The following is a 60,948-nucleotide window of genomic DNA, read 5'->3' as shown; positions in this document are numbered from 1 at the left end:
AAAACAGAAAAACCAAGAGAATTCGAGGTCTTTTTTTACAGTCATGAAAAGCAGCACACAAATGCAAGGGTTCATCTAAAAGGACTTCTTAAACACACCTCCTGGGATTTATTTATTTATTTATTGTTGCTATACAGGCAAACTTTATGACAGAGTAATCAGAAGAGAGTACAAGAAGCTGACTGCTATCTAGAGTATTTGCACACTTCTATCTTTACAGAATGATCCTACTGCGGTACATATTTAATGTGATTATACTACATGAAAATACTGAACTTTCCTACTAATTGGAACAGGAGACAGGTGTTCTTCCTTCTTCCCAGTGAGCATCCCAGGGTCAGATCCACCACATTTACACACATTGTGACATTCTTCTTCCATAATCCTCCTGTGTTTTGCAGAAGATGATAAGAGATCTAGTGATGTTTCTAAGGCATGCAGTGTTTTTCTTGAAACTAATCACCATTTTTCTCCTATTGTGTGCTGGGGATTCAGGTGGAAGGAAGTAAGACAGTCTTCTGGTGGAGCTCAAAATACCACAAAGATGCCTGAAGAGAGATTTTATTGATGAAAGGAAGAAAGTTAGTGGAAGCTCAACAAGTGGGATAATCCCTGCCTTGGTGTTCCAGCTGGTTAGGGAGGCAACAGAAGGAGATGCCAGTCCAGATGTTTTCCTTCCCTCCTTCCCAACCACAGCCTTCTTTCCCCTGTGGGGTTTGGAGTGTTCCAAGCCAAAGCTTCCCATGCTCAGTATCTCCCAAAGAAGCGGTTGTAGGCCAAGGCAAACCCCACTTGGTCGGAGAGGAGGTCACAGGGGGGGTAGTTCTCACAGCGCTCGTGCATCTGCTCCAGAGGACTTTTATAATACTCAAAGTACCTGGAGTAGACAGAGATGCCATCCTGCAGTTTCAGCCAATGTATTTGGAGACAGTTCACACACCTGACACTGACATGAAAGAAGTGATCCTCCAGAGTGCCCCAGCAGAGTCATGCTGAGTTAAACATCTGCTCACACAGGAACAGGCTGCTTGATCAATCTGGGAAGTATGGGATAGAACCCAACTTAAATCAATTGCTCTTGAGGTTTTATCAGCAAAGGGTACCACAGAAGCTGTAAGGATGTGGGGTTCTTTTGTCTTCAGTCTCATTCCCCAGCTACCCAGGAACTTTTATTTTTTGTTATTTATTTAATTATATATTTATTATTTCCTGCTTATCTTTATTTTTGCCCACTAGCCATTATTTTCCTTTAGCTTAACCACTTTTCTCTAATTATCCTCACTTCCCTCACTTCTGTTATGGACAGGAGCACTATCCCCTCATAGATTTTTTTTTTTTTTTTTTTTTTTTTTTTTTGTTGTTGTTGTTGTTGCCAGGCTAAGAAAGCACAATTTTTTTAGTCTCAGCTGTACACTTTGGATGTCACTCTCAGTTCCTCTTCTAGGTTTGGTTAATCTTTCCTGAAGACTGTACACACCACCACAGAAATCCCACCAGTATCTCATGAATTATTGCTTTATTTCTGTATTGGAAAGGGCACCTTAACAACCTCTTCCAGGAAATATGTAAAGAACATCCTTGCATTACCTGAAATTTTTCAAGTAGCTAGGATTTCTCCAAATCTAGTGTCTACTTTCTGCACAAGTAAATGTATGTTCTACAGCTTCAGAAAGAAAAACCAATCTGATCTAGCCTTATTCCTTCAACAGATCTGTACTCCCTTTGTGGGAGACCAGAGGCAATGACCAAGGCTCTGTGATTCTCATTATCCTAAAAATTGTTTCTGATGACCCTGCAGGTTGCAGCAGCTTCTAACTTGTATCCCACTGTCTCCATAGCTATCACAGTTCTGTCTTTCTCCGTGGGAGGAATACTAGAGTCCAGCTATAAGCCTTCAAATGGGCTTTGATGAGAAAATAACCATTTTTCCATCATTGAATGTCTCCTACAGCCTTTTTCATTCAATGCATGAGGAAGGTAATAACATAGCTGTACAACAAAATAATGCCTTGTCATGCCTTGTGGCCTTCCCACCCCCTCTTCAGAGCAGGTTCTCAGTCCAGCTCCTGAGTTGTTACCATTCATAAGGGCTGGATCTCTTCTTCCTCTTCACAAAGGCATTGGCAACTTCTTTTTTAATCTTGATGCCTGCCAAGAGAGAACACAGCAGGTTAGAGATGTAGCACTGAAACACAGAGACCAGTCTAACCTCTGAAAATCAGGATCTGCTTTCTTCACAAGCAAATGACTGCCACAAACCATCCTAAGGGTTTGTTCATCTCTCCCCATCCCACTTTACACTCAAAGCTCCCTTCTCACTGCAGCCTTCACATCTCCATGAAACAAGGGCTTTTTCTGTCATAAACTCTATTTCCTTATCACACAGCATAATCTGAGTCTGCAGCAAATGGGCAGAAGTCATAAAATATGAATAAGAAGAAAATTAGGAGACTGGCACCCTCTCTTCTGGCCTACTTAATTTTAGAGTCTTGACTTCCTTTCTGTGTCTTGACACAGACTGAGAATGATGTGAGAATGATGTGAAGACCTTGAAGCACCTCCAATGAGCCATGAGCAACAGGCAGCACACAGAAATACCAATGCCCACATCTACAGAGTTCTGTGAAAGGTGAAAAGTACAAAACAGTGACAGCAAACATCACCCAGTGAGAAATACACCCAAGATGTGCAAAGATCCCAAGATGTACAAAGATCCCAAGATGTGCAAAGATCCCAGCATTCAGGACCTGGAGAACATAAGAGGTGTTCCAGCCATGACAGCATTTGTCCCTGCTCTCCACCAACACGTCATGTCTGCACAGTTGCTTCTTTGCTCCCTTGGTTTGTGGTTGTGCGAACATCATGGTTCTGTGAAGGACCCCACAAACACCAGGTGCAGCCACTCCCCAGCCCGAGCCAGGGCTCAGCACAGCACAGCCTCACTCCATGGGATGCTCCCACAACAGCAGAGGTGCTGGCACAGCAGCAACACAGGCAGCTGCACACCAGCACACATTTCAGCATGGAAACCAGCAAATTGTTGCTGTCTCTGAGGGAAGAAAGATTTTAAGACCTCTGCCTGTGAGGAGATGCTGAGGTTTGTCCCTTCCCTCATCATCATGGAGTGTTTGGCTGTGTTTCTCTTTGGAGGTGAGAGGTATCCTGTCTCTAACAAACTGAGGTTTGGTCTGGATCAAAATACTGACTGCACAGAAACTGCCAGTTAATGAGTTGTCAGAAACTACCACCTTTCCCTGAACAGTATTTACTTTTTTTCCTCTTTCCCAATCTGTGTTTGTACTGGCTCAGTGGAAAAATACCAGCTTTCATGCTTCTCAGCAGCAATGTTATCCTTTAAAGTGTGAGGAAGGAGAGATGTGAGAGAACAAAAAGGATTTTCCATACAGATTTCTGCCAGGATCAGCTTGCTGCAAAAGCTGTGAACAACCCAAGGTGTGAAAATCCCAGCATACCAGGTGACCTGACAGGAGGGACTGCAGCCAAGGAAGCCCTTTGCTTTCAGGGTATCCTTGTTGCAGGACTTGGCAGGGAGGTCACAACCCACTGATGTGGGCATCTTTGGCTCTCAGAACAGCTGGGGATGCAGCAGTCACTGGGCAGGTCTCTGAGGCCAGGTCAGAGCAGGGAGACCCCACCAACACAACCCTGTTTCACACAAGGCAGATGCAGTTGGGGATGTGGAGATGCCCCAGCATACCAGCACACCCAGCACACCCAGCACACCCAGCACACACCAGCGCACCCAGCACACCCAGCACACCAGCACACCCAGCACACCAGCACACACCAGCACACCCAGCACACCCAGCACACACCAGCACACCCAGCACACCCAGCACACCAGCACACCCAGCACACACCAGCACACCAGCACACCCAGCACACACCAGCACACCCAGCACACCCAGCACACCCAGCACACACCAGCACACCCAGCACACCCAGCACACCCAGCACACACCAGCACACCCAGCACACCCAGCACACCCAGCACACACCAGCACACCCAGCACACCCAGCACATCCAGCACACCAGCACATCCAGCACACCCAGCACACACCAGCACACCAGCACACACCAGCACACCCAGCACACCCAGCACATCCAGCACACCAGCACATCCAGCACACCCAGCACACCCAGCACACCCAGCACACCCAGCACACCCAGCACACACCAGCACACAACAGCACACCCAGCACACCCAGCACACCAGCACACACCAGCACACCAGCACACACCAGCACACCCAGCACACCCAGCACACCCAGCACACCAGCACACACCAGCACACCCAGCACACCCAGCACACACCAGCACACCAGCACACCCAGCACACACCAGCCCACCCAGCACACCAGCACACACCAGCCCACCCAGCACACCAGCACACCCAGCACATCCAGCACACCAGCACACACCAGCACACCCAGCACACCCAGCACACCCAGCACACCCAGCACACCCAGCACACACCAGCCCACCCAGCACACCAGCACACACCAGCCCACCCAGCACACCAGCACACCCAGCACATCCAGCACACCAGCACACCAGCACACCCAGCACACCCAGCACACCCAGCACACCCAGCACATCCAGCACACCCAGCACACCCAGCACACCCAGCACACACCAGCACACCCAGCACACACCAGCACACACCAGCACACCAGCACACCCAGCACACCCAGCACACACCAGCACACACCAGCACACCCAGCACACACCAGCACACACCAGCACACCCAGCACACACCAGCACACCCAGCACACACCAGCACACACCAGCACACCAGCACACACCAGCACACCCAGCACACACCAGCACACACCAGCACACACCAGCACACACCAGCACACCAGCACACCAGCACACCCAGCACACCAGCACACACCAGCACACACCAGCACACCCAGCACACCAGCACACCAGCACACAACAGCAATGCCAGCCTGGCTGGTGCAGGGACCCTCATGTCACCTGCTCATGCGTGGAGGGCTCTGCTTGCTGCACACGCTCCTGCCCCTCAGGGAGCGAAAAGGGAAGAGTTAGAGAGGGACTCAGCATGGTTCTTGTTCAGCCCTTGAACCTATGAAAGGGAAGAAAGAAGGCATATGCAGGAAAATGGAGCTGAGCATCACTCAGAATTATATACTCACTGTCAGCACTGAGAGATGCTGAGGGTTCTTTGGGATCTGGAAGACAGACAGACAGACAGACAGAAAGGAGTCTGCTTGTGAGTCCTTCTATGCTTATGAGTCATCCTCCTCTGTAACTGAATCCCACCACTGACTGGCCAGATCCAGCTCCAACCCCCTAACATAGAAGGTCTGTTTCTCCCAAAATGCTGTTATTGACATCCATCATTTAGAGGGAGACTAAACAATAAACCAGTTGAAATCTTAAACATATGAAAATGTTCAAATTCTCTGCTGCAATTCAATATGCCACTGAGGTGGGGCTGAGTGGCTGTTGACCAGTGGAAGAAAATGCCCAGCAAAAGGTGGGGACCTCTGTTCCCAAGCGCTCTCTCATCCGTGATTCTCTCCAACAGAGATCCAAAGCCATGCAATGACTGGTGGTGCATCTCCTCCCCCCCAAAGCTCTGTGTCTCTCCCAGACTGGAGGGAAGCTGACAGCCAGCAGCAGGGTTCAGCAGCTCTCTGAGAGCCTTCCTGGGAAGATGTCCCCTTACCTTTCTCACAGCAGCAGAGTTCTGCCAGGGCCAGAGTCACGATCAGCAGTGCCAACAGACTCCTCATGTCTTCTTTGGCTGCGCTGGTCTCCCTAACCTCAGAGCTTTCCTGGAGGTTTTGAAGTTCTCCAGGGCTTGCTTTTGGGCAGCAGTTTATATCCTGTGATTTCTTGGAGAGATCAGGGATCTGGCTTGTGTTCCTGTGTCTGCACTCCAAAACAAAGCCCTTACTTTGGGCCAGGAGATACTGGGTCCTGGCAGTCATTTTGGCATCCATCTCATTTCCAGAAGATTTTATCTGAGGTTTTGAATGGGGGTGTTGAAGAAAAACAACTGGATTAATAAAAAACATTTTTCTTACAAACTTGAAAGTCATTCAGTCATGCTGGAAAGCCAGGGCAGAGACCAGCATACACTGAAGTAGAACAATTCTTTTCCTGTGATGGCTTCTCTTATTTTGGCCTCTCTTGTCAAAGAGTCGAATAATATTTAGACTCCGAAAGTGTCTTATTCTTCAGGACCCAAGTGGCTAAAGTTACTTGGTACAAGAGCCTTGCATGGGTTATGTGTCAGTAACCCCACATTCCCCAAACCAAATCCACAAGTTACCAAAGCCACATCCTACAAACAGCATAGGAACCAGAGAATTATAGAATAAGCTGAGTTGGAAGGGACCCACAAGGATCATCAGCTCCTGGCCCTGCCCAGGACACCTCAAGAGTCACACCCTGTGCCTGAGAGTGTTGTCCAAATGCCTCTTGAGCTCTGTCAGGCTCAGTGCTGTGACCCCTGCTCTGGGGAGCTGTTCCAGTGCCCAGACACCCTCTGGCCTGATATTCAACCTAAACCTTCCCTGACACAGTTCCAGCTGTTGCCTTGGGTACTATCACTGATCACCAGAGAGCAGAGATCAGTGCTGCCCCTCCACTGCCCCTCAGGGGGATGCTGTACGCTTCAATAAGGTCTCCTCCTGGCTGAACAGGTGATCAAGCTATAGCAGTTGTTATTTTTTGTTTCGTTGGTTCTTTTGTTGTTTTGGGGTATTTTTAAATCAAATGTGCTCATTCTTTCTGGTAGCAGAGACATAATCTTCCTCCACCTCATATCCAGTCCTTCTCATACCCATGTGCAGGGTTACAGAAGTAAAGTTTTGGAGGCTCCCAAGGAAAATCAGAGCCATTAGGGATTTTCCCAATTTTTAGAAACACTGTCTTTTAGCTTAGAGAATTTTCAGGATTAAAATAAACCCCAACTTTTGTCCCTGTTAACTTTTGTACAGTCCAGGAAAGCTGAATATATATACTAATGACGTCCAGCAAAAGGTCTTGTATATATATTATTCAAGCAAAAGAGCAGCAGTTAACAAGTAAATAAACATCTAAAAATAATAGGTATTCTAGGAAAGTTATGCTTCCAGCTGAATACTTGAAATAATATAAATATATAAATGTACCATTCTAGTAATCCAAACAGCTTTATTTGTCTTCCCATGTTTTCCCAAGCTTTCTAACCAGCATGTAGTCTCTTACATCTGTTTGCTTGTTGCTTACACTAATGAAATCCCACAGAAATCTCTGGTATTATTCATTATTTATACTGGTTAACTGGGGATTGGAATCACTGGATATTTCTGGACACAGACCCAGACAGCACTAGACCTTGTGCTTTCTGTTGTGGTGGTGTCACAGTGTCAAGTCAAACCCAGACACTGCAGATTTGTTGATTTTAGTATATGTGAGTTTGCTTCACTTGGTAATCACAAGATTCACCTACTTGAGAACATAGAGAACAAGTGTGTGTGTGAATATATCTAATCTGTACAGGTTTTTTCCTTAAAATAATTTCTCTCATTTTTTGCTCTGGACAAAACTTCAGCAACTGTCAGGGTGAAGTTTCCTATCAGACGTGTTTTCAATAAATAAATCACATTTCTTTCTAAAATTCAGTTCCAAAGCTGGCAAAACCTTGAAGCTGTTTTGGAAGGACATGCATGTTTCTAACAGGCCAGGTGGATTTGACTCCAAACTTAATTTCACAGATTAGTCAACAATTTGATACTTTATACATCATAGACTTTGATTGCCTGCCATGAATCTTCCCAGCTTCAATAATTTGCAGGTGCCTGTGTAAGCCTGGAGATAGGAATGGTGAAACCATCTGTGTTGAGCTGAGATAGATGTTATGTCTCCCACACAAATCACACCAAGGAGTGTCCCAGCTGCTGTCAAGCCCAGAGCAGCATTGAATTCTTGGACATGTCAGCACTGGTGCCTTTTGGCCTGGGGACAGGCCCTGGTGATGGTGAGCAGAATGCAGCCACGCTCACTCCTCAGAGGTCCAGAAGGTGCTCAGTAACTTGTGCACAGGGTGGTCAAGCCACATCTTGATTTCAAACTATTTGTGAACAGTAAAATGGAATTGTTCTATGTGAACAAAGTTGGGCGTGACCCCAAACACTGGATCTCTTTTTTTCTAATAATTTACCACCAGAAGCCCCTCTCCAGCTTTGATTTCTGCAGCTTTCAAGTGCTACCTGAGTAGTTTCAAGTGGAAGGGTTTTGAAAGAGGATTGCAAAAGGAAATACAAGTTAAGTCTGGACCACACACTCCTTTCTAAAGGAGCACCTAACATCAGGACCTGTTGGTAGCTGGATAAATAAGAGGCAATTTACTGGCTTTTTCTGTCACCAATCTTAACTTGTTTTAAGATTAAATAGGTGCCTTCTGGATTTTGTTTCCCTAGCTGAGGAAAGATTCGATTTTCAGAAAGTGGATCTGCATTCTGAACACCCCACTGGTTTTGGATGTCTTAAGACTGGGAGCTGAAACTGTTCCAGTGACCTCTGAAAGAAGCCACTTGTAGAACCTGGAGCAAGGACATTATAGATTCCTTACAAGCTGTATGCTTGTAAGGTAATTACGTTTTTCCCCATAATCTGCCACAGAATGTATTCAGTTCCTTCATGGAAAATTGCATACCCTCCCCTCCCAAAATACTGTGAGTCAAGAGAAGATAGTATCAAACCAGCAATTTATTTTGCAGTAAACACCCACATCCTGAACTCTCTGTGATCTCTGCTACATCAGCTCAGCGCTAGTTAACACAGTGTAGGAATCCATGGCTACATGGGAGAGAAGCAGCAGGCAGGATAACATACAGGATACAAGCAACTGAATATGTTTCAGAGCCATTGCAGTTTTGGAGAGGATACCCTGGACTCCAGGCCCCAGGGTGGGGACAGGTCATCCTTTACTTAGTCCTCCTCCTCCCCCCAAAATAGTGCTTGTAAGCAGCGGGGTAGCCATGGCGATGAGCGTACATCTCACAAGGGTAGTAATCCTCGCAGAGCTCCCTCTGATGCTCGTAGGGAGCCTTACTGCGCTCCCTGATCCTGCAAAGAGACAACAGGGGTAAGTGCTGTCATCTTAAATATCTGTCCTCAGCCCTTTCCCGGCCCAAAACTCACACTGGGGTTAAGGATCCACCATCAGAGTCCATCATCCAGCTACAGAGCTCTTAGCACACCTGGTTCTGTTTACCACACCCAGGGAGTGATGTAACTACAGCAAGAATATTTAGCCTCCTCAATCAACCTTTTATTTAGGGGCTAAGTGAGGTGGTGGGGAGCAGGGAACGGCTCCTGCCTCATCTTAAGGAAGGGTCCTTCCTTTGCAGCCTTCCCCAGCCTGCTCTCTTCAGCTGTTCTGCTCTTTCCCAAACATATACATAGAAAAAAGACCTGAAATATCCTGCAAAGGGGTCACCTGGTACTGAGGAGATTTGCCTTATGTCTCGCTAAGAGATGATTTCTGTGCTTCAGAGTTTATTTTCACAAGCCTTGAATAAGGCATTAAATTGATTATTTCTGTATTTTACAAATGAGGCAAGTGGGCCCTCAGATGGCCCTTTCATTTAGAAAAGGTCATGCAAGTTCTGCATGAGAACTGAGGACTAGAATAAGACTTCAAACGGAGCTTTCTTTTGGACCATCGTACACTCGTTCTCTCGCCTTTTGTTGGTGCTTCCTTCAGAAAAATTAATCAGTCTTCTCAGCATGTGACATGTCTCCAAATCAAAGGACCTGCTCTCTGTTATCTGAATTCTTGCTTTTCCTGGGACTGGGGACTTAAATGGTATTTCACATTAAAAGAGGGACTGAGGCTCCTCACAAGTCACCATGGCTGCCACCCCTGGTATTAGCCTGTGCTTGGCAAGGAGGAATCTCTTCCCACCTCAGCCCAGCACCCTGAGGCCATGACATACCTCTCCTGAGCGATGGCTCTTAGTCTCGAGTCAGCCTGGATGAAGTCATTGGCCCTTCGCCTGTTGAGGAAGGGATCTGAGAAGGCAAGGGATTATTCAGAATGGCACTTTTTCAATGCCAGATTTCAACAAAAGCTAGCTTCCTCCTTTGTAACAGCCTCCCTGTCTGCCCTCCCATGTACAATGAAATCCAGGACCTTTTAATATGCTTTCTGCACACTCTCTCAGTGGCTGGTGCAGCCTGTACAGAAGTGCCCATGCTGCTCTTGTTCTGCTGTTACTCAAATCACCCAGAGGAATGCTACTGTGATTTTTGCTGCCACAGCCCCTCTGAGTGAGTGGAGCTTGGCCCAGAAGAGGTAGGCACCAAGCTACAGAGACCTCAGAAGAACTACAAGAATTGTTTCTGCCTCCAAGGTTAGACAGTCATTGAAAAGTCTGTGTGGCAGTTTTGGACAGAGGGGCCTGAAAGTCCCTTCTGTCTGTTTAGAGAAACATCACAGTCCTGTTGCAGAGTTCAGGACTCTGTGGATGTCATTGACTTTGGCTTCCATATGTGCCTTTGTGTTTCTGACTATCTGCTTTGTGAAGTTCTTCTTCCAGGTGTCCTGATTTCTTTTTAGTTTCTATTCACCTGTTCTCCAACCTCTCCAGAATATTGCTTGCTCCAAAGTGAGACTCTCCACCCTTTTCATGCTTTTCCTGTGACACTCTCTCTCCCTCTTCCAGCCAAAGTACCCCTCCTAGTCACACACCCTGCCTGCTTCCAAGGTGCTTACAGTAAGGCTCTCCTTGCTCCTGGGGGAGAATAAATTTTGTGCATAGCTCCTACAGTACCTCTTTCCATGCTCATCCCAGAGTTTTTCGAGCAATGTCCTTTTTCTAGTGTCAGTTAATCTGGTTTTGGTACACATAACAGAGGCCCGAGTTTTCAAATTTTGTTTTCCAATTCTCATTATATTCTATGCAAGATAGTGGTATGACTTTGTGCCAAAACATGTGAAGTCTTCTTTTAACTCTCTCCCTTTTCATTCTGAAACTCCATCACTCAGTAAATTGAATTTCCCTGGGCCTAGTAGTTCCACCTATTTTATCTCTAGTAGGAGTATGAGTAAATGAACTTGGACATGTCTGTAGCACTCTTCAAATTCAATAAAAGAGTAAAGCAGTCTCTTACTGAGATACTCGTGGGACTCCATGCTCTCATGGGACTCTGTGGAAAGAAAGAATGAAACATGTATTATGACACTGTATTGTTTGGACTTAGTATTTCATATTCCACAGACCAATAGAACACACATAGACATCAGAGAAGCCAGGGTTAAGGCACATGTTTGAAAGGAAGAGAAAGGGACCAGTGGTGTGACCTAGAATTTATATGAGGAGTTTAAAGTGCTCAGGAGTTTAATACAGAGCTACCTGGTGATTTAGTCAGTGCTTTCAGATTCGTGCTTGGTCATCCAGCCTGATTCTCCAGCACAGTTCATCACATTCTGCTCCTGACACTACATGGATAGGATACCAATTTACCTTCAAAGCTTGCATGTGTTCTTAGAGAATGGATTAGCACAGTGAAATGCATGAAGCAGCATCTTAATTCCACAATATGGAACTGTGTGCCTCGTAGGAAAATGGGGATGATATTACAAAAGGAAAAAGGGAAATCTTCCAATTAGCAGGGAATAATTAAGAATTAGCACTCTTATCATAGTCCAGACAACAAAGGGACAAAAAGAAGAGCAGAGTGTGAAGTGAGCTGGAACAGAGAGAGGGATTTAAGCATCCTGGACTGTGAATTCCAATGACTGGAGATAACAGCTTTGGATCAGGGCTAGGAGGATCTGACACAAGGGCAGGAAAGCAGGCAAGAGATCAAGTTAAGAGCAAACAAGACAAAAAGTTAAATAACAAACATCTGAACAGACCCATAAATGTCTGCAGGTTTGGAGTTTTCATTCTACCCAGTAATAAAGGTCACCTACCATAGGAGGCAGCAGCCATCACCAAGACAGCCAGGAGGGTGAGGATGGTGAGAGTGCGCATTGTGCCAGTGCAGGGAGGAATCTCTCACTCTGCCTTTCTCACTGTGTTTTGTGTCTTCTCACTGAGGGTAGCTGGAGATCCTGGGCTGACTGCAAAATTAGCAGTGGAATGTTTATTATGAAAACAGAGCCAGGAGGGAGTCTGTGAAAGAGCCTGGGCAAGGTGACAGCAAGCTGGTACGCCCTCTTCTTGGAGCTATTACAAAACATCCTCTATTAGCAGACTGGATTTGGTTTTGGGAAGGAAGGGGCATGCCCCCTTCCTCTCATAGTTCAGGGCTGGGGGACATAATCCAGAGGCAAACATATCACTAGCACTCCACACTCAGAAAAGCTGGCCAAGGCAAGTGGAAGGAATTTCACAGGCTGCCAGGGGCCCAAAGGCAGAGGTGTGTGTTGATCCCAACTAGCAATGTTTGTTTTTCTGATTTTTCCTCTGATCTGCTCTCCTTGCTCTCATCATACTCTGTGTGGATACAAGCAGCCCAAATTCTTCTGCCAGCTTTGCCGATAGAGACACAGAGCATGAGGCTTCAAACATTCCTGTCCCACTCAATCCCCCTCTCTCCAGCTGGCCTCTGCTGCAATGCCAGCCTGCCAGCTACCAGAGGAGAAATACAACTCTGCTGCCCCTTTTCATCTCCTACTTTATTGCTTCAGGAGTGACAAGCAGCAACCTTAAAGAATCCCTCTGCTGGCAGGATCATGATTTTTGCATTGAGATGACAGCAGCACCCAGAACTCTGTCTTTGAAGGCTCTCAGTGTGGTGCTGACCCTAGACTCTTCTCACAACCCAAAGGACAGCATCCTAGTGGAGTCACAGGCAAACATTTCCCTCTCTGGTCTAGCACTAGCAGTCCTTGCCTCACAGGACACCTAATACACATTGACCTAAGTCAATGTAAGGCTTTTCATCTGGGATGAATCTTCAAGGCTAGCAGTCTCAGGGAGAACTACCTTGCCTTTTAACACCTAAAAGACTTTGGATCCAATACCGTGGGCAGCAGAGATGGACAAAACATCGGGTGTTCCACTCTCCAACTCTTGGAACAGTAGAAAGCAGTGAAAGAGAAAGGAGTTACAGAGATGGCTATCTCTGCTGGGTGAAAAGGAAAGAGCTTGCTAGAGGCAAGGTAGGGAGAGAGGGGGGTACCCACTGCCTGCCAGCCCTCCCCCAGTGGCAGTGATGGGACTGAGACCCCACACACTGCCTGGGGATGAACCTAGGGCACAGGAGCTATTCTTATGTCTCATCCAAGCTGTGACTACTGCTTGTTTTGTCTCTGTGTATATGCAGGTAGCAGGATTTCTCACTGACAGGATACAAAGTGAATGCACTCTGGGTGCAGACCATTCTCCCCAAACCACTGCACTATTGTCACTGCTGTCACCTTCAGAGGCCAATCCATGAAGCCACGCTGAAGGTAACACAGCCAAGAACTCCAAGGACATGTAGACAGAGCCTAACACTTCATCAGTGAGGAGTGGAATTAATTGGAAAAAGATTACTCTGGGCTTTGCAGTTTACCCTCTCAATGCCAAACTCACGACCCTTTCCTGAAGTCTCCTGTCTCAGGACTCCTGACCAGGGACTTCAACTTCAGACCAAAGAGAAAGAATTGCTCTTCATTCTTGTTACCCCACCCCATGTGGAGAGCATCTCAGTCTTGCACCATCAAGGCCCTCCCCATACACATCCACTTCTTGCCTGTTCAGTGTTTAGCCTGAAATGAGGAGGAAAACTTGGGAAAAAACCTTAAGTTTGCTATAGACACTAGGTCAAAGGGGAACTGAGACTTTGCTGCCACTCTGTGCCCTGCCACTCCAGTCTCTTTAAGGAAATTCTCTGCTCTGGTATCCTTTTCAGTTCTTAGAAGTTTTGGACCCATTGTTTAATGTGGATTTTAGAGGTTTCCCAAATGTCTTGTACAGTAGCTGCTAAGAAAGGAAAACATGAGGGAGAGGCTGGAGGACAGACCCCAGTGGGAAAGCAGAGGGGCACAGAGAAGAAGATGCTGGGTGTACTTTGGAATGAAATGAGGCTGCCCAGTGGTAAATTCCAACATGCTTTCCAGCCAAACCCTCTTTATTTGTCTTCACTCAGAGCAGAGCTTTCTGGTCCCTAGAAGACTCTTGCTCCCATTTCAGAGGACTCTGCTCCCAGAATGCCTGGAGCATACCCTGCCATTAACCACAGAAGAACAGCCACAAACACCACTTTAACCCAAATGTTTCATTTTTCACCACAGAGGCAATACATTTTTCAAGGGATGAATGAACATGCCAGCTACACAGCCCAACAAACCTCCTTCAGGGAATGCTTCCTCTTGCAAAAGTACTCCTTTCTACTGCCCCTGCACTCCACACTTTTCCAGCACACATGTCCCCTACTCAACAACAGTGGGCTGCCCTGGGGTAACATACTATGCAGCAGAGTGAGCCAAATCCCTCTGCTTTCTTGCAGCATCCCTTGGTTAGAAATACAGAAAGGAGCTAAATCAAATCTTCACATGCCAGGGAAATCTCTGTTGACTCACAAATAAGGAGAGATCAGAAAGCAGCCCTGATGTGTCTGCAGCTGGAGTGAAAAATCACAACACTATACAAGCTGTAGCAAACACTCCTAACATTTTACAGTAGTGAAGCACCAGCAAGGCAATAATAATAAGCAGCTGTCCAGGAAAAGCAAGGCAGCCCCTGCATACTCACTAAGCTGTCGCTTCCCTGCTAGTCTGCAGCTCTTGTCCCAGGGGCAGCTCTCCTGGCGTCTTGGACCCCGTACCGAAGAAGAGGGACCTTTATTTATTAGCACGGATCAGTGACTCCTCCCCTCTCCCACTCTTGATCCACCCCCAGGCTACCATCAGAACCACCTTCTGCCCACCGCCAGGAAGCCAGCAACATCAAAGAACTGAGCCAAAAGGGAGAGCCAGAGCACACACCAGCGGCTAGTGGGGACACAGCCACATCCAGGTTGCCTTTCTGTGCCTGGCAGCAGTGTCTGGGCAGAGCTATGACAACAAGCTCCACTCTCCTTTTTGTTGCAAGAGCCCCCCCTCTGCCTTTCACCCCCTCCTTTTCTGACTGTGCTCTATCTCAAGCTCCAGTGCTAGCCAGGACACCTGTTCTTCCACAGGGAACAGCAGGCCAGGAGGCTTCTCCCATCTCATTTCATGCTGCTTTTACAACTGACCGCCCCTTTTAATGTCAGGCCAGTATCAGACTGAAAATGCACATAACAAAGGTGTCAGCCCTGAAACCCCCAAAGTGGCACATGCTGCAAGGCCAAGAGTTGGCTTTATGCAAACCCAAACCCCTGAGATGCACCCTCTGCTCACATTGGGCTCACAGCAGCTCTGGGCAGCCCAGGACATGGCACTGTTCAAATGGGCTTTGGGCTTCTGGCCCAAAATGAAAACAATGGCATATCCATGGAGATAAAGAACACTGTTCACTGTTTGGACAGAGAACAGTGAGCAGCTCCTGCCCAAGGGTTTTATCTTTAGCTCCTACAGTGCTCTATGAGTTTGGGGAAGGTTCAGACTTGGCTGTGGCAATGAGGTGCCATGTTAACTTGTGTCCTTGTACAAGTACCTGTTGGTCCTCAGAGCCTGAGGACAGCAATCTTGAACTGTGCTCAAGGCAAAGGGCACACCAGGATCCACAAAGGTGATCAGGACCCACCTTTGAAAAGTAGTGTGAACAGGAGGGCATCTCTTGCCCTTGTCTACCACCCTTCAGTGTCATCGAAGTTTTCAGCCCTATGACTGCTGAGCCCTGAGAGAAATCAGGACTCAGAAGATCTGGTCACCCTCATCTTCCCAGATACTGGTAAATCATTGGCCCCAGTACCATCTGGCAAACTCTTAGTTAAGTAGAAGAAAATGGGCATTAAAACCAAAACAGCAAAATAGTAAAGAATCAGATAAATGGGGCAAAAACTTAAGCAGCTGAAAGGACAAATTATAAGAAATTGCCAATTTAATTTCTCTTGGGACTAGTTTTACTTCACTTTACTTCTCTTAATGACTAGCTTTAAAAATGAATGCTTCTTGAGGAATCTTATCAATAACACAAGGCAAGAAGGCAACAGCAGTGAAAAGGAAGTCTGAGAGCAGGAAGAAAAGAATGCCTTTTAAATCTTCATTAACAGGAACAGAATATGCAATAGGGCAAAGGCAAGGTCTGCCATTGGGATTAGCAGTAAGAATCCTGCTGTAAATTAAAAGCTCGTAAAGTAGAAGTAGAAGTAGAAGTAAATGGGGAACAAAAGGAAGAGCTATAAACCGTCAATCATAAAGGTAAGAACAGAATACTGATTCTGAGATGTCTGCTGAGAATGTACCAGCAGACATGGGCATCTGTTGGTGCCATTGGATAAGTTACCAGGGAGACCTCAGCAGGATTCCTCTGCATGGCCCAGGTCACCCCCTTCATGGAATAATTCTGGTGGGGAGTGCTATAGATGAGGACTAAAAAGACAATATGATTTGCGCTCTCACCCAGAATGACAGACCTTTTCACCACAGCCTGTGGGAGTTGCTAAGTCTCTCCATCCCTGCATTGACCTCAAGGTTTTTCCAGCAGGACAATGCACTAGCAGTCAGGTTTTGTTTCCAGAACCCCCCAGGGGCTGTTTCAGTCCTCATCTCTCATGATTAGGAGAAGTCCCATTTTCATCCTCTGTCTTTAAAGCCATGTCCCACATCTATGTCTCTTTTAATGAGTGCCCAGCTCATGCTAGGAAGGCTTCAGCAGAGTTGCTGAGCACTCCAGTGAGGGAATAAACCCTGATAGCTCTGCAACAGAGCAGGGTTTCCAAACTCAGGTTGCTCAGAGTATCAAGTAACTGACTTACCAATCTGGACAGTCTTTTTCGTATTGGCTTCTGTGTTTCAGGATGTAAGTTAGTCAACCACCACATGGTCTAGGCTTACGAAGAGATTTCTCAACATGATAAACAAGTGTGTCTCAGAACAACTAGTTCTACAGCACATGAGAAAACAAGATTTTATTTTTACTTTTCCATTTACTCCTAAGTAATACCTAGGAACTGATCCAAGAAGCAAGAATAATTGAGCCACTAAGTAAGAGTGTTTGAGTATCCACAATATAATTAAAGTCAACAACCTCATGGAATAAATCGTGCTGAAAACTAGCATACTGACACTAAGCTTTAGAAGGGGAGATTTTTTTAAACACAGAAGCTAGTCAAAAGACTAGAAATAAAAATAAACAGAACACATTTCAGACATTTAAAGAACTTGATATACATATCTGAATGTGTGTTAGCTCTGGCAGCAAACTTATTCAGCTACTCAAATTAAAACTTAAACTAATTCAAATGCTAGTTGAACCTGGGAAAAAAAAACGTTTCAAAAGTAGATTTAAAAATTTCCAAAGATTAAAAGAAAGTGGGAGTACATAAACAGGAAAATCTAGTTTCATATCAATTAAACATTTTTTTTTTCAAAATAACAGGAGTGACTAATTTCCACTTCCATGATGGAATGGGGAAAAAAGAATAATTCCATAACAAGTAAGTGGTGGGGTTTTTTCTTCAAAAATATTTAAACACATATCTTTGAAATCTGTCTTGACCTTTCCCCTGAGGAAAATTTTACCCCCAGCATTACAACTTTCTGCAAAAAGATAAGCTTCCAGTGTGAAAATACATATTGGTTCTAACAAAGTGGATCTATGTGTAGTCTTAGGACTGTTGTAAAAACCACCATCTGAAGGTCACAGATAGTCAGTTTTCTGTGGGTGGGAAGGCTCCCACACCATCTTATAGCTATTTTATTTCATGTTTCCTCCAACATTCTGGGCAGTGTAGAAGCTTCCCTTTCCATCTTACATAATAACTTCCAGTGACTTTCTCCTGCCTATGGATGTGAAGTACACCTGCATGTCCAACCTGAGGGATGTCACTCTGGGCTCTGGAACAAATGGTTGCTCAGTATCCCAGGGCTAAGGAGCAGGACTGAAAATCAGCACCATTAAAAGACTCAGATCCTTCTTCCCTGAAAAATTCAGAGGGTGAGAGGATAATTCTTTTTCCACTTGCTCTGACTTAGAGTTTGCACCTGTCTCTACATTAATCATGACCACAAAGTGAAGTTTATAGTTGGTGAGCTGTGAGGGTTGGCTGGTTGGTTGGTTGGTAAACTGGGGATGTTTTTTAGCCATTATATTAGTGGTAGCAAAATTAAATTTCATTTAATCTACTGAAATTCAGAGATTAGTGTCCAGACACAACTTCTATGCAGCTGTGATCCTCAAAGTTACTCCCTGAAATCCATCAAGCTTCAAAACAAAGCCCAGTGTCCTAGAAAAATCTCAGTCTGGCTATGAACACAGGAGCATTTGGAGTCAGCAGTACAGCCTGATGGGAGCTCACTGCTCTCCAGTTCTCTTGTTGGAAAAAAGTGAGCCTGGCTCAAGCCTTCAACTCCAGTGCTCAGGATACTCTGTGGGATATCAGAGTTACCTCAAAGCCTGACTATCTCTGTTTGGCCAGGACTTCCCAGAACAGCTGTGTTTGGCTGGTAATAGGAAGTTCAGGAGCAGAGAAGACTAAAATTTTGCAGAAGTCAGACCAAGGTTATTCAGTTCACTGAATAAAGCAACCAAAACATTTCAGGCTAAGAGCTAACTAATTCTGTTGCTTCCTTTGGCTTTACCCCCCACCCACCCACACATGTCCACATACACTGATCAGCATATTTCTCTTGCAGTCCGGGAAGGAAGGAAGAGGCAGGATAATATTAATATTATTTGGATGTTGAAAAAATTGGCAGAGGTTCTTGTGTAGAGATTAAATAACCCATATAAGAAACTTGCATTTCTTGTACTTCAAGAATCCTGTGAAAAATGGGGCAAGCAAAATGTTCAAACTTTGTCTATATAACAGAGCATGCTTCTGCATTTCACCTTATGGAAAAGGGAATAGAAACCTCTCTTCTTTTTCCACACCCATCCCCCTTGCTTCACCACATGAACACAAAAATGTCCTGACCTGAATAAATCTTTGGGATCAGATGAGATTTACCCGCCTTATTTCCTGTACAGACATGGGAAGAGATAAGAAAGCAGCTGTGGTTTCACTCTTCTCATCCATCTGGTAAATAAAAAAATAACAATAATGCACTTTTGGCTTTTTTTTAATTTTTTAAATAAAAATACTTAGCATAGCATCTTAGATGCCAAATCTGCCAGCCCTTGTGAAGTCAAGATCAGATTGAAACATTTATGTTCTGTCTGTCCTGAATGCAGGAGGCCATTGAAGTATTTACAAGCATCCCTGCAGTATTATATCAGTTTCTTTGTTCTATCTCAGTTCACTATCTAAAGGATCATAAATGTTGTCTTTAGTAAGCAAATAACTTTTTCTGTGGCACATCAAGCCCCTGGTCTTGGTCTCTGTTGTTAAAATCAGATAGAGTACAAAGGAATGTTAGGGAGTGGAGGGAAACATGCAATACACAGCTAATTGTGAAATGCTGTTTGTGGCAAGAAGAAAGACATTCTTATTTATTGAAGCATGAAATCTGATTACTCTTATCTTCTTGTGCATAACTACAGATTATATTAATGTCCCTAACATCACATGACAGTCAAATCACTTGACGTGATGACCTCCCTTAGTATTAATTTCACACTGTTTATATGCTTTTTGGATACATATTTATCATTTATTTGTATTAAACTTGGCAAATTATTATTTTTATTAAGAAATGTGTTCACATAAAGCAGGAAAGAATTTTAAAAGGAGAAGGAGAGGTAAAAGGAATTCAAGAAATGTTTGGACAGTGTTCTCAGACTTGGGGTGTGATTCCTGGGGTTTTCTCGAGTTGGATTCACTGATCCTGATGGGTCCCTTCTGACTCAGTATATTCCATGACTCTGTGATCTTTTGGATTAGTTTTTTCCTTCTTCCTAAAATGGCACTGGACTCCAAAAGCCACCACTCTGCTAGAGGTGTCTTTGTCATTAGTGGTCTCAATTTTCTTTAAATTATAAAAGAAACTATAAAATAATATAAATGGAGAGAAAATAAGAGATCTGGCTATGGAAGCACTGGGAAGAAAGGCATAAGAAGGGCTACAAGAGCAACCCATATTGATGGCAGCTGGATTAGCAGGTCATTAAGATCCCAGCATATTGACACAGATCCTCTGGATATCCAGACTGGGGGGAGAAAAAAATCACAGTTTAAAATCAGTTAAGTCCTAAAACAAGAGGCAGACTACACCTAAGACTTAATAAAAGAAAAAAATTAGATCTCTGGAGATGATAGTCCTAAGATAAAGAGCAAGACTGAGCTCTAAGATACCTAGATGAGGAGACAAAGGAGGATGAGTTCTAATGATACTCAGAGGTAGTAAAAGATGTAAAGGAGGCAAAAAGGACAACAGCTACTGCCAACTCCTGCAGGATGCAAATGATGCATCTAAAATGAGAATATGGTGGCCAAACTAAGAGAAACACCAGAGACATAAAGAGAGCTCCAGAGCCCATGAACTGAATCTTCTATGAGACTGCAAGAAAATAAAATAGTATGACCAAATGCCTTCTGGTGCCTATGAATGTGGTTATGAGAGTGTTAGCCTGAGTGAGCGAAATCAGTGTGGCTTGAAATAAAATAACTTTTCCTTTCTATAGTGTCTTGCATTGGCCTCTGTAACTTCAGTATTGCAACAATAATCCCTACAAAATGAAGTATCAGAAGGCAGTGTAAAGACCTCCTATCATGTCCTCAGTATGAAAAACTCTTTATCCAAACCCATCTCAAGTTGTTCTGCAGCTTTGGAAGTCATCTGCTTGGTAATAAGTTTATTTCAGAGCTCTTTCCATTTGGTCTCATGTTCCTTTTAGCCAGGCACTGGGAGGAAAACCAGGACAGGTGTACAAGGAAAAGAGCAAGACTCCAATGCTACAGGCATGAGGTGACAGTTTTGGATTCAACATTCCCCCTCATTTGCTCAGAAAAGGTCACTGGAGTCTCCTCTGCTGTAATTATCTGTCCCTTTTTGTCTACATGACAAAGGATGTAATTTTAAGATTCAATACAAATGTCAAAAATCACATAAGAACACACATATGACTTACAACATGTTCCAGTCACAGAAGTTGCATTTTACTATTTTCCACAGTAGAATCTTCCTTTAAAGACTTTTGCCAACAAATACACTTTTGTCCTTCCTGGGCTTTAACTAATTCTTTTTTTTTTTACCCTCTGTTCCAGTAATAGGATCTGCTTGCATTACTTACTGGCACCAATTGGATTGTATTATTTGGGATTTATTTTCACTGTCTCCCACCTACAGCCATGGCTTCACTGGAAAATGTTGCTGTACATTTATCAGCAAAATACACTGCATGAGTCACACACTGGATACACAAGCAGTTACAGCCCTGTTGGCTGGCTAAGCCTAAGATTAGTGACAATGTTGTTTGCTACCATACATTTTCATACAGCAGCTATTGAATGAGAATCTCTGCTGTGCATATATTATATACCAAACATCTGTACACACCTGTAGAACACACCTTCCCCGTGTTACTTGGCCAAGCATCTGTTTGTCACTGCAGCTCTTTGAGGTAAGTGATTGTCTTTCTTGATGGTCATTTCACTGGTGAACTGGAGGAGGAGCCAACGAACCTACTGGACGATCCATTAAATAAAATAGCAATACTGCACAATAAATAAGACGTATTCACTATCTCCTAAAAAAACCCTTGTCTACTTTGAGACCTGAATGTATAACTGAAATGAACAGTAAGGCTGCAGTCAGGACAGTCATTTCATTAGAGTTGCCCAGGGATCTCATTAGGATCAAGGTCCTGTCTGTGCCAAGTGGTGTACAAGCTGCAGAGGGGAGAGAGGTGTGGTTATGTGCCTGTCCTCAGCCCTCCACAGGAGAAGAGTCTGTCTGGCAGGAGCATCTCCCTCAGCCAAGGGCGCTCTTATTGCTGCCTGGCCTTCCCAAGCCTGGGGCTTGGTGATAAATGATACACAGGCACCTCCCAAGTTCACTCTCTTTTTCAGCCCCTGGAGCTCTTCTGCATTGTCTGATCTCTCTGTGCTCTCTGTGCTATCGCTCCAACAATGATCTGTTACTGTCTCCATCCTCTAGTCCAGGCACCAGATTGCTAAACAGAAATCTCTGTCATTACCTTATCTGGAAAGATCTTGAGTAAGTAAGATCATAAGAAAATAATTTATCACACTGAGTTTGCACTTCCAGATGGTGACACCATCAGTAAAACAGCAGGAGTGCTGTGAAGGTACTGCCACTGAAGAGAGACCTGCAAGGCTCACATGACAGCGGAGAGCTTGGTTTTAGCTCCGTCTCTGTCTGACAGCAAGCACCTGAAATCTTGGATCAGCTTTTTGCCTCCTCCATGCAAAACTTAGCACTGAGACACAAAGTTTGCTGTCAGCTCCTCCTGAGAAAAACGTTCCTGATGTCTTGCTGCTGAAGCTTTTTCCTGCCTATCCCTGCCTGCCTGGTGGCTGTCCTTCATTCTGCCAAATTGTGTGAGCTGCCTGAAAAGCTGCTGGGCCCCAGGAACGTCCCTCATCCTTGTTCTTAGTGGGAGGTTTTGCTGCTTTTGTCAGTGATCTGGGGAACGGTTACCCTGGGATTTCTCAAAGTGGGTGGTGGAGCTTGGGGAGAAACAGAGGAGGATGGTGCTTGTCCAGAAACAGAGCCCCCTCCCACACATGTTGCCCATCTGTGACATCTCTGTCTGTCACAGAGAAATTCACAGATGCACACTTAGTAAATTAAACATAAATAAAACAGCGCCAAGTCTTTGGCTGATTGTCATGGCTAGAAATAGAAGCCAACTACTTCAGGAGCTTTGGGTTTGCATGCTTGATGGATTCCCGGCATAAGGACAGACATTCAGATAAACCCAGCCCAAATTGAAGTAACAATCCTGCATGAATTTTCAAGAAGGTGGCACTGAAGTGAGCCAGAGCACATTGGTACCGTTGAAGGCAATGGGCAAGGAGCAAGGAGCAGCTCCCAGGCAGCTCATTTTGGGGGCTTGAGGGTCCCAGCAAGGATGTGAGGACATGTTATGAGCAAGGCTACAGTACTGCTGACATAAAAAGCTAATCATGCAGTTTTGGGACTTTCCACTTCTGCCCAACACATAGTCTCACAAAACTAGTAGCACCATAACACCTTAGACACCACTGCCCTACACTCAGGTGTGTCTGATCTGTTGAGAGTGGGTTCATGACAAGCAGGCACACAGACAACCTCATTTCCATAGGAACAGCCAAAGAAAGAATCCCACCCTATTTGTAAAATGCTGGTAAAGCAGTTTCTTAAGTTTGAAATATTATGGATACAGTTATCTTTATTGTTAAAGGAAGAAGGGTTTTATTGTCCTAAATCACAAAGCTAGACTTGCCAAGAAGGAGTCCACTGAAATACCAGAACTCAGAGACCAAACAGAAACCTTCCAACAGGGCCCCCAGGCAAAGTGCTAATCCATTTGCTTGTGTTGCTTGTCTTTCTTCATCACCACTCTGACAGAGGGTGCCTGGTGGGTTCTCTCTGTTCTCCTTTTGCATAGAATATTTATTCTTTTTAAAAGAGAGTGCCTGGGGCACAAACGATAAGGCAGGCACTCTTCCCTGCGAGCAGTATTATGCTTGAGGCAGAGCTGCCTCCAGGGCACGGGTATGGGCAAAAAGAGTAATAAAAATCATACCAGGGTCAGAGGACCTGTCACTCACACAGAGACAGGGAGCCAGCAGGGAGGAGGAGGGCGCAGTGACAGCCAGCCCTATCCTGGAGACTGAGAGGGAACTTGTGGAATGCCCTGTACTCTCAAGCCTCCATGCTGCTTGCAGATAGCAAGGCAGAAAGAAGAGACCCTGCTTTGGGATCCTGAGAACAACCTCAATGGGGTGATTCTCAGATCACCCTGCTTCTGCCTGCTGCTCTGTGGGAGCAGTGCATCTTTGCAGGTGTCTCTGTGGCAGTGAGCAATCCAGTCACAGCAGAGACACCAAAGATGTGCTGTTCCCATGCTGGAGACCTGCAAGACGGAAGCACCTGAAAGAGCCATTAACCTTGGCAGCATCCAGACTCCTGGATGACAGAACAGGTTTGTGAAAAGAAGACTGATGAACATTTAAAATTTGATATAATCATTACTACCTCAGTTATAGCATGAGAAACTGCCTTTCATTTTAACAATACCTTTCTTTCTGCTACTGTCTTGCCATGACTAAAATGTACCAAGCAAAGGCCCATTCACATTTTCTTCTCACCTGCCACTTCTTGATTATGCAGATATACCTTGTTAATATCTTGGCAAAAAAATAAATACAGTAATATTTAAATATTTTCTAATTATTCAAAATAATATTAAAATATTGACAACACAAATATATCTTCTTAATATCTGCTTAACATAATATTTTCTCTACTGCTCGTATCTCGACAGAGCAAAAAACCTGAAAGTGTTGCTACGAGATGGGGTTTGAAACTCAAGATGCCCAGGGATCCAAGAAAGCACGGCAAGTGCTTGGAGAAAGGAATGTGGCAAGGAAGCACATTCACCATCAGACCCCAAAAGAATAAAGCAATTCATCCAGGAGGAAAGGTCTCACCGGCAAGGAGTGAGAGATGGAGGGAAAACAACAATCCAGATCTGTTCAACTTCAGCTGTGCCAAAGAAACAACCAAATAAGACAGCCTTTTACTCATGGTGAAATACTGCCCTTTGAACTTAAGAAAATAGCCTTTGGGAGTCACAGAGAGAGGGAAGGTGAAGAGAAAGTGTGGCCATATGGCTTACATTCAGGAGATCTGCATGCAGAAGATCTGGGCTCTGTCTCCAGCTCTGCCTACAGGCTTCATCAACAGTCTGGGGTAAGTTACTGTCTGTCTCTTCTGCTTCTCAGCCAAAGAACAGAAAAAATTGGCCAAGGAAAATAAAGTCTTGATTGCAATGGGAAGTCATGATATATCGAGGATCAACACCCACATTGAATTCCAAGATACCAAAGAATACTCTGAGAACAACAGATTTATATTGAAAATAACACTTCTCTGTTTTAAAACACAATCTTTCAGGCATATAGCCCTCTGTAATTTAGTGGAGAAGAAAACAGATAAATGTTTTTTTCTTCTTGAGGTGATTATTCTATTTCTTCCAGCAATTAACAGCAACAGAGCAAAAAAAAGGAAAACTGCAAGTTCCCATCCTGTCTTCTGATAGCTGATTAGAATCCCAAGGACTTGATATTTGCCTGCAGTTGCCCACACAAATAATGGAGCTAGAACTGGACTGCACCTGTGTTATGTCTTCTGGCACCTACGGAGGTAATGGTGTGCTGTATTAAGCTGAACCAAGAAAGTTACAGAGAACAATACCACCAATGCCTCATCTACTAGGTGAAAGTAAGAAATAATGCTGGTGATACAGACATACAAAACACATGACATGGGTGGCATGGAATTACATTAATCCCTAACAAGATGATGAAATGTGGGCTCTGACTTAGGAAGAGAGAAAGGTGGGAGACATGAAGAATATATAATACTCATAACACGGGGACAGGGAGAAACCTGGAGTGCTCAGCCCATGTGTTTTAGGCTGGAGACTGGATGGGGCTGGCATTCCAGCCTGTATGTGGACAGGATGTGGGGTTCTCCAGGGGCTGTTGTGATCCGTGGAGGATTCAGTGGCTTGAACCCTAGTGAGTGTGTGGGGCTGAGGACACAGTGCTGTTTGCAGCTGCGATACAGAGGGCAGCTCTGCATAGCTGCTGTAGGTGAAGGCCTGGTGCAGGCAGGGATGCAGTTATCCATGGGCCTTTCCTCTAACCTGGACAAAATTGCTGCTTTACAGATCATGCAACTAGCCTGCCTGTCTGGATTTGCAGATACTTTAGCAGAGAAGGGAGAAATTCAAAAGAGAGAACAAGTATGCTTTTATTCAATGTGCATCTTGTGGTTTTACAGGTTTTTCCACTGAAAATGTTCCTCTGAAGTTTCTTTAGTGACTAAGCCAAAATGGGTCAAAGAGGTATTTGATTCACAGCCTTAGAAAAAACACTTCTCTGTTCTCTTCTCCACCATTATCAGTTCTCTGTGGTATCCACCCAGCACCTTCCCTTACTGACCCTTACCTGTTGCTGGCCACATCACTCCTCGGGCAAGTTCTCTCCTCTCAAAACAGCCTTTGACTCTTCCTTGCCCTCCACTTTCACGGTCCTGCAAACCACTGTCCCAGTTGTATCCTCCAGACAGTATTTCCTCCTCCTGTGTCACCTGTCCCCACCTCTTTGCCAGCCTATGGGCTGCCATTTGTGGTACTGAGAGGAAGCCATCCTGTGTGGAGGTGACTAAGAGTGACTAAGTCCTGTGATCTGTCCACCAGCAAGAGAAAGTTTGTTTCTAATATTTCTGCCCAGATTTGTTGGTTTAGCTTCCTTCCAGACAAACTCCTCTTGGCCCCTCAGCACAAGAGATACATGGAGTTCCTGGAGTGAGTCCAGCAGAGGGCAACAAAGATGATTAAGGGACTGGAGCATCTCTTTTATGGCTGAGGGAGCAGGGACTGTTCAGGCTCGAGAAGAGATGTGAAAGAAGACCTCATCAATGTCTATAAGCATCTGAAGGGGACGTGTCAAGAGGATGGATTCAGGCTCTTCTTGGTGGTGCCAGGCAACAGGAGAAGAGGCAATGGGCAGAAACTGAGGCACCTGAACATGAGGGAGAACTTCTTTACTGTGCAGTGACCACACTGGAACAGATTGCCGAGAGAGGTTGTGGAGTCTCCCTCACTGGAGATATTCAAGAGCCATCTGGACACAATTCTGTGCCATGTGCTCCGGGATGACCCTGTTTGAGCAGGGAGCTTGGACCAGAGAACCTCACTGTGGTACCTTCCACCTGACCCATTCTGTGATTCTGTGAACAGAGGTGTCAGACAGCCATGCTCTTCGTCCATTTATGATGAGGAGGACAGTGGTTCCTACCATATGTTGTTCTAAATCATCTCTATCTCCTCCCCATCCTGGAAACTCAGGCCCAGCTCAGTGCTGGACTTCTGTATATGAGATGGGATCTGACTTAGGCACCATAAAGTTCATCCTTTGACAGCTATTCTGGGAAACATCTGAGAGATTTTTAAATGGTTTTATTCAAAGTTGGTAGAATCCCTAGAAGAAAGGAAGAAGTTCAGCCTGTCTTGCTATGTTGGTGGTTTACCTCTGCATGCATAAAGCACCAGGGCTGCATGGCCTGGGACATGTCTCTTGCCTTTGTGCTGGCAGTCAGAGGCCTCTCAGCACTGCCCAGCCACTGCCAAGAGCAGGAGCAGTGCTGACAAGGCAGACTCACATGCTCTCACATGCAGTGCCTGCTCCTCTTCTTCAGGGTAGGTGCAAAGGTTGTTCAGTCCTTCTGCAGTCAGATTCTCTGCAGCTCAGCAGCCCGTCACAGCCAAGTCCATAACTGTGTGCAGCAGGACTGAAGTGACAAAGCTGAGGCACAAATTTTCATATGCAAAGTATTGGTTCAACCTGCAGCAGATGGAGGCTCACCTCTAAGCAACACTTTGTTGTTTAATGTCACACACAGCAGTTCAGGGGAACAAAATAAAAAAAATGTTAGTCTCCCTTGCTGAACCTCCAGATCTCTGTAATATTCTGCTTCTGCAGATATTCAAATCCTTTCTCACCAAAGATGGATATGAAATTGCATCTTCCACAGCACAACCCAGTTCCCTGTTCCCTGGGGTAAAGGCAGCAGCTTTGACATGCCTCTGCAGCCTCACTTTTCTGTTAGGCAAACTGAGCTTTCATCTTAGATATTTTGAATGTCCTTTAAGATCAGATGCTGCTACAGAGCAGGGGCTCTCATACCACAGTATGGCCACAGTGCTGAGGTGAAAGGGAACCCCTTCATCCTGCCCTCTGTCAATTTGCATCTCAAACTTCCTCCATTTGCAAACCAAACCAGCCTCCCCAGACAGCTCAAAGCATCTGGGCCACATACATCACAAGTTCGTCAGAGATGACACAATGGGGCACAAAACTCAAAAATGAAACAAATAAGAGATTGACCCATGCACATGTTTCTGCCTCTGGTTTCTACCTCAAATGCCCTATCACAGTGGCTAATCCCACCAAAGCTGCACTGCATAAGCCTTTGAGCACAGGGATGAAGGCAGACCCTGTATTCCACTGCCACCACATCTGTGCACAGGGCATCCTGTGTGCAGCACCCCGGGGCTGTCTGTGCTGTGTAAGGCCTGCAAAGTACTGCAGAATAGCTGGAGGAGGAGGAGGCTTTTCCTGTGGCTTGCTTGTGGCTCCCTAGTTTGTTGGTTAGATGCAGAGCTCTGTAAGGTGCAGAGGGAATTAAACTCCCCAGTGTACATAATGAAGCTCCTGAAAAGTTATCCCTATAATTAGCTGTGTACACACAGCTGTGAGCACAGTCACTGGGGACACTGCTTTTACTCCCAGGCTTGTTCGCAGAACCAGAGCTTCATTCATGTCCTATTTTGTTTCCCTGAAGCACTGAGAAAGAGTCACGTCGCTGTGCCCAATTTCTGCAGCTGGCCAAGACACAGACTTCAGGCACTCGTGCAGCAGGTCAGGGCCCCCACACTCTTTGGTCTGGACCACAGACAGATGTGCATGACACTGGAAACACCTACAATACAAAGACTCCTCATAGATGGCTCCCCTCTCTACCATTCTGCAGAGAAAGGAATAAACCCTTCCTAGAGAGGAACAAGCTATTTCTGTAAAAGGAGCAGTTTTCCAACTGAGGGAAAGTGAGCAGTGTTCTTGGCAGGAGACACAGCCCTGCACATTCTAGGACTGGCATAAAACCAGGAGTTCAAAACCATCACACATCACTGACATGAGGTTTCTGGAAGGCAGGTGTGAGTTTGCCCTGCCTGGGTTCTGTGCCATTGGGTGGTGAGCCATCCCTTATCCTCAAAGCCGTAGTATGACAGGGTCTAGGATGGGATCCTCTGGCTTCCCAGTACTTCAGAGGGCCTGATCCCTGTGCTCACACCTTCACACAGATCAACACTGAAGTTACTTTATGCACAAGTCATTCCAGTCCAGTGGAACCTCTACCTATACCTAGGGCAAAAGCAGCAAGGTATTCTGGCACCTTAAACCCTTAAACTCTTCCCCTTTCTCTGAGGCTCAGCCTTCCAGCTATTAGCATCTATGCTGGTACTTCTATAGTCTTCCTTCAATGCACAAAAGCCAAGGGCATCAAGCAGAATTGAGGCATATATTTTATATTTTACCCCTGTACACACACTCGTTCAAGAGGTCATCTGGTGCAGACAGTTCTCTGGCCGTATAGATGGTGAGAGCATGCCTTGCTCTGATCAACAACAGCCTCTCCTGGGTAAGATTACTGACTGCAACATCTTGGGCTCTAAGACCTGCTTACGTAGTGATATTCTGATCCCAAACTTCACAGATATCTCTGTCCTGGTGGAAATATCTATTGACAATGGGTTCATTTCCATCGGGAATGATTCTTAGCAACCAACCTGACTGGTTAGGTATTGCATTGGTTAAACTGAGAGAAAGGAGATTTTTTGAGCTTACTTACTTTTAAATACCTTGTCCTTAAGTGAAAGACAAGGGGAGTGAGAAATAACATTTGCATAAAAATTCAGGCCACTCACTTACTGCTTTATTTAGTAAAATAAATGGAAAATTTCATGTGATATCAAGCAACATATCTGTTTGTAGCATCAGGAAAGGCTGGCAGTGGATTCCATCATGGCACCAAAACCCAAAAGAATGAGGGAAACAGATCACTGGGAGCTACTAGCTTTACCTCTGATATTGCCATTTCACGACACCATCCTTTTCTCTATCAGAGTGGCAAGGAAAGACATGTTGTAGGGCAATACCAGAGGTCCTGAAGTGCTGAAAAAAGAGATATGGAGCCAACAAATGAGAAGAGATAAGAGAGAAGAGATTCCTGGAGAGAACTGACAGCATGTATGTACATAGGATGATGATAGGAATCCATGAGTGACTTGGCTCAGGAATTGCTGAGCTCTGAAAGGGCAGAATGAGCTCTTCATATACCAGCAACAGACTCTGGCTACAGTCATCCTCTTGGCTGAGAAAGAATCAGAGTTCTTCATTGAGGGGCTTCTCCTCGGATTTGTCTTCTTTCTAAAACACATTAGAGCCATGAAATCAGACTTGACATTTACGTGGTTTCTCAGCATAGGCATAAAGAAAACAAAATAACTCAAATGCCTCCCTCTGCTGTCTATGCCACTGCTCTATCTCATTTCCTGTGCTACACGAGAATGAATATTGACAGAGAGAAAACTTTTAACACTGAATGAACATGGAGATTTAATTGTGCCTCTGCCAGCTGAGACCCCTGGTAGAGTCCTAAGGCCCTATCTCTATTCTGTAGTCTTCCTGTGATAGATTTAATTCCTATCCATGCTGCTGTCTTTCTGGCCTGCTCTCATATGCTGCCATCCACCACCTCCCTTCTCAGCACTCAAAAGCACTCTTCACTTTGTCTCCCTAGCTGCTGTTCCCAAATGATAGATGCTTCACAGAGACCTTCATGCAGCTGCAGAGATCAGTGAATTCTTCTTGCTGTAGACTAGAAGGCAGAGGTCAATGAAGAAGGAGGCTCTGCAGAGGAATCCATCTCTGCTCTGCCCTAAATCTAATGCTTCTCTGATATTCAAGTGGAAATGTACATGAAAGAGAAAGTGACAGGAATGGGGAGGAGTTCAAGGAACTGAAGTCATCTTCTTCAAGAGCCTGGTAAACAACAGCATCAGGGCCCCCTGTACCTTTTGCATTTTCTGTAGAAAACGGTTACAGAAGTCCTGTACACGCTCAATGGAGATTTCATCCACAGTCAACACGTCGTGCTCATCATCTGGTGTGTGGAATACAGCCAGAGCTGGCAGCTGGGACTTCTTCAGTTGGAAGTATGACAATACTCGTTCATTGCTCTTCAAATTGCTGTCTAACAGGATAAAAAGAATCTGTGATGGAAATAGGAAAGAAAATGTGAGAAAATCAGAAATTTGAGGGAAAAAAAAAAGCCGAGACAGAGAACAGATCCCCAAGCGGTGATCATATGAATATTAACAGTGATATTTTTATAAAGAGTTTGAAAAAACCATCCATGTCCAAGTGTTAGGACAAAACTTTCCTTGGCTATTATCTAGCAGCTCCATTCAGTGTATTTGTCTGTATTTTTTCAAGTTCAGATTTACACTACCAAAGAAAATATCTTCTTTCACCTTCTTTAAAAATGTATCTACAAAATAACAGGAAGGCAGTCTTCACTTCTATTCTCTTAATAGATACGAAAACAAGATGTCTTTTATCTTAACAGCAAATGCCAAAGAAGCTGAATCCTTTCCTTGCATGTTATTTGGATGCTCAAATGCATGAAAGAACCAGTGTAAAAAGGGGTTTCGGTGCAGGAAGAATCAAATTTAATTGCAAAAATGTGGGAATGGGCATCAGGGCATCAGGAGCCTGCAAGGATAAGAACATGAGAGTAGCAAAACTAAAGAACATACTGAAGTGATGTGCAGTGAGCACAAATGAGAATGCAATGATTTGGGAAAGAGGAGACACCAAGGTCCATACACCCCAGCTCAGTGGAGCCTTCAGACCCAGGGAGAGAAGCTCAACATGAATAAGCCAGGATGAGAATGACCTACAGTCCTTACCATAAAATTTATAAAAGAAAATAAATATAGCAGTTAAACAGTTTAATCAGTGACCTGATTAAATAGAATCCCTCAGCAGATGAGATCCAAGTCAATGAAATAAACAGCCAGTTAGCACGTGTTATTTTATCTTCTTTTTACCCTGTGCAATCTACTGGGCCTAGCATATTCAATATACCTATGGACAAGGTTCTGGCTTCACTTACACAAGAAAAGAAGAGTTTAAAAAAAAGAAGCAACGAAATGTGAAGATTATGTGCCCAGTTCCCAGGCCGTGACTCATGTTTTTCTTTCTTTTCAATGAGGAACACTCACGTTAGTTCCAAACTTGTTTTCTTCTCTAAAAATAAACTTCATAAATCCTAAATTCTTTACTTATTAAATTTATGTTCTATAAAAAACCAAATATATCTGAAAATTTTCCTAGGCAACAGCCTATGGGGACAAGGGATAGTTAGGCTGCTGTAAGGTTTAATTTCAGTTTTATGAAACACAGAAAGAGGAATAGCATTTTCACTGGATATGTGATGCTCATAATTTGTAATTTTTTTTTTAAAAGTCAACTGTGCACTAAGAGCAAAAGTTAGAGAACAGACAGGTTGTGGGGTACTTCTCCCAGAGCACTTAATTCATCTTTTTGCAGGATAAAACAAGGAGCTAGAAAAGGGTCACCTATTTAAGGTTCACAGGTCTGATCTAAGAGGCTTTCAGATGGAACAGCAGTATGTAATGTTTTGGGGTTCTCTTTTCAACTAGAACACTGGGAACATAAGCCAGTGTTGGAGGGAAGCACTTTCAGAGTGTCAGTACAGTAAATTGTTCTGCATTTTCACATTCAACAGCTTTTAGGTTTCTTTACAGGAGGTGACAAGACACCTATACTCAGATGACCTACCAAAGCTACAATTCACCAAAACAAATCCCACTTATAATGGCAACTCTAATGTCACTGATAAAGATCACTTAGTTCCATCCCAGACAGAGCTTCACTTTCCATTTCATACTATCCTGTACAATAGTGGTTGGATGTTTCAAATTCTGAGATTATTTCCATGATTTTTTTTCATTTTGTAGCAATCTTCTTGCCTGTGTTCAGAGATCTGCTGCTTCAGGCAGTGAAGGACATCCTGCATGAATGAGAAACCTCTGACACATGTCCCCTTCACACGATATCAACTGTGCACTGTCACTTGCAATAAACCACCTTTCATAATTTTGTACACTGGTGCTGCATTGGTGTCTTGACAATTGATTCCTAGCCAGTGCTTTTAGAACATCAAGTTCCTGGTAGATGCTAAAATCTGGAATGATGTTATTGCCCAAGGAATTAAAGTTAATTGAAAATTTGATATTGCTTAGTTTTTCCCTCCAACAAAGACAAACAGAAAGGATGGTCAAGCCTTATATCCAGTGTTTGACTTTAAACTTCAGAGAGCTGCAGTTCACTGTTTTGTATAAGCAAAAAGATCAAATTCTGACGTTTGAGTAATTTTCTCACATCATAGTACATCAAAGCAAAACAAAAACATCAGTCATGAAATTAAAAAAAAAGACAACTATAAAAACAACTTTACTGGAGATATTTATTAAGTGGCATTAAAAGTCCATATTTACAGCCTCCTCTGTTTATGGCTAAAAGAGGGCATATCTAAATATTATCTCTCTCAGTTCTGGAGCCATCAATGTCTGACAAGAGGAATACAAATTGTACGAATGACTGCAAAAGAAAAGGCATCATTTTTTAATTTCCATGGAAAAACTCCTGAAGGACACCAGGAGTTTCTCAGATTGCAGTTCTAAATAGACCTTACGTCTAAATTAAAAGGGAGTTTACAAACATGCCTACCCAAATAATTTTGACATTGGAAACCAGTTATGTCAGCTGCAACCAAAGCTTCTTTTGTTATTCCCAACATTACCTTATTGAGACTTCAGCAAACACCCATGAGTTACACCAGCTGTAATTATCATTTTATAGTCTGATACTGTAGAAAGAAAACTGAATATGACTATTGTGGCCCTGACATATCCTTTCCAGTGCATTTCCTTTCCTTGCCTGGACTCTGGGCAGGACTTTCTCAAATAAGCACATATTAGTTGAAGATCCAAGAAGGCTGGTGGATTTACTCTTGCAGCTGCAGTGCTCTATACTCTGTTCACTGTTATCCACCCACAGTTGTTTCTCAAAGTGTGCTGGAAAACTACCATGTTTCTTCTTATTGTTGTCAGCTTCTGCTGGTGCAGCATGATCTACCATTTGCATTTTCCTCTCCAACATTTTATAGCACTCAGATTCCACAATAAAATCTAGAAAAATTTAGGCTGTTTCCAGGAAGTTACTGTTGCTCCAGGTGCAGTTCAGATGTTTTCAAATAAAAGTCCTCACCATCCTTCCTCATGGATCCTCCAGCTGAAAATCTGAGCTGCCTCTCAGGCAGAAGTGAAAATATAAACTAAAAGGTGAAAAGACCATAATCCAGAAACTGGCAGGTGAATAACTTCCTCATGATCCTTTAATGGTTGGACTCAATTATCTTAGGTGTGTTTTCCTTCCTAAGTTATTTCACAATTTCATGGTTTTTCTTCACTCTTTGGGGTCAGTCACTCAGAAGCAGCAGCAGCTCCTTTTCATCTCTTCATCCAAGCAGTAAGTTTCTCTTTTCCCTCCCACTGGTGATGACAGTGACAGGGACTGCTCTTCCATCAGAGTGCAGCAGAACATCTCTCCACTGCACAGTGATGATTCCTTGCTGAAAGCCCTGATAGCACTAGCCCTTCAGCACAAACAAGCATTTCAGCACTGTCCCCCAGGACAGGAATTATTCACTGGTAATCCTGAACAACATTCCAGTCAAAAACCTTGCATTTATTCTCAGACAATCTGCAAGTCAATAAAAGGCAAAATCTAATCAATACTTTGTTTTCAAGCAAACCTCAATTAATTTGGTAGTTCCAACAACACATACTTCACATAGGAAAATTAGCCAGTAGGGATTTCCATGGGCATTGTGCGGTGGCTGCCACTGATACCCAAACTAATTAAGGGTCTTTCTATATGACAGAACAATGGAGACAAACCTAACTGGGCATATCACTCTGCTTACTCCTCACTATCCAGATCTAGAATTCTATCAGAGGGATCCTAGCACTCTCTCACTGCTTTCTAGGAGGCAGTCCAAAACACAATTTACTCCTCAGAGTGCCATTCCTTCAGGAAAAAAAACTTATTAAGCTCTAAGTCACTTCATCTCTGTGTCCTCAAGTACCACAGCAGTAAAGTGGAAATAATTAGTCAAATCCCCACATGTATAATGTTTATATTTTACTCTGGCAAACTTGTAGGCTGATTTAGTTGGAAACTTGCCTGCACAAATTAAAAAAAAAACTAGGTTTGGCTTGGTGAGAATTGTCTGAACTTCAGCACAACATTTTAGCCAATGTTTTAGCCAATGTTTTCTAGGAAAATTATAGCCATTTTCTCAGATGTAGGCAAGTCACATGAAAACTAGATGCAGCTGGATCAGCAAAGCCAGTGATGCTAAACACCATTGTGTTAGAAGAAGTAGCTGCTAGGTGGAGACTGTATCAGACTGCTTCTCATGGAGAACAGTGGTAATGGGGTCACTTTAACACACATCTCACAACAATAAATGAAATTTTACAGATATATGAGTTTTCTTCTATAACTACATATTCATCAAAGCAAAACATTTTTGAGGAGACCTTCTGATTTTGGTGCATAGCTTCTGCCTAGCCTCTTGCCAGTAGCTAGGAAAGATGAAAAGGTTCCAAAGTAGTCCTGCTGTAAGCAAGTCTCAAGACTTTTGAGATTGCATGGTTCTGAGGTGGTCACTGAATTTGAAGGTGAGGGTATACTTGATTTCTAATCTGTTCCTTCAATGCCAACACCAGATTAATACAGATATTCTAGTTATCAGATCCCAAACCTTTCCAGCCCTACACTTCTCAGAGGAAGACCTTTTTATGCCTCTCAGCTCATCCTTCCCTATTTCTGTGATAGTCTGCCCCCCTCCCATCTGCTGTTGTCCCTTGCCACAAATGCTCCCAATCCTCCTTTGGTTGCAAGTTCATTCCTCTGTTCCTTGGACACAAATTCCACTGTAATCCATCTGCTGGCAGAGAAGCAGACATAGGATGATTTACTATTTGGGGAGCTCTGTTCCCAGAGGGATGAGATTCAGGCAAAAGTTCTCTGAAACACCTCATCTATTTCATCATCTTAGTGTGGGAAATCTAAGCAATAAATTTGCAGCTCCTTTAAAACAGCCATTTGCAGAAGTCTAAGAGTTAATAAACCCTGACATTATTTGCTCTCTGGTCACTTATATAAGGCTCCTTGGCATCCTGCAGGCTGTAGATACAAATTCACCTCTCACATCAGTGGAGCTCAATTGTTGGCAGACTGAAGCACAGCAGCTGTGCATCATCTCCCAGTAAAAGGGAACAAAATTGGACTAAAAGCAACGAAGTACACGATGTTTCACCAATAGACCAGGCGAGCAGGACACAGAGGGTATTTTTCCGCGAGGTGGCAAACTGGCTGAAGATGAACAGAACCAACCCCTCTATTTAATTATCCAGATAATCCTCTTTTCCTGCTACTTGACCTTTGTTCTCATAATTCACTGAGGAGATTATGCCCTCCCCATTCATGGCAGAAATCACTGGGGTTTTTTCCTCCCTAAACAGCCCTGTTTCTCTCAGGACTTACCTTCCCTTTGTAGAGCTCTGCCGCTGCCCGAAACTTGCGCATTCGCTCAGGGTGCTTTGGAGACATCTTGTCTGTGAGCAGGAGGAGGTTAAATTCCACTGAACTCTGCATCACACTATTGCTGTCTGCCCAGCACAGGGAGAGAACAAGGGCAAGGAGATTGAGAACACTCAATTGGCATTGGATGTAGTGTCAGAGGGACATAACTCCACATGGCTCAGCTGTGGTTTCTTTGCAAATCAGCATCACAAGCAGGACAGATTTCTTTAAGCGGAGGGATCCAATCTGGGTTCTTTGCAGGAACTATTAGCCTCCTACTTTGCTGAGTCTGAAGACCAGAAAGGTCCATCACTGGACTTAAGATAGAAGCTAGGCAAGAGGAGCAGGATTAGGGCAGAATACAGGAAGCTGAAGACTAGAGCAAGGATGTGAAGAGCAAGGCCAGTAAACGCTGAATGTAAGGGTGTCCTAAATCACTGAGGTCCAGCGTCTGTCTGAAATATGAGCAAGAAAGGGGGAAGGATTTGTGGTGTCAAGGCTGGTGTTTGTCCTTATCTTCCTTCTTTTTTTTCTATAGCGTTACACTGTATGTAGGATGGGGATGAGTCCACAGTTTCAGCAACTGATGGCCTGGACGCTCCTGAGTGCTGAGGGTTTAAAATTGGCTCTGCTGTCCCACAGTAAGAGAAGACCCTGGGCAAGGGCCAAGCGGGGCACTGCACACTGGCCCTCTGTGAGGAACCAGGGCTGGCACCTGCCAAGAAGCCACGGCACCATCTCCATGAACTCTCTCCACGTCGTCATCTCATTTCTCCTTCTGCCTGCTTCCTGCAGGCCTGCAGCCTCTCCCTCAAATTAAACAGCAGTGGGGTTAGACCTGCTGCCTCCCTAATGGCACCGAAACCACAGAGGCACAGACTGTGCAGCTCCCCGCCAGTGGGAGCAGAAAGTTTCCACATGCTCCAGGAGTAACAAGGAAGGGGTCAGGGAGTGCATGCTGGCAAGGCCCTGAATAACAGCATCTCACTTTTGGCAGATGGGACTCTGCTCTTAGCTTAATGTTTATCAGATATTTTCTATCCCTTCATTTTTCTCACGGTGTGCAGCTGAGGCAGGGGACAGTAGAGGGGCTGCAAGCTAAGCTGGAAACCATTAGAGGACCTGCTGGAGGAGGATGAGGGTGAAGCCAGCCAGCAGCAAGCCCTTTGACAAGGCTGGGGTGAGAGTAGGCAAGACAGGAGCTGCAGCTCCTCCAGCAGTTCCACACAAAGGTGTGCTTGTCTGCACAAGCTTGTGTAAGAGCAATCAGCAAAGCTCATCAGCAGGGCTGGATCACATCTGACTCTCCTGAAAAGCCCACAAGGGTAAATATTGTCTAAAAATTCCTGAAGTATGTGGGAGAAGCAGTAAGGGCCCCAGGATGGGGAGAGAAACTCTTGGGCAGCACTTGGTGCGAGCCATGTGATCCTATAATCTGCTGACCTGCAGCATTTTTGGATGCAAACAGCATATGCACTGGGAATAAATATTTAGGAAAAAACAAGCAACCTTAGGGAAGCTGGGAGGGCTTTGGGGCCAGGGACTGCAGGAGGCACTGTTAATTGCAGCACCTTGATAGAGCTCCAGAGTGTCTGGGAAAAAAACTGTAACAACATCTGCGCTGACAGCCAGGGTGGAGGGGACCAGCTGAACAGCTGAGGAATTCTCAGTCAGGGAGACAGCCTGGGCACCAAACAGGACACCGTGCAGTGAGAACCCGAAGCATCAACAGAATTGCATAAAGGAAGAGACATTGTCCCATGAATTTCAAAAGCATCTAACAGGGTGTTCCAAGGTTTCAGAGGGTCTGGGAAATTACAAAGACAAGAACATCATCCCTGCTGATATGACTTGGATGTTCTTAAAGAGTTGTTAGGCCAGTGGGGCAGGATATAGCAGTCCCAGAAATATTTTGTGATTTCAAAATGTATTGAAATGAAAAAAAACAACTTTTTTTTTTGCTTAGGGTAAAAAAAAAAACAACTCCTACCATATTTAATTGTGGGGAAAAATGTTAAATTTCAAAACAAAATGCTCTGGTACTGGTGGGTTGGGGTTGCAACTGAACTGAATGGATGCATCAGTTCTTTTAGGTGATCCTTGAGTTTATCTTGAAAAGGTATAGCTCTGGAACAGGTTGGGCCATTCTTCTCTAATATAAGCTGAGCCTGGTCAGAACTGTTATTTCTATCCAGAAGGCCACAAAATACCCCATCAGTAATGATGAAGTCTCGGTCTTGCAGCAACTGGGGCTTCTAAGACCTACTGACTCCACAGCAATGAGACCAGGGAACTGCTGAGATTTCAGAGGAACCCAAATCCTTGGTCAACCTCTACAGCAGGGAGGAGTGCTGGGACCCCACTGCCAGTCAGATGGGTAAGCCAGTGAAGATGACCACATGGAAGCACTCTAAGCCTGATTTTACGTGTGCTTTGCTTGTTTGTTTGTTTGCTTGCTTGCTTGTTTCTATTGGTGATGCTGGTGATTGTTGAACTGATGAATTTTAGAGAAACAATGAAGGGATGGGAAAGATTTTGCTTTGAAGTTCCCAACCCACTCTTGAATATGCACTCAAATATCTGGGCTTACATCAAGCCCTATGTGCTGAGTGATGCAGAAAAGCCTGCCTTCTGAGAGCAGGTCATTTGAGCTTCCACATTTCTCAAGGCTTGTCAAAGAGAGGGCATTCTGGCTGAGCTGGCTCTGCAGGCATGACACAACATGGCAAATGTCCATGGAAGGAAGCTTGCAGAGTAGTAAGAAATTGAGTTCTCTGCCCCTTAACATCCCAAATTTACTGGAGCTGGTAATTACCACAGGGTCGTACTCTGTCACCAGGCGGAGCTCGTTGATCCGGACAAAGCGAACCAGCTTCTTGGCATCAACCTCTCTGTTGTTCATATCCAGATCCCGCCGGTCATTGTCTACCTGAAGACAGGCAAGACACCTACAGTCACAGCTGTCCTCTCCTCTCAGCAGCTCCTCTTCCCACCACCCCTTCTGGAGGACTGGAACCTACAGGGACCAGCCTGCACTTTGAGATAAGGATCTCGCAGCCTCCTCCAGCCTCCCAAGGACAAGGCAAAATCTTGGCATAACAGAAATCTCTTAGGACTCCAGACATCCCTACAATATCAGCTCTCAATGCACTGGAGACAGGGAGAATTAGCTGACAAACGACTCTAGGCATTGTGAGAGAGGTCATTAAATAGTCTAACTCCTCACATCAATACTGGGTTTATGTCCCTTTTAAAAATCTTCATCTGCTTATTCTGTTTCTTCTACAAGTAATAAACATTGGCATCGCCCGGTATGGAATTCCTGGAAACATTGTGCAAGCAGGAAATCTCTCCAATAAAGAGAGGATTTTTCTTACAGTACAGCAGGAAAGAAAAAAAAAGAAAAAAGAAAAAAAATTAAGCCCAGCATATTTCAGCTTTAGAGGAAAATCCATCCTGCTGCACATCTCCCCACGCTTCATCCCCTCAAAATGATATGATTTTATTGAGATTTCATGACCTGATAAACAGAAAAAAAGCAGGCAACCACTGAATGATAGCAATACACTAGAGTGAATGGGCAGAGTTCCTGTACAGTACCACCACAGGATGTGATGGAGTTAAGCCAGTGGGATAAGTGGTCTCTGACATGAAGTAGGATCAAAGTTAGGGATTTGAAAGCCATTGAATGAGGTTCTTGGGGCTGAGGAGCAGTCTACATGCACATCCCAGATATTATTCTCTGTGTCTGGGCAACCTCTGAAAGTTCTTGCGTTAGTTTTTCCAGTGGTGTGCAGACATCTAAAGTAATTTTGCTATTCTGTGGTCATTGGCAAGGTCTTTGATACTAGTCACCCACCCTGTCTGACAACACAAGCTGGTGCTTTTCAGACTGTGTGGCCTGATTCCTCTCACAAATTTTCCTCCTGCATAACAGAAAGGGCAGTTCTGCTCAAGTCAATAAGATCAGGACAGTGCAACACCTGAGTGGATGAGACTTGGGAACCAATCTAAAGCAGCCTGGACTCTACAGAAAGTCTTCTCTTGACTTTCATCGGGCTTCTGGAAACATCTGATTTCCATTTGGGTATAATAACATCTTGAATCTGCACTCAACATTATGTTTTTAAGTAAACAAGGCTGAAAAATAGCCTGCATTAAATAGTTGAAGCTCTAGTCAAAATTTCTTTGTCACTTCATATAATTAGGTGGTTAGCATCTGTTAATTATGTACTTTTTAGGTCTATCAGGATTTCTTACTAGAATAAATCAGTTTCTTTCCCCTATATACAAAGATGTCTCACCAGTTGACACAGTCCCTCCTACTACTGTAATTATGGTTTAAACTCCTGTGTTTCATACACTGCAAAGGCAAAAAAAAAAAATTAATTTATGCCTCTGATTCACTTCTATCCTGGTGACACATCTTTGTATCCTTCAAACGAGTATTTGATTCCAAGTTTTCTGTATCCGTTCTTTTTAAAATTCCTTTTTATCTCTGACCTCTTACTCCTACACATTATTCAGCACTGGATAAAAGGAAAAATAATGTGTCTGATAATTTAAGAAAAAAACTGACAATCAGACAAGTGAATTGTCAACCACATTTGAACCTGACTAGTGTATTGTTTTCTCGGCTGTTTCTTTTTCCAAATTAAACAAGAGTTCAGTCGCAAAAACTTGACTCCAAGCAAAGAATATTCAATACAATACAAATTCCAACAATCCAAACACTTTCTTTTATCAAACTCTCCCCCAGTGCAGTCATCCTCACTATCTGCCACAGTGCAAAAACAAAGGATCTTTTCAATATTTTTGGAAGAAAACCACAATGACTAAGGACCAAAATTGAAATGGGCGTTGCTTAAAATTGCAACATCTAGCAAATAAAAGGTTAAATAAAAGGATCTGCCTATCTATTGCTCACTCTTAGATCATTCTTTTCTAATTATTTGGGTAATATCAGTGGTAAACATGGTGCAGGAAATGATGTGGGGGAAAAAAGAGAACAAACTGTCCAGTCTTTGTACAACTTGGCCAAGCTGCCATATTTAGTTTCCCTAGGACATGCAGTCTGTATTCACTTCTCCCCACCTCAAGCACTTAGAGGTCTGGTGTCACAACACTTGACTGGCTTTTAGGACATCTTGTGCTGCCTGGAGCCCCATTCCTCTTCAGACACACCTACCTCTGCTGTTTTCAACAGCCATGCTTGTGTGAGAAGGGGCAACATGGTGAAATTGATGTAAATAGTAGAATACTTGGCACTTTTGCATCAAGTACATGGCTCTTCCCAGTATCATCTCCTTAAATTTCAGCAAATATAGCTACATTGAGGCTACATTGGGTTACCTGCACTTAGAACTGGAGTAAATGGAATTTAATCTAGCACAGCATACATCCTAAGAAATTCCAAAGCAAGATTTCTAATGCCTAAAGCATATTTAGGAAATGAGTCTGCAAACCACAGTGTAGGGTGGCACAGCATCTCTTAACTGGAGACCTAGTTTGGGTCTGTTTTCTGTCATGATGGAAAAGTTTTGAACCCTAGGAGACAGTTTTGCCTGCCTGAAGTGACACTTGCCAAGTTTTGATAACAAAACCACAGAAACCCCATCCAAGTTAATGCCAAGCTCCAGGCAGGTCATGGAGAAAACACGGGCACTGCTCTTTGTAGAGCACTGGGTGCTGAACCAGCTCCCTGGGGCAAATACCTAAACAGGAGAATCTTACCAGGTGTAATTAATGCTCCGTGTGTCGGTGGCAGGTACTCTGCAATTGAAAAGCAAAGTCCTCTTTGGGCAGGAAGAGGGATATACTTTGAGATGGCCAGGCAGCCTGACTATCAGTGCCACCCCTATTTTGGCTTGCCCTAAGGAGAGATGAGTTTTTACGCTTTTACCGCTGTATGCCCTGGCCCAAGAGCCTCTCCCAGCCCCACCAGCGTGCTGGGGGATCCAGAACCAGCCCCTCCTGCTGGAGATGCCGGTGTTTGCCTGGCAGTGCTCCCGGCAGGCAGCTCCGGCGATGCTCACGCACCGTGCGGAACAGCGCGACCGTGTTCGCCGAGACGCCGTAGTGGGACAGGACGGCGGCGCTGCTGCTGAGTCCGAACGGCACCTCCGGCACCTGCCCGGCCGTCAGGCCGAACTGCTCCGCCTCGGGGCTCTGCGGGTCCCTGCGGAGGCAGAGGAGGGAGGGTGAGGGGCCAAGCCCGAGCGGGACCACTGGGGCTCGGCACAGGTACCGGCACCGGCATCACCACCGGCATCACCACCGGCACCGGCATCACCACCGGCATCACCACCGGCACCGGCCTCACCGCCGGCATCACCACCGGCACCGGCATCACAGCCGGCATCACCACCGGCACCGGCCTCAGAACCGGCCGCGGGCGGCGCGAGGAGCGACACCTGGCGGCCGCTCGGTGCCGGTGGGAGCCGCCACCCGCCCCCTGCACGCCGGGATGCGCCGAGGGAAGGGGACAGACCCGGGAAGGGGACAAACCCGGGAAGGGGACAGACCCGGGAACGGGACAAAACCCGGGAAGGGGACAGACCCGGGAAGGGGACAGACCCGGGAAGGGGACAGACCCGGGAAGGGCACAAACCCGGGAAGGGGACAGACCCGGGAACGGGACAAACCCGGGAAGGGGACAGACCCGGGAAGGGACAGACCCGGGAAGGGACAGACTCGGGAAGGGCACAAACCCGGAACGCAGGTGTGGCACGTTCAAATACATACATACATACATAAATATATATGTGTATATATATATGTATGTATGTATAAACCTGTGTGTGTTTATAATATATATATATGTATATATATATATATATATATATATATATGAACATCACAGTTTTTAAGCTAATTTTGATTCTACAGTCAGGGGGTTACAATTTTGAACACTTTGCATTATCAGGACCGTGGGTCCTTTGAAAAGGATGTCTTAGGTACATCCTGTATTATACCTATACATTCAGGTATAACAAAGGATAGAAATGCGCAATTTCTCGGTATTCTGAGGTCCATTCCCTCTCCTGCAGAGAGCATTAACTACTACTAGCCTTTTCCAGTATTAAAACCTCCCTTGCTATTCCCATTCCCAACTTTACGTGACGTACTTTTGATACTTCTATTTATTGGATATAAATTCTCAAGACATGGTCTCTGCTTGGAAATTGGTTTGTTTTTCTTTTTAGTTTGAGCTGTCAGCTAGCTGTTTGTGAGCCCAGAGAGAATGGAGAACAAAATTCTTTGTTCATTCCAGAGAAAAACATCTCTCATGACCTGTTTTGGAAATGCCAGTGACTCAACATTGCTCTGGTGAGAGTGCTCAAGCCCAGAGTGGGGATAATCTCGCTGAGTTTTGGAGCATTCCTGGGAAACCTGGGGTTTAATCAGACCGAGCATGGCCCTTTCTCAGAGACACGCGGGTTTCTGGAGCAGTGCGCTGTGTTTCCACCCCGGCACGCTGTTCCCAGGCAGGGAGGCCGTGCTCATTATACGGGAAGCTTGCCGAGCCACGTACTGCAGCGAACCGAAAGGCTGCGGCACAGAAATAATTTATGGTGAGCAGAGAACATGGACTTTATTTGGATGAATATACTTTCAGGCCGAGAGCCAAGCCTTCATGGCACACGTACATCTTTATCTGCTGTTCCAACGCAGCGCTGGCATGCTGAATGCCCGGGATATCGCTGACTGCTGCCCCGCGCTCCTGGCAGCCTCCTGCCTGGCTCTAAGAGCGCAGTCCTGCAGGGGGAGGTCACAAAAAGACAAAAGGAGCCACGTCCCTGCGGCAGCTCCGGAGGAGGCTCTGGGCACGGCTCTGCCGCAAGCCCAGCCAGCAGCCCTGCGGCAAGGAGGCGTCTCGGCACTTTCGTTCTGCGTGTGCAGATTGCCTGGCTGGCTTGCACAGCTTTAGCGCTGCAAGAGCAGCCCCGAGGAGCTCCGATTGCCTGCAGGCACCCAAGTCGAGGCGGCTGGTGCTCTGTGATCAGCGCTTACGCTGCCCCTGGGGCACACACCTCAGACTTGCTGCTGCTCATGCTGCAGAGGCAACACCGTCGGTCCTCACTCTGTGCTGGGCTCTGAGATGCCACTGCCCTACGCCAAGAGCGTGATGACCTCCCTGGACTGCCCTCCAGCTCCAGCCATAGGGCACGAGGAGGAAGGTGCTTGCAGAAGGACCTGTTTTTGAAGGTCTGAAGCCTTCTCTGACATGAGGCTGTGTGTGGACAGCAGAAAAGCAGAACAGAGCTCAAAGAAAACATGGGGAAAGGTGCAACTTGGGGACCTTAAAAGTAATAAGGATCCTGTAAAAGAGGCCTCTGTTTTACTTTGCTGTAGCTCAGCAAATATCTTCCTTTTTATTTTCTGAGGAAAAATACTCATGCCTTTTGGGGGGGGCAATGAACTTGTACCTGTCAGTCACCTTTTAATTCAGTGGAATTTAGACAAAAAAGAGACAGAGATCTCAAGGATATCTACTCTGGGAAACAAAAGAAGTGAGAGAGAGACCATGCCTACATCCTCCCTACGAAGAAGCTGCAGTCTGAGCCCAAACACTCTTGAACTTCAGCAGACCTGCACTATCACTTCTCCCTGAGACTTGACTTCCTCATCCCCCATCACACACTCAGTGCCTTACTCTGTCTTTGCTGACTGCAGCAAATAAATTACATTCCCACTCACCCCTCACTAACACTGTTTCTCTACCATGCATTGGTTTCTTCCCCTGCAGCATTTCCTCTCTCCTGCTCCAGGGCTCCTACAACCTACTTCATCTTCCTCCCTTGCTCCATCTCCTTTTCCATGCACAGACCACATTCCATGTGTTTTCTCTGTGACCCATCACCTAATCCCTCCACATGCCTCTGACAGCCCCAGCACCTTTTGGGACAACAGCTGCCTTTGGCAGGTGTTTACACCGCATCCAGCCTCATGCTCTCTTCAGGGTGGGATAGAGCTCACAAATGGCACAGGAGGGGTGCTCTGAACACACCTGGAAGAATCCAATGACTGCCACCTCTGCACGACTGACAAAGGCTTCAGCATCTGCAATGTTGTTTAACAGGATAGGTTTCTCTGTGGTGCTGGTCGTGCCTGCAGAGCAAAGGTCGGGGTTGGGCAGAGTCTACATGAGGTGCAGCTCAAAGAGGATCCCCCCAACACACACACAAACAAAATATCCCAACCTTACAAGCTCACCCACACACCTCTCCTGCAAGCTCAACACAATGTTTGTGCAGCATACCTTGGATAAGGAGGACTTCCTGCAGCAGACCCAGAGTTGCCCCAAGGCAGCAAGAAAGTTCACTTACTGTGGGATGCAGAGTCACTCCCTCCAGTACACCCTGCTGGGGAGCATCTGGTAAGCAGGATAACAAAGAGGCAGGGGAAAATGGATGTGCCCATGGTACCAGCTTGCCTTGTCCTCGCCATGCCACCTGCTACAGTCCTCTCTTCTGCTAGAGACACGGTCAGCTGCTGTGGGGACACACAGCCTCTCCTGGGGCAGTGGGAAGGGAGCAGCTGGCCCAGGGCAAAGCCTTCAGCTCCTGAGATAACTGCCTGGCTGGAGAAAGCCCCTCCCTGCTGTGCAGGAATCAGCCTTGGAGAGAACACTGCCGGCGGTGTGTCCTCACCCACAGCACTGGACATTGCAGCTGCCCCACACCTTTGTGACCAGACACCCCAGCTAGGTTAAGACATCCTTCTCCAGGTGCTGGATCCCAGAGGCTGATGTTCCCTTGTGCTTGGCCAGCAGGCCAGCTATGGGGACATGCAGCTCTTGCACGAGCCGCAGGGAACAGCTGCTATGGTAAGTGTTAAACATGAGAAGGGTATGTTATAGCTCCCTGGCTCATTCAGTTGCCATCTGGGATGAGAGGTGGGGGCTGTCTACCTCTGGAGTCTACCCTGATCATAGCCCAGACTTTGGGCTTCAAAGGATTCATGAAATCCCTGAAGGAAACAGTTCTGAAATAATTTGCTTATAGAGTAAGGCCGATGCTTTGAAGGAGGAGGGCTATTTCCCTGCTGAAATATGCTCTTATGCTTTCCTATAATGCATTCTTCACACAGACATCACTGAGAAACATGCTCTAGAAAAGAATGTGACACTCACACAGAAAAGAAGAAAGAAATTGGTTTTATTCTCACACACTGAAGTCTATTATGACATCTAGCTGCATTCCCCCTGACTGGCTTTGCCTGCACAAGGATGGATTTTAACAGGGTAGGGCACCAGATACAGACCAGGAGACCAACAGGGGAGGTAAGTAACCCTTTACATGAGTCAGAGCACATGGCAAGTGTAACTCAAGATAGGGATTTTCCAGGGACCAGTCCACCCCTGCCAGGTGATCTCGTGTCCTCGAAAAGGCACTTCCAGGACTGGAGTTGGTACGGGAGAGATGGGGACAACAGGAGGAAGTACTGGGGGAGAGGCGGGGAAATGCTTCCCAATTTAACCCATGATGGTGTCATGATGGGATGGATGGTGGTGAGAACAGTTGGGCTGTTTTCAGTGTATCAGAAGAAGCAGCAAAGGCCGCCTGCAGGGCTGTGCATCAACCAAGGCTGGCACAGAGCCCCAGCATCCACAGGAAGGGCTGCCAGGGCTGAGGCCAGCCATGCTGGCAGGAGGGAGCAGTTGGTGGGCATGGCCCACCTGGAGACTGGTGCAGGAGGCAAGGGGATGGGAAGGGGGAAGGCAAACTGGGTGAACTCATTCTGTCCATTCCTTCTTGATGGACAGGTTCCACTCCCAGGTGAGATGGTCCATGCTTGTCATCATCCGTGAAGAAGGATTTGTTGTGATAGGTGCCTCGAGCCAGCATACCCTTAGGAGCCTCTTCAATAGGTGTCAGGAACTCATACTCCTCTGGCCGTGGCCCATAGCTGCCAACCATGAACGTGGCTTTGTCCACTAGGAGAAAACAATCCACAGGGAATAAGCCCCTCAGATGGGGAATGATAAGGGAGATACGAAGCCATGAGCAAAAGAGCAGAAAGGAGATGTGGGAGGAAAGGAACAGTCCATGTCAGCAAAGGAAAGCAGAATCAGTGGGAAAAGCGGGTTAGTGAAGCATAAGGACAGCTGGAAGGATAACACAGATGGATGGGCAAAGTGAATAGACAACTCCATTTGGACACGCTCACATGTATGTGCTGGTCTTGGTTTGAGACAAATTTGGGAGGGAAACTGAGCATTCTGGCTGCTAGAAGGGTATGAGTACAGCCAGTGTACAGCTCAAGATCTACCTTGATTTTGCACTACTTCTCTTTACTGGTGAGAAGACACCAGTTACGTTGTGCTGAACAGAATGCTGAAGCCTTAGAGGTGATTGCACAAAAATCCATGTGGGGGGTGTGTGTGGGTAAATTGGGCCTTTCTTCTGCTTTGTCCAAGCAGAGTAGGACTGAGGAGGAACCCACGGGGCAAATACAGGGCCCTTGCACACAATGGGAAGCTTCATAGAGCTGGTCTGAATTTACCAAGTGCTTCTGAAGATTTTTCAGAGGGTGGGAAGCTCCACATAGGCTGAGCCATTGCACAGGGGGTGGAGGGGAGGAGAAGAGCTCAGTATGAAGAGGCAATCTGTGGCAAGCACTGTCTAAGCAGAGTCTCTGTGGACTTTGCAGACAGTGGTGTAGCATACAGATACCAGAGCTGGTCATACTGAGTTCACATAAAACAGGAACCGCTGTCCTGGGTGAAGCAGGCTTATGCGCTCTGCTGAGAAATCACCTCCTGAGTGTAAGCACAGGGTGGGACTTGGGAGCAAGGGAGACTCTGTCCCAGTCTAGAGCTGCAGGAACATTTCTTTGAGAAGAGGGGAACGGATAGGAGCAGTGCTGTGCAGGGCATGCAGGGCTCTTACTCACCCTTCACCCCTGTCCGGTAGGTGTGCTGCACGTATTTCAGTCCCGACACAATGTCCCTGTTTACCTGCAGGAAGTAACCAGAAGCGTCAAGAGAAGAGTTTTGGTTCTGTACCTGATTTTACCCCTCCTTAAGGACATACCCATCTTGGCTCCCTACACAAGAGAGCCTCAGCACAGGGCACATGGTACTGGTCCCTAAAACAACTTCTCCTTTAGCATCCTCTGTGCATCTCCTCTGCACTTCCTCATCCTTTGCCCAGCTTTGAAGCTGACTGGAGCACATCAGTAAGGTTCTCAAGGCATGCTGATGAGGACAAGGAAAAGTGAAGCAGGGAGCTCCCGTTTAGTAATTTGCTTATTGGAAACCCTACATGGGTAACTAGAGTCATTCCTTCAGCTCCAAAGGGTGGGCAGCTTTCAGGTGCCCTCTAAACTCCTTGGGGAGCTGGCAAGTTTTTTCTCGAAAGACAGACAATTTTCATAATCTTTTCTCAAATCTTCCATGGCTAGTTTGGATGTATCCACTGCTGCTCCCCTCCAGCATACACTGCTTTCCCCCAGCGTACACTACTCAGTCTGAAAACAAGATGGACAGACCCTTTTACAACCCAGGGTAGAATTTACACAGTATGAGCCCTTACCAGCCATGGAACTGAGGGAGGGAGTTAGAATAACCTGTCTGGCTTCAGGTATCTCTAGTCAACAAGGCACAGATAGAGATGCAAATATTTCACAGCACAAAAGAGAGCTGGAGGTGTCTTGGGGGAGAGCATTGGGGGACATTCATCTCTGAGACAGCAAGCCTCAGGGAAAAAGGGAAATCTGCCCTACAGAGCCCACAAAATTAACACCTTCATCTGTCTCAGGAGAATTATCTTTCTTCCCTTTTTGCCTTCTCTTCCAAGCCCAGCTTTTGAAGCGAGCACTTGCAGAGATAATCAGCTCAGTGCTGGATGCCACTCTGCAGTGTGGCCAAGTTTCATTTTCAGCTGTAAACAGAAGAAATGGCTGACACACTGATTAATGGGTGTGAGGGAGAAATGAGCCCATTTGGCTATACCATGCCCTGAAGAATTCAGGGATCTTCAGCCAAACACTACAATATTGCATCTTTTTAATGTGTACATGAAGCCCAGTAATACTGGCTGAATCAGTACTTTATGAATAGCCATTCTCTCTTCTCTTCTCATCCCTGTTCATTTCCACTTAGTGTTAAGTAAAGATTTTCCAGTGGCTAAAAAGCAAAACCAAACTCAGCCAAAACGACCCATCTGGCTTTTAAACCACTTGTTGTTTATCAGTGTGAGCAAATAGAAACCAACTTCCTCCAAGGGGTGAGCAAGCAGAAGTGATTTCCTGGAAATATCTCATCCCTTGTTGAGTAGAACAACACCTGAAACTAGGGGAGCTTTACATGTTTTGGGCAGACATGATGCCTGGCTCTAGTTATCTGATAGACTGTCACTGACTGGCCTTAGCAACTGATAAGAAGCAACTTGAAGGAAAACAACTCACTCTGAAGTGGATCTTAACTCTGTACTCCACCCCTTCCTTTAATACGAAGGTCTCTTTCTTGAGTGCTTCAAGGTCACCTGCAAGGAGAGAATCAAGCCATCAGCTAGAGATGTTAGAGCAAGGAGAGACCAGGTATGGGAGAAGATGGGGATGGGGTTGCTGCCAGAGGTGAGCATCCCTTCAAAGGATGACACAATGAGTACCCAGATGTCTGTGTAAGGTTGTGTTGTGTGACCAAATGCACAGAAATTCGTGGGTGTTTGTATGTATCTGTGCCTACAGAAGAAGATGCCCAAACAAACACAGGTCTGAGCACATACACATAAAGATGTTCATGCATAGGCTTGTTGCTGAGCATATGCAGGAGTGTGCTCCATCCATGGCCAGCCCTGGCTTGGGTGAGAGGAGTGTGCTTCACAGCTCCTGCCCAGCTTGGAAGGCTGCCTGGACCCCACAGGGTGGTTTTGGGTGAACAGGAAGCCTCTGTGCCTCTCCAGACCCAACTTCCTCTTTCTGCACAAAAGCCCATATAAGGTTCTCTCCCCGTGTCCCCAGGAGCCGGAACTGCAGTATTGCTCGATTCTGAAGTTTCAATACAGCCTGTTACCCAAATGCACACACATCCCTTGTGCTCATGAAGTCTCATTGAAAGGAAGCAAGCACAGGAAGCAAGAGAAACCCAGGAGCTCCTAGAACAGTCTAGATGAAGAGAAAGACCCTCAATATTTTCCTGTTACATCTCAGTCTTTTTCATTCATATGTGTATACCTTAAAATAAGAAACAAGGCTAAGATGACTTCAGAGTTCCTCTAAAACCCACTGTAGCATCCCAATGACAAACTCTCTTTTAAACTGGAGCATGCCAGGCCCTTTGCTTGTTCCCCTTTGTGACCAAGGGCAGAGCTGTGCCTACCTGTCAGGTCCATAGTGATGGGTCCTGGAGCAGAGTCACATACCAGAGTGAGTCGGGTGACCACCACATTGGGAGCTGTTGGGTCTGCAGGTAGGAAAAGTCAGGGGGAAGCTGTCAGCTTGCAAAATTAAATGCAATCGGAGGGGAATGACACTGAAGAAACAGGGATGCCTTGCCACACAGGAACTGCATTTCATGAAACACCCAGTAATGCCAGGCTTCCTTGGTACAATAGGGCCACATGTCTACCCAGCCCTTCCACATGGATCCCTCTGGCCTGCATGACAACACCTAGAGGTGGTCTTTCCACCACAGGAAATTTCCTTCTTAAGATCATTCTGAGCAACAAGACCACCTTTCAGCATAGGCTGACCCCTTCATAACCTCTCAAAAGGCCTCTGAGACCCATACATCTGCCACCACAAGTCCTTCTCCGATGCCAGCACTCCCCAGGAATCTTCCTACCACTTAGAGCATCTTCCATGCTTCCTTTACGTGCAGCTTTCCATCTGCCCATCCCCAGTCCTCCAGCACAAGCAGTGCATGTCCCTGGTCAATCATGATCCTTCTTCTTTGAAACAACCTTGCCTCATCCCCACAGCACACTGTTGTAGTACCTCTCCCCAGTCCCTCCCTAGCAGTGTGCCCCAGCCTACCTACTACCACAGGTCCATCTCCCAGCAGGGACTTCTTGTACTTAGCGAGGCTTTCATCATCCTTGTCCAACTCTTGCAGCTCCTGCAGTGTTTTCTGGGGAGGAGGTTTGTAGTTGAGTTTCCCATCCAGCTCATCATCATCATCTTCCACATGAGGTTCTTGTGTCTTCTCAGTCATGGTCACTTGGTCTGGGTGACAGAGGAGGGGGCAGTCAGTGAGATTGCTGTGGATGGGAGCAGTGTCCCCAGGGGCCCTCACTCTGGCCACAGCGTGGCTCAGTCCCCCTGACAGGCAGGCACCCACCCCGTGCCAAAGGCAGCAGGATTCCTACAGGCAAATGGCGACGGTGATCGGCTGCAATCCAGACACTGCTGTGCTGATATTCTGGCTCAAACACAACCCCCCTCTACCCCCGCTCCTCTCTCCCTGCAGGCACCATGCGCACACGCAGACCTACACCATTCTTCCCTCCCAGGGAGGAGGTGCAGGAGCAGAGGCTGAAACCAGAGTGATTTACAGCCACTCTGCAGCACAGTTGTGGCCAGCAACCCTGCAATTACAAGCCATCGTACAAGGCTTCGGTGCTCGCAGGGTATCTCGCACAAAGAGCCACTGCCACACGCTGGAACACAAATAAAGCCAACGACAGATGCCTCTCATAAATGGGTTAAAAGCCACGTTTCACAGAAAGGTCAGATAACCTGACAGCCACTTCCTTAGATTAGGAAGCCAGCTGAAGCTCTCAAGGAAGTGGGCAGAATAGTCTATCTGCTGGCATTCCGTGTGCTCCCAATAACAGCTCACTTCAGGCACCGGTCAGGACTCCTTCCCACTGAGGAAGGAAGTGTGATGGTGACCCCAGAACAGCCACAAGTAACCGTGCTGCCCCAGTGGTGCCTCTTGGACAGCTGGAGCTGCAGGCAGCAGGGCTGGTCACACACTGCTGAATGGAGAAGGGCACCAAAACCGCTTGGGTGGCATCCCAAGTGGGAGCCAGAGCAGGCAAACACCAGCCAAGGGGCAGCCAGAGCATGGGATGGGGAAGCAGGGACAGGCAGGAGAGGTAAGCAATGCTGTGCCAGGTGCCCCTTAGTCAGCTGCCTGCCTGCAGGAGCCAGCCACGTGGTGCTAGCCACCTTCCCACTCTTCAGAGAAAGGCTCAGAAACACAGCAGTGCCCTGGTACTGTGGCACTTGTCACAAATGACCAAGCTATTCCTCGCTCTTTGGCAGTAAGAGGATTTGATCAAGCTACACAGATCATTCAGTTCACTTCCACTTACATTTCTTTGAGACTGTCCCTACAATAAAGTCCCCTTCTGCTTCCTTGTGGCCTCAATATGGCAACTCTGAGTAGTATGCAGACCTCTCAGAGCAATTCCAGGGAAGAAAAATAATCAAGGTACACTGACATGTTGCAAAGGGACAGAGAATGACTGAGCAGCACACAAACAAGATTATTGAGTCAGGTATTCTAACTGGAAATGGCCATTGCAAGACAACTTTGCAATTTTGTGGTGAGTGAGGAACTAGTACAGAATGGGCAGATGGGAAATAAAAGGGAATGTCAACCCAAACAAACAGGAAAAAAGCAGGTGCCAGCAGCTGAATAACCCTGGCTCAGTTCATGCCCAGTTCTAGGAGTGTGAAGTACCCAAATACCTTAGGAAAGGCCCTAGAGCTTGTCCTCAGGAGAAAGGAAACCGAAAGCTCCCTCCTGAAAGCAGCAATCACACATGCCCCACCACCCTGTGGTCCCAGCACAGACACCTCAGAAAGCCTCAGTCCCCTCAGTGCCATGCCACATTCAGCACAGGAGGAGGCTGTGATTAGCCACTGCCAAGCCTTGCCTTCCACTTGGGCTCCAGCTGCACGGCTGAGCACTGACCTGAGCTCTCTCACAATAAATACCAGGCTGCATCTGCCACCATTACAAGAACAGACCAGAGGTGCCTGCCTGCCCCCATTCCCCCATGTCCACGTCTTGTAGTTTATCACAGGAGAGGCTCAGACATGGGAGATAGAAAGAGGCATCTCTGTTCACATGCAGAGAAAAGGCAGAGTCAGGACTGGACCAGCTGGTTGCTCCTCATCCCTCAGACCTTCCCTTTGCATCACACATGCTGCAGAGACTGTCCCTGCCAGCCTGTGGGGGTGGCTCACTTGAGGTGGATTGCTTTTAGGTTCTGAAAACCTCCCAGAAAGGGGGGCAGACAACCTGCCGTGCCAACAGCAAGATCCTGCAGAGAACAGGACCAGCCAGGCTGTCTGGGATGAACAACCTCTGTCTCACAGGCATTTCAGGATGGTACCCATCAGACCAAGTTCTGGCATTTTTCCCCAAGCCGTGGACCTGATGCTGCCTTCCTGCCAAACTCCAAGGCAGGCGGTGACCAAGAGGAAAGCTCCTATCGCAGCAGCTCCTGCCCCTACTTGCTCCAGCTCCAGAGCTGGTCCCTCTGCAAGCTGAGACACATTCCTGAGCTCAGGCACCACTGCTTCCCCAGAGACACCATGTTGCTGTCAGGGTTCCTGAGTTTTTATGCCACTGCCCAGGCCAAGGGCTATTATGGAGCTCCCCCATTCAGACCAAGAGTCACTAAAATGAGAAAATTAACCCTACATTGCTATATGCAAGGAGAAATCTGTGTGGTTAGTGTCTTGCCGTGCCACATTTTTCTTGCGTTTCTGAGAGCCAGCCACAGTCCTGCATCACCTGCACCCCTGAGGCCTGGCAGCACCCGTGAAACAGCAGGGAGAGGGCAAGGGAAGGGTTAGGGATCCCTGTTGGAGAGAGATGGCTGCAGGAGGCAAAGAAGGCATCGCGCCTTGGCGAGAGGTGCGAGCGTCTCGCACCGGGCTCTGCCGATGCCGCAGACGGAGAGCTGCCCCCGCACCTGCACGGGAGGGGGCAGTGACAAGGTGGGGGGCAGTGACAGGGTGGAGGGTAGGCACCTCCTCGGCCCCCCCACGCCTCCACGGAGCACAAAAAGGGATGGCAGAGGGGCAGCATTTTACTTGCCCTCTGTCCGCTCATCTCTTCTCCAAACCAACCCCTGGCCGAGGGCTTATCTCCAGGAAGAGGGTTTAGCAGGGAGGAAGTAATTTTCCGCGATGGGGGACAAACACACCGGCCTCAGCAGCGCCCCCAGCCCTGGCCTCCCCACCCCGAGCCCCGGGGTGCGGGGACAGAAGCGCAGCGCCGGGGCAGCGCTGGGTACCACGCCGCAGGGATACACCCGCAGCAGGGATACACCCGCGGGCAGCCCGGGACCGCGGGGGCCTCTTCCCTTCCCCTGCCCCTCCGCCCCACCGCAGCAGAGCCTGAGCTCCCCCGGGCGCAGGCTGGGCTCTGCCCGTCCCCCCGGGCAGGGCGCCGGGCCCCGCAGCAAAGGCGCAAAGTTGCGCGGCGGGGAGCGAGCCGGGGGAGCGCCCGTTCCGCTGTCCCTGCCCCGCTCCGCCGTGCCTGCCCCGCTCCGCCGTCCCTGCCCCGCTCCGCCGTGCCTGCCCCGCTCCGCCGTGCCTGCCCCGCTCCGCCGTGCCTGCCCCGCTCCCGCCTGCCCCGCTCCGCCCGCCCGCGCACTCACCGGCGGAGCGGCGCCTGCGGCCGGGGTCCTCCTCTGCTGTCAGCGCTCAGCCTCGAGCTTCGCCAGTTGGAGCAGGAAGGAAGTTGGTGAAGAGAGGGGGGAAAAAAAATAACACTCACACGCAGCGAAAAAAAAAAAAAAAAAAAAAAGAAGCGAGAGAGAGCGCGCGGCGGCAGCAGCCCACCCGCAGAGGAAGCCCTGCGCGGCCCCGCATGCTGCGGCGCTCCGCCGCCTGCCCCGCTTTGTCTGCGCCCGCCGCGCCGCGCTCCCTGCGCTGAGCTGCCCCGGGCTTTGTCTGCCGAGCCCAGCCCGGCCACGGACGCGGCAGTGCTCGCCCTGCGCCGCTTCGGGCTCTCGGCGAGGGCTGCTGTGCCTGGGAGCCAGCGCGGTGATGGCTTTGTTTTTCTCCGCAGGCGTTTGTTTTGTTTATTTTCCTGGCGTAATTTAGGTGGATTTCAAAAACTGGCGCTGATTTATACCGGTTAAAATATGCGGAATATCAGGTTGTGTATTCCTGCGTACGTGGGAAGATAAGGAGTATGGCAAATGGAGGTTCTTATGAACCTCCTTTTTCCTGCTACCTGCTGCACTTAATCAGCTTATTGTTCCAACTCCCAGCCATTCTCACACAAGCAGTTTCAAACATCAGCTACCTCAGGAAGAAAAGCTCTCGTTTCCCAGGGTTGCTTACATGATCGAAAAGATTTTTCACTGCTTGCTTTCTGAAATATCAGCAGATTTCCTCTTTCTTTGCCTCTCATGGAGTGCCCACTTTGTTCATCAGTCACATAAATCGTTCATGTACATAGTGTGCGCAACAAATTAGATCATTGGTTTGCAAATGACAGATCTGGGCCTGCAATGACTGATAGACTGCTCTTAATGCATTTACAGCAGCAAAACAGCAAAGCATATCTATTGTCAATGGCCTTACATTCACTGCCCCAACCACATAGCCATTAACAGTGTTTATTGTACACAAATTTTTAAAGGTTGTAAACAGCTGAGGAAAGGGCTCTTCTTCAGGGATGAACAGATCTCAGAAGAGGGGGATGATTTCTTCAGCTAGATATTGCTTTTGTTTAGGTTATGGGTGGCACAATGATTCTTACCTCATGAATTTCAAGGGAAAAACAAAGCATATGTCTGTCTGACAGTGGATCCCCATTTATCAGGGGCTGTGGCCTCAGAAACATTTCAAGCTTCCATTAATTAGTTTCACCATCAAGAAAAATTATTTTATTCTCTGCCACTCTTTTTCACTGCTACTGCTACACTAACCCTTTCCTTGGACCAGCACAAGGGACCTGAGTTGAATACAGTACTGAGATAAATTCAAATGGTACCAGGGAAAAAAACCATATAAGCAAATGTGTAAGTATATATTGGTGAGTTTTCAACCCAGATAGGTTTCCCCATATTTGCTCACAATGGACAAATGTGGATAAACCTTTATGCCAGCACCGGTGGCTGAATGGGATGCAGATGAGGAAAGGACAAAGCAAATTCTTTCAGCTACAGTGCCTCTTCATGGCAGCACATATTGTTCATTTAAGCAGTCCTGACCTGGGAAAGCCATGAAGAGTTGGATGTCTTAACTCTGGAAAACTTTGAGGAAGCCCCTGTGTCTTGTACATCAGCTTCTTGTCTTGGTTTCTTTGCTGTAACTCTCTGATCTCTCTGATTTCAATTTAGAAACCAAACACAGTTTAGCTGAGAGGAGATGTGGGTTGAGGTTACTGTTCACTCATGGCTTGGTTTGAAATTTCCTTGGTTTTAGTGACTGTGTACAGTGCAATTTTAAGTAAGTTATTGCAATCGTTCTTGCTGAGGAATAGTTGAGATTAGCTTGGTCTCTTTTGTGGGTTTCTTTTTAGTTAAACACTAGACTGCATGAGCCTTTGTGTAGCTATTTGCTGCTTCTAAATGCACGTGAGCATAAGCTCAGTTTGTTCACAAATATGCATAAAGGTACAGTGACGTGTAGCTGTGTGCCATCATATGTATGTACATTCAGCCTACATGGGTTCATCTGCCCAGCATGCAGGGGAAACAGATTTTACTCCTAAATTAGAAATTAGTCAGTATGTAATCATGGGGACATCATGTAATTGCTCTGTGCCTCCTCTTCCTATTGCAAGCAGTGTGAGAGGGAGCTGTAGACATTGGAATCACACTATGCCAAGCAGATGGGAATTCAGAAGCCAGGCTTTTGATCCTTTGGGTCAGCATATCCAGCATCCTGCTGGGGATCCACGTCACTGCTCTGCTGGAGGAAGGGAAAGGTTTGAACCACAATGGAGCAGAACATCGCTGAAAGCAAATCTCTACCACCGAGTATTTAATCTTTGACAAACTGATGGCATGCCATGAAGATCATCTCTTGGCAGACATTGTCCAACCCCAGCCAGTCCTTTTGTCTATGACAGAAGGAGGCAGGGACAACAGCTAAAATGTACCTGCTTTATTGCAAAAAACATGGTAAAATTTCAAATGTGTTCTTTAGCTGGAAAATTTCTTTTTTTACTTAAAATAGTATGATTAGGTGTTATTTAATTTTACCCCACCAATAACAGTAGATTGTACAATTAGTAGACCAGATTAATAGGTGTGATCAACTGCTAACTCCTAAGTATATTTCAAAATTTTATATACATATCCTTCAGCCACACAGCCTGTACTTCCAACAGTCATATATGTCTGTAGCACCCTATTGGAGACCACAAACCTTGACTTTTTTAAAATGGTAAGATTTTAAAAATTAGGCATACCTTTTTTTTTTTTTTTAACTGTAAGATTTTTAGAATTAGGCATTTTTTTCCTCTTTGAATTCGAATTGCTGCCATTAGGTATCCAGTATTTCTGGATTTGAATTTTCTACAGTGGTGGTACATTGCAGCTTTATGCTGCTAAATGTCATCTCCATCTTCTGTGGAACAGGTCTCTGTGTTTGAGGAACAGAACTACTTTATGACCTTTAGAAGTGACTGATCCAGAAAAAAATTCACCTGTTAGAATCTCTTATTTCCACCTACTTGTAATTTCCAAACTGCCTAATTTGGAGCTGAAATTTCCCAAGCTGGAAGTTCTGAGGGGAAAAACAGATATTTCAGTCCAGGTAGGGAATCCATTTTTGTGATTTTAAGAGGCTCAACAGAATAATACTTTTTAATGCTGCTCTTGTAAAGTGATTTGTTTTAGAACTACTAATCTGCATTTTCACTGAACTCAGTACATAGTCTTAATAACTTTTATTTCTAATGAATAATGTTGCTGAATCCTGTCACTGTCATGAGTTTTGCCTCCTCCTCAAGCTTTTTTACAATCTCCAGGAAGGCTACAGGTGACGTGCTGGGAAGACAACCTCACAGTTCAGCAAATTCACGTCAACAGGTGCTGCAAGGTCAGTGTCAGTTTTGGCCGCGAGTGTCCCCTAGATGGTGTCCCCAGATGGTGTCCCCAGATGGTGTCCGTCACTGCATGCAGAGATCCTCTTCTCTGCAGAGGTGGGAGGAGGTAATCCGGTCCTGAGGCAGTCACGAGGGGATGGGAATGGGCAAGGCGACAGGTCAGGGAGCTCAGACATGAGACCTTTCCCTGCCATATGGGGAGCATTCACTGCACCACGAGGTGCCACCCAGCTCTGGTAATCCCATCACTGCCTTCTCTGGCTCGCAGTTAAGTGGGATAAACAGGTGATACAGCCAATGAAGCATAAATTCATCCCCTCTGAATAAGGTACGAATTGCCCCAGGACTGGCTTTAAAAGGCAGCACCATGAGGGTGATCCTGTCGTGCCTAGGAGAGGTGCTGCCTGTTTTCTTCTTGATGCTGCTAACCCTTTCTAAAGTGCTGAAAAGGCGTGTGCAGCCCTTGGGTGGGAAGGGAGGGAAGAAATGGAGGCTAGATAAAATGCCAGGCGAAAGAGGCTGTATTCAGCATGGAAAGCAAGGAGAGAGAAGGCACCCTGGAAGTGTTTAACTGAGGTTTCCTACCCCAAATCCCATGGGAATCCCTTCAAACCACCTAGCCACTGGACTTGAGGGCTCTCAGCTGGATGAAGAGCTAACCCTGAAACATGACTGCGTGCTCCATCTCTCCATCTCCTCCAGAAGTGATTTCTTTAAGAGATGGAGAGATTGGAGATTTAATACTTGTCTAAGCAGCTTTCAGGCTTGTTAAAGTGCTAATCCCATAACCCCCATCACAAGCCTGAAGGTGTGCAAAGACTTCACATGTCACTTCACGATCCCCTGAGGGATCAAGGGAAACAGGAAGAGAGAGGAAGGAAAAGGATTTTGTTTGGGTTGAGAGGATAGGGGCGAAACAGATCCTGTTTCCTCCAGAGGCTAGCCTGAGAAAGGCTGAGGATGGACAGAGAGCTCAGGGAAGGAGAGAGGGAGAGCTAAGTGGGTGGGAGGGGGTGAGTGAGAGGACTGCGCTTGGTGAAGGGGAGAAGGTCCCTGTCATCAGGGAGAAGGAGTGTCCTCTCTGCAGCCCCTGCACTCCAGAGCTTAGCATGCAGGAAAGCAGCTTTTCCTCTCCATCCCTCACTCAGTGCCGTGGCAGAAGTCAGTGTTCTGCAGGTGAAGGTGTCCTAGAGAAGTCACCCACCAGAACTGGATTTAAAAGGGGACTGGATTATTTTAGGAACTCTCAGAAAACAGGTGGTTATGTAAGGTCAAATCTCAGCAAGTGTAATCAAATCTCAATTCTAAGCTGATCACCAAGCAGGGTGTTAGGAGGTATTTATTCAAGCATTCCTCCCTGTGTTGTGACTTTCCTCTAAAACAGCCAGAGCTGAAGCTGGGACTAAATTAGGAGAGCTGTGGCATCCTCTCCTCCTCTGCTGACCTTGGGAAATCTCCCTTGCCAGCTGCACCCTGACATTTCTGTGCTAAACAGTACTCTCAACAAGGAACTTGCTTTCATACTGGAATTTATGGCATCTAGTCAGGTTGTGTCCAGCCTCTGGCTATCTCTTAGGTGCCTTATGTACCTTTGTGCTTTGCCTGTAGCTCAGGGCATGCTGCTTGCAGCTATGTAACATCTCTCAAAGCCTGGAGACAATAATTACCAGCCTCTCTGTGGCAATGTTTTTCCTTTATTGCACTTGTGCTGTTCACATATTATTGCTCTCACAGCCCTGCCTCTGTAAACCCCCACAGTGTTATTATGGTGGATTCTTGTGGAGGAACTGGTGTGAGAATTGCTGTTCCTCCCACTCCTCCTTTTTCTCTTGTATTGCAGACTTCCGTGTACAAAGGAGAAAAAACAAACGTGGTGTTCAACAAAAGATCTGGTGGCTATTTAAATTCTCAGTAAATATGATCCAGTTTTGTGTATTCACAGAAGATTAACAAGCAAAGAATGCGCCACATTTGCACATGATGAGCATTCTCCTCCCAGATCTAATAGAAACACACCCAGAAATAACCCATAGGAGTTTAAGTGGGTCTTGATGAAAAGTATATCATGCTAAGGGAAAACACGGCAAGAAATCACCATACTGGTCATTTTCACTGTCACCACCTGCAGCATCAGACAAAGTCCTCAGAGGATGTTTGCTATGGGACCTCATCATTGCTGGCAAGTGGGGAAAATTCCCCTTTTTCTCTCTCTGTTCTTTTCCTTTATTTTCTTTTTCTCTTTAGAAATAACTTCCAGCATTACAGTTAAAGTACGCCATCAGCTGTCAGTGTGCCACAAATAAATCTTAGTGTATACAAAACTGTCAGCACATCCTTTGTGCAACATGTGCATGCCCCACATGCAGTGATGACTACCATACAATTCATTTTTTCTATGGTGTGTTTATGATGCTTGAC

The 60,948-nt window shown here is 46.2% G+C and overlaps 4 protein-coding genes across 4 annotated transcripts; all 4 read right to left on the bottom strand.

Moving 5' to 3' along the window:
• Positions 1–620: 620 nt before the first annotated feature.
• LOC116996089 (osteocalcin-like) lies at positions 621–5,835 on the bottom strand. Its single transcript, XM_033059262.1, has 4 exons — positions 5,722–5,835; positions 5,186–5,221; positions 2,079–2,148; positions 621–877 (listed from the first exon to the last, which is right to left on the bottom strand). Exons 1-4 carry the CDS (start codon positions 5,786–5,788, stop codon positions 748–750), a joined length of 303 nt encoding a protein of 100 aa, XP_032915153.1. The 5' UTR covers positions 5,789–5,835; the 3' UTR covers positions 621–747.
• A 2,900-nt stretch (positions 5,836–8,735) lies between these two features.
• On the bottom strand, positions 8,736–14,803 carry LOC116996080 (matrix Gla protein). The gene is made up of 5 exons (XM_033059253.1): positions 14,738–14,803; positions 11,968–12,117; positions 11,163–11,198; positions 9,986–10,061; positions 8,736–9,113 (listed from the first exon to the last, which is right to left on the bottom strand). Exons 2-5 carry the CDS (start codon positions 12,026–12,028, stop codon positions 8,972–8,974), a joined length of 315 nt encoding a protein of 104 aa, XP_032915144.1. The 5' UTR covers positions 12,029–12,117; positions 14,738–14,803; the 3' UTR covers positions 8,736–8,971.
• A 14,986-nt stretch (positions 14,804–29,789) lies between these two features.
• On the bottom strand, positions 29,790–46,001 carry LOC116996035 (endoplasmic reticulum resident protein 27-like). Its single transcript, XM_033059205.2, has 7 exons — positions 45,881–46,001; positions 45,560–45,662; positions 42,591–42,729; positions 39,364–39,480; positions 36,513–36,635; positions 30,884–31,081; positions 29,790–30,236 (listed from the first exon to the last, which is right to left on the bottom strand). The coding sequence occupies exons 1-7, from the start codon at positions 45,999–46,001 to the stop codon at positions 30,192–30,194; spliced, it is 846 nt and encodes a 281-aa protein (XP_032915096.2). The 3' UTR covers positions 29,790–30,191.
• A 1,219-nt stretch (positions 46,002–47,220) lies between these two features.
• ARHGDIB (Rho GDP dissociation inhibitor beta) lies at positions 47,221–55,362 on the bottom strand. Its single transcript, XM_033059222.1, is given in 7 exon segments — positions 47,221–47,346; positions 47,348–47,490; positions 48,450–48,513; positions 49,965–50,041; positions 50,878–50,961; positions 51,534–51,722; positions 55,121–55,362. Coding segments are annotated over 6 exon segments (603 nt in total). The 5' UTR covers positions 51,712–51,722; positions 55,121–55,362; the 3' UTR covers positions 47,221–47,289.
• Between the last annotated feature and the right edge of the window lie 5,586 nt (positions 55,363–60,948).

This window comes from Catharus ustulatus, chromosome 4 (assembly GCF_009819885.2).
Source record: "Catharus ustulatus isolate bCatUst1 chromosome 4, bCatUst1.pri.v2, whole genome shotgun sequence".
Lineage (NCBI taxonomy): Eukaryota > Metazoa > Chordata > Aves > Passeriformes > Turdidae > Catharus > Catharus ustulatus.
The sequence above is the reverse complement of the archived record's forward strand: the minus strand, read 5'-3'. Positions and strand labels throughout refer to the sequence as shown.

Coding starts and splice junctions, on each gene's coding strand:
- LOC116996080 (XM_033059253.1), bottom strand. CDS start 12,028: ATGCGCACTCTCACCATCCTCACCCTCCTGGCTGTCTTGGTGATGGCT. Junction 10,062..11,162: donor GGAGTCCCACGAGTATCTCA/GTAAGAGACTGC, acceptor TTGCCTTCTCAG/ATCCCTTCCTCAACAGGCGA. Junction 9,114..9,985: donor AGAGCCATCGCTCAGGAGAG/GTATGTCATGGC, acceptor GTCTCTTTGCAG/GATCAGGGAGCGCAGTAAGG.
- LOC116996035 (XM_033059205.2), bottom strand. CDS start 46,001: ATGGCGAGGACAAGGCAAGCTGGTACCATGGGCACATCCATTTTCCCC. Junction 45,663..45,880: donor GAGTGACTCTGCATCCCACA/GTAAGTGAACTT, acceptor TTTGCTCTGCAG/GCACGACCAGCACCACAGAG. Junction 42,730..45,559: donor GTCATTGGATTCTTCCAGGT/GTGTTCAGAGCA, acceptor CTGCCTCCGCAG/GGACCCGCAGAGCCCCGAGG.
- LOC116996089 (XM_033059262.1), bottom strand. CDS start 5,788: ATGAGGAGTCTGTTGGCACTGCTGATCGTGACTCTGGCCCTGGCAGAA. Junction 5,222..5,721: donor ACTCTGCTGCTGTGAGAAAG/GTAAGGGGACAT, acceptor TCTGTCTTCCAG/ATCCCAAAGAACCCTCAGCA. Junction 2,149..5,185: donor AGCATCTCTCAGTGCTGACA/GTGAGTATATAA, acceptor CTCTCTTGGCAG/GCATCAAGATTAAAAAAGAA.